We start from the raw sequence: 72,089 nt of genomic DNA on the forward strand, positions 1-72,089 counted from the left end.
TTTTTTTTGAAAGAAGGGAATGGGAAGATTAAAAACGAAAAAGTCACCACTTCCTTTCTGCGTGTTATTACACAGTAATATTGCACAGTAATACGATACGGTATCACCCAGTGTCCACGAGGTGTAACTGTGCATCATTAACCGGTGTGACAGTATCAGCGTTTCTCATTGGAGGGAGTGCTCGCCTGGAAGGGGGAGGGAGCGATGCTTCCCAGGCTGACATTAATGTCTCTGCAAGGACATTCTGCCAGGGTGCGACGGGTCACAACCAAATGGATTGCTCCCCAGTGGGCTGGACTCCAGTCACATTGTCAGGTAAAGACAGAAATATTCTGTCTTCGCCTGCCAAGCCTTGTCAAGTATCTGTATTTGTTATTGCGTCTTGGGTCCCACAAGGTTCCCACCCATATTTCTTTATAGAGGAAATGTAAACCATATGCTTTCCCCTCATTTCCATTGAATGTATCCAAACGCTGCTCGAGGCCAGACATATTCTTTTGTAATGAGTCTTTTGAGTGAAATTCATCGGGCCCCTTGACCTCCCTTTTTTTCCACATTTTGTCATGACTCAAGTGGATTTGACTTTCTGGTATAAATACAGGAGTCTTTGTTGGATCCTGAACATGAGGAATTGGGTTCTGATTGTCCTAACTTGTTTTTGTTCTTGTTTTTCTTAATAAACGCTGACTTGTGGCAACAGACAAATAACATCGGGGTCTAATAACGATTATAACGCTTTTTTTCTGTGGGCGTGCCTCAGAATCCTTCTCAACACAGTACTCCTGCCACTCCATATGAATCAATAGGCATCATTATTTGCCATGCCAATGAGAGAGACACTTTTAAAGGCACTAGTAGGCTTTGGGTTTGGCCAACATTTTGGGGGGAGGGCACATTTCTTCATGCACTAGAAATCTTGAGAAACGAAAGTGGGAGACAGCTCCCCAAGTAGAAGGCGCGGCAGAGTCCAGTTCCAGCAGGGAGCCTTCTTGAAGAGTTGCCGCCTGGGTGATATTGAGAGCCCCATGCTTCCCAAATTGCACACTCTTTGAAGGCGTCGGCAGCGTCTTTAACTTTCCACTGTAATCCCACGCCAGGCTCTGAAGCTATCGGAAGCCCTGCTATTTATCCGCCTGGCGAGGCACAACACTTACTTATTAAAAACATATCTATCATGGTTAATGACTTGATTTTTTCCCTTTAATACAGTACAATGACAGGTGTAAAGGGAAGATGAGAGTCAGATGCTTCTGCAATATGCTTCCCGCTTTAGGATGCCGAGAACATCAGCCCTGCTCCGTGGTGCCGGGGCGGGGGGGGACAGCTCCCACCCCCTTGCTCCCCACGCACACACACAGATTACACGCTTGTGTTGGATGGAAAATCGTACCATTTGCAGTTTCAGATAAAAGCATGTTCGAGTGCATATGGAAAGTACCATTAGGAGCAACTCCGGAATGCCGAGTAAAATGGGTCATTAGGCTTTTGTTTGTTGGAGAGTGTCTCCCATCTGACAGTGCCGAATGGTACCACTTTTAGCAGCTTATGTTCCCAGTTACATTAAACAGACAAACAGATTGACTATTTTGCATTTCTCGTTTGACAACAGCTTGTCTTCATTTGCCGCACACTGGTGGCAGCGCGGAAAGCACGGTGGATTACTGTAGCCAAGGTCCTGGTTTTGAATAACAGCAGATGCCAACATTTAACTTCAAAATCAATCACTTCTTTTTCCTGAGTATGGATAAAAGGTCTGGTGGAGTGCCTGAAGGGGGGTTTCTGCTGTTTACAGCTGAGAACATGAAGCCACATTCATTACCAAACTTTCTGCAAGAAATAACAAATGTGGGTCATTTCATGGAGGGAGGTGTCTGGAAGAAGCATTCGAATTGAAGGCGGGACCGTAGGCTGCCTGGGACTTGGCAACTTGATATTTGGACACTCAATTTGGTTAAGGTGATGACCATATCAATTGATCTGATTCTGGCATGGGTCTTAATGTGGAGTGACAGAAAAGAGAGTCATTTTCACACTGACCACTTTTCTCAGTAGCCTGTGGTCGGTGGGTTAATTAAAAGCTTTTTCCAAGAGGGAGACAATCCAAGGGGCCACTTCTCACTAGAAATTAGAGCCCTAACTGCTTGATTTGGAGTCAACGAGAATGTAATCCAGTATCTTTGGGTCTCCAACTCATTGCTCCCAGCTGCCAAGCCTCCACCAGAATGGAGTCCTGAGTCATTCAAAGTGTTGGTCCCCTGCACTGCTCACGCCGGTTCAGAGCCTGGATCACATCCCCCGCTTGGCACCATCACTGTGTCACCCAGAGGCAGGAAGGCATGTTTGGCTGGCGCAAGAGGGGTGCAGGGGAGAGAAGACCCTCTGGGGGAAGTCCGACCATCTTACGTCAGCTCTGAGGCCACGTCTGTCCTGTGACAAGCAGGGAACCACAGTGATTAGAAGCGTTGTGCTTTGGCATAGGACAAACCATTGCTCAGTTCTCAACTTTGTCCCTAAAAGGCTGTGAGACCTTGTAGAAGTAACCTAACTTATCTGATCCAGTTTCCACACCCATAACATAAGGGTGATAGTGTAGTTTCTACTTCCCCAGGTCATTATGGGGCTTGAATAAGATCAAGTGTGGAAAGCCCATAGCAGTGTACCTGGGACACAGTAAGTGCTCAATAAGGGCTAATACATGTGTGTGTATAAAATTTATATGCACTTTATTATATGTGTTATATTTGTGTGCATATACATACATATAACATGTGTAATGAAATATATAATAAAATGTGTAATATGTGTGCATGTACGCGTGTATACATCCATACATAACATATAATAAAATGTATATACATTAGATGTAGAAATAGGCTTACATATAAATGTATACAGTTGAACTATATGCATGATAACTATGTAAATAGATATAAAACACCATGACGGAGCCTCATCCCTGTGGCCCTCCCCACCAGGCAGGAATAGGACAGTCCCTCCTTGTCCTCCTCCAGCTTTGTCATATGACGGTTCATTCTTTCAAATGGAAAAACAATGCACTTCCTTAAATTTCACAACAATAGTTATGAACTTGAGCTCCAGTTTCACGCCATAGAGGGTTACCTGTAATCCTCAAAACCAGCTTGTGGGAGATGTGGGCGTCTCCGTTCTACAGGGGACGAGATGAAGGCTGGGAGGGGGGAAGTCACTTGCCCCGAGTCCGGCTGGTCAGCGGACTGATGGGCATTCAAACCCCAGGTGCCCTCCACCCCTCCATCCTCCCCAGGAGTCTGAGTCTCTGTCACACAGTTGGGAAAACAGGAACCCATCAAATAAGCCACCACGAGGACCCAGCTCCTGAGGACCCAGCTCACTTCTGTCATTGGGGAAGGCAGTCTCCCCTGTGTCAAGCTTCAGTTCTTTTTTTTTTTCAGGGGACCTACTTTGTGACTGAGTGCCTCCCCTCCCCTCTCCCCCCTCCTCCCCTCTCCCCTCCTCCCCTCTCCCCCTCCTCCCTCTCCCCTCCTCCTCCCTCTCCCCTACTCCTCCCCTCTCCCCTCCTCCCCTCTCCCCTCCTCCCCTCTCCCCCCTCCTCCCCTCTCCCCTCCTCCCCTCTCCCCCTCCTCCCCTCTCCCCCTCCTCCCTCCTCCTCCTCCCCTCTCCCATCCTCCTCCCTTCTCCCCCTCCTCCCCTCTCCCCTCTCCTCCCCTCTCCCCTCCTCCTCTCTCTCCCCCGCCTCTGCTTTCCTTTCCTTTCTTCTCCTGTCCATGTATGTTCAAAAACAAACCCAAATACAGGCGTTTTGATTTTATCAAAGCTTGCAGGAGGCTATTTTTTTAAATAAACTTTTTATTGAAGTATAATTCAGTAGACTTCTGAATAGTCTCTTATAAACAAACAGAAAAACAAACATAAATCATTGCTCATGTCTGCCTTCTCCCTCCAAAAAAAAAAAGAATTGGGTTTTTTTTCCATCATTTTTAGGAACTTGCAGAAATCCTAGGATAATCTTGAGATGAGGATGAAGTACTTTGAGTTAATTTATTAACATGCAAATAGTCAACCGTCACTAAATGTTGGCCGTTTTTAAATGTTTATTCCATACACCTATCTTGCTCAGGAAAAATCATTAGCCATTATGCTGAATACGATACGAATAATAACCAGCATTTATTCGTATTTGAAGCTTCCATGACCAAACAGTTTAGGAGCGCGTCTTTCATGCCACATGCTGTCCTGGGTGCTGGGGAGGAGGAGCAGGGTGGGGTAGATACCATGTCAGGTGTGCTCCCCGCCCTCAGCAATTGCCAATGGTCACACCAAAGTCCTAAGAGATGGATGATCCAAGTCAGGTGGACAACGTGATGGAGAACCCTGGTTCTCAGGGTTTAGAATTTTTAGGGTGAAAGAGACAGCCGTGGGCCAGAATGGTTTAGCATAAAACAGAAGGATAAAGTCTTTTAAAAGCCATACTCAGCATCAACACAGGAGAGAGAAAATAAGGAAGCAAGTAACTCTGACCCTGTGATGTGAACGCTCTGGCATCCACTTAGAGCTGGGCAGCGAGAAGCATTCCCTAAGAAGGATCGAGGTCAAGGCGCCTATGGGCTGCACGTCTGTGCAGGACACCTGGCCTGACGGTGGGTCCTCCGGGGGCCTCTCCTTTGAAGTCTGAAGTGCTCAGGACAGCAGAACCTGTCAGGGGCTGGGGGCGGACTCACCGGAGAGAACTCTAAAAACACAGTTAATTGCCGTATTTCCCTCTCTTCCTTGCCTCCCACCCCCCCACCCCCACATCCCTCCACTCTCTGCGCCCGGCCGGCCTGGCATTTAGGACCTTTTGTTGTCTTAATAGAGACTGAAACCTGCTTCGGGCCTGGAGTTTGCTGTTTTTAATTCAACAGTGGAAGGGTTTTTTTTCTTTTTCTCTTTGTTTGTTTTTCTTGTCCGTTTTCTTTCTCTAAGCCCAGCGGACAATGCATCTGCACAGCAGAAGCTGTGTGCTGGGCGCTCCCCGGATCCCTGAACAAAACCCTCATTAATGGGAGGTGGGGTTTCCTGGTCACAGCTTTTAGCCAAAGGGCAAAGGTCGCCCATTAACCAGCATCCAGTCTAAACAGGACTGTGTAAAATGACAGGGAGGGAAGGGAGAAAAGGGAGAAAAAGTCAAATATTTGCTCTTAATTCTCGAGTTCGTTTCTCCGGAATGGCAATCAGAGAAGTGCAATGAATGATAAAGGCTGCGCTGGGCTGCAAATCTGGAGGCGCCTTTGCTAGACAGCGGGACTTACTGCTGCTGGACCAGGGCGCCCGTCAGCACCCCATGCAACCCCGCCAAGGATGCCCTGGAAGGGGCCGCTGCTCTAGGAGCTAGTCATTGGTGGGCAGGGGGCTCAGAGGCTGGGCCCCCCACACTTTGCCCCCCCACCTGCCTTGGACCCCTGGCCCTGGGGCCTCTCTGATGGTACCCCAGACAGAAGCAGGAACTTGCTGGGTGATGGCACAGTTTCCATGTGCTCCCCTGCACACTGAACCCTCCCAGGGGTCCCCTTGAAGCCCTCCAAAGTCAGCAAGGCCTTGCCAGGTGTGTGCCCTGGTTTCTGTCTCTCACATCCCCTCTGCCCTGTCTTCACCAGAGTTCTCCCCCACGCCCTGCCTCTCCCCGCACCTGTGGCATGTCCAGCTCCACACAAGCTCGTGGCCTTGGCGTTGCTCTTCCCCACGATGAGAAAACTCTTCCCTGGGTCTTGGCACGCTGGTGCTTCTTGGCGTCAGCTCCCCACCTGTCTGTCCACTGAAGTGAGGGCTAGTCATTGGAATCTTTTGAACCACAGCCAGGAATTACCCTCCTCTAACCCTCCCCAATTGGAGCCGACTTTCAAAGGAAATATTTGGTTTTTATATTCCTCAGATTGTCCAAGGGGGTTTGCAGTGTCTGCATCCCAGGATTAGACAAATGTAACCCCCAGGGAGGAAGTGTAGACCACTCAGGCCTCCCAGGCAGGGGCTGCCTCTGTGAAACTTAGGATGGAGAGGAGCAGAGCAAAACAGTTTCTGCAGACTGGCCCATCCCCAGAACAGAGGGCCCAACATGGCTGCTCGCTTCCCCAAATTTACCAGTCAGATAAGCCACGCTCCCTTCTCTGGGGACAAAAGGCTCCATGGGCAGAGAGATGCTGGAATGTTCTGCAAACACTGTGGTTCTCAACCTCAGCTGGGGCTGGCTTCAGGGGCATTTGGCCCTTGGTTTAATGCTCTATTGTCATTGTCTTGAATATTCTTAACTATTGTGAACAACGGGCCCTGCGTTTTCATTATGCACAGGACCTTGCAAATTATAGAGCAGAGCAGGACCTCAGCTGCACATTAGAATCACCTGTGAAGGTTTTAAAACGCATCAACTCCTGGGCGCTATCCAGGAGGTCTGGATTTAATTGGGTGGGACTCCCATGTGTAGCCCGGATATAGATCCACTGCTGTCTAGAAGAAGGACACTGGAGGATGGGGAATACGTGTTCTCCTCAACACTCCCTCAAGAAGAGAAGCCAAGGGCCCACAGCCCCATGTTTCTACAGAACTCGATTCATACCTGTGATGGCACTGAAACCCCTTTATTGTGAGAGTAACACAAATGATGATAGTGATGTTTACTGAGCGCTCATGACCAGCCAGGCACTCTTCCAGGTTCTGACGTATCATTCCATTTGAGTCTCACAAACTCTGCAGGGTGGGTCACGTTATTTTCCCCATTTACAGGCGGGAAGCTGAAACTCGGCTCTCGTCAAGAGTTTGCACAGCCCTCAAGGACGGTTGACATGGGGTTCTGCTCCCCGTTTACAGCCTGTCTTACAAAATGGTGATACCCTCCAAGGCCTGGGCGGTGCCTGGTTCATCTCTGTTTTCCCAGCATCATGCCCAGCGCACAGTAGGTATTCAGCAAATGCTTGTGGAATCAATTCTTCCGTGAAAGACTTTGCCACACTTTTGCTGCTTTCTTTGGGTGGGACACGTTATGCTGCTTTAAGTACTCTCAAGAATAATTGCCAAGAAAAGCCCCTGAAATGTATTTTTCATGTTGTCTGACATGGATCCCTTTTGCTACCCCATAATATTATGACAGCCTTGAGCTAAACTGCGGAGCAGGACCTCATGACACAATCGCTAACATAATCCAGACCCCATCCCCACAAATATTATCCTGGAGAAGTGACTGGCTGGGAGTAAGAAGTGGCTGTTAAAAGCAGAGCCCTCGGCCAGAAACGGGGGACATGGCCACGCAGCAGTGAAGACCACGTGTAAAGTGCACAGCCATGGCCATCGACAGCGAGACTTGAGTGAGTCTATTCTGCAAAGGGTTTTTGCTTTTTCCAAAAAGCAAAGTCTGTGCCCACACAGAGGAGCATGCATTGGGCAGGGCTTGGAGACAGGAGGAATTGCAAACTCAGAAAAATACCTGAGGGCAAACTGAACGGTCTCAGGGGCCTTGAACTTCAGGGGGAAACAATACGGAGGGCGGGAGAGAAAAGGGACAGCACATTTCCCACTAATCTTAGTGTTTGCTGGGCGGAGCCATTCCTGGGTTGTGAGGTTTCTGCTGGGTCGCGACCCTGGGGCAGGTGAAGAGCCAGATCAAGTCCTTAATGCAGCAAAAGACTTAAAGAGCAGGGCAAGTAAAAAAATCAGGAGTCTTTGAAACATGGAGTAAATATGCTGGGAAGCTGCTGAAATTTCTGTTTATGGAGCTGATTTTTTAAATAGATGAATCCCTTAAACCTATATAGGACTTTTAAGCTTTTACTACCTCCTTGGACATTTGCCTTCCTGGTCACATTCATAAAAGAAACACTGTATTTATTAGGTGTTTACTTTATAGGCAATAACTTATTTAATCCCACAGTCATACTAAAAGGAAGGTTTTACTATTATCCCATTTTATAGATGAGGCTAAGAAAGATCAAGTTAGACAAAGCTAGAATCAGCTTTAGACCTTCCTTTACAGTTCCACAGCCATCAGCCACTTGGAGAGCCTATTCGTCCAGTGCAAGGGCTGAATAAGTGGAAAGTGGAGGGGCAGGTTGCCCCACCATCACTGTCTTAAGGAAAGTCTGGCATACAGACGGAGGGAGTGATGTATTGACTGCAGGAAAGCCACAGAGCAAAGAGCCCAGGAGCAGAACACAAACATCGCTGGCTTATTGTCCCAAAGACCTTGGGCAGCTTCTCATCTGTGAAATGGGGCTGCCATAGCCCCTACCCCGGAGTTTCGTTGGGAGGATTTAAAGAGGGCAAAGGGCCAGCTGAACATGTACGCTGGTTTTGAAACTGGGTTGATGCTGCGTTGTTGTAGGTGGGATGTGGTTTGGTCCCTAACTAGGTCAGGGTCGCTCGGTACTGGATAGAGAGCTGGCTCTGGGAACAAGCATAGACCTTGGAGCCGGATAAACCTGCCTGACTCCTCATTCCACCACTATCTAGTGTGATATTGGGTAAGTTCCTTTAGCTCTCGGAGACACTTCCTCTGTCAACTGGGAGGAATATTTACCTAAAAGCGTTGAGGCAGGGACCACTTGATAATATTACGCCTACCTAAATATTTCCCAGAGATTGCGATGTGGTCACAATTGATTCCCAGACAGCCTCAAAGTCTATCAGTGGAACAGACTTGAGAGCACCTGGACCAAGCCTCTGGCCTTTCCAGATGGAGAAGGCAGCCGACCCAATGTGACACGTGCTCACTCTTGATCATATTTAGTAAAGAGCTTCCCCTACAGTACAGGAAAAACAAACAAGCTCCAGTGATAAAAGACACAGTCTTTTAGAGACAGTTCACCTCTAAAGACAGTGATTGTCAGAGTTCTCTCATCCTGTTCTTTTCCTAAGGAAAAAGGACAAGGAGTATACAAGAGTTTAAGGGGAGGGATGTCGAGAACAGCTCATGCGAATAATTGCATGATTTAGGAGCTCTTGGTGTTCAAAGAATGACCCTGACATTATCTCCCAAGGAGCTGAGATGTTGCTTTGCCCCTGAATTCAAGTCCCTTCAGAATTACCTAAGAACACTGGTGCAGAGGTTCTATAGATCCCCAGGTAGATTGCGATGGAATTTCAATTACCCTGGGGGCCGCTACCGGTTGCACAATCGCCATATCTCACCTTATTGCAGAAAATCTGTGGGGAGAATCTCTCCAGTGGGCCCCATCTAGGCAATGACCTACCAGCTGTGGAGGGCACAGGACTGAAATTGTCTGATCACGTTCTCAGATAGAGACAAAACCTGCCTCTCGTCTAGTTCTGCTCTCTCTCTCTCTCTGCATTGAGAGGCCAGGGAGATGATATAATCTGGTGTGGTTCCTGTGTCTTAGATCCAACAGTGGGAGGCTCTGATAAAGTTGTCTTTTCCTTCCCAGAGACACTATGCAGTTTCTCCTCAGTGAACACCAACAGGACTAGTACAAGGGTCAAGAGAAAAGAGTGGTCATCTGCAGCCTGGTAACCGGTTTGTACCAGGAGCAGCAGGCCAGGGTGCAAAGAGCATAGGTCGTGGAGTCAGATCTCATGCCCATTCCATAACTCTGTGACACAGGTGTGTCTTGCCTGGCTCATTTGACAAATGGCAATCATCATATATATCTTCAAGTTTCTTATAAGGAAAAAATAGGATATTACGTATTATATGCAAAATATAGTTACTGTATAGAAAGTATATATCACATAGTAGGCATTTTTTAAAAACTGTAATCCAATTTTGTTCTCTTCTCCCTTTTTCTAGATTTCTAAAAATTAATGCAATTTCTTTCAAGGATGTCTATGTGGGCAAGGCCCCTGAATCCACCCTCTTTCTACAGAATTTGTGTTTTGGGTAGTCCTAATGATTGAGGTCTTGTTGGAATGGCTTAGCCTGGGATATTCCAGGAGGTAGTATCCGTCAGTACATGCCTCTGAGCTCTTTCTTTCTGCCTATACTAGTTTTCCAAAGCTGCAATGATAAAGGACCCCAATTGGGTGCCTTAAAACAATGGGAATTAATTCTTTCACAGTTCTGGAGGCTGGAAGTTGGAAATTAAGGTGTTTGCAGGGCCATGCTTCCTCTGAAGGCTCTAGGGAAGAGTTCTTCTTTGCCTCTTCCAGCTTCGGGTGGTTGCCATCAAGTCCTTGGCTTATAGCTGCGCCACTGCAATCTCTGCCTCCATCATCACGTGGTGTTCTTCCCACTATGGCTGTGATTCCCCTCTTATAGGGACACTGGTCATTGGATTTAGGGCCCACTCTCATCCAGCATGACCTCATCTTAACTTAAAACTATATCTGTAAAGACCCTATTTCCAAATAAGGTCACATTCATAGGTATCAGGGGTTAGGACTTACAGATATTTCTGGGAGGTATAATTCACCCCATAATACTACCTGTAGCTTCTGCCTGCAAAACCTCATCCCGGTACTTTCTTTTTAAGAAATGAGCGTGTTCGGAGGGTACACAACCCTTTGTGATGTCATCTATCCCCTTCTGAGCCTCGGTTTCCTCAAAAAAGAGACCATACTACCTGGCAAATAGAGCCAGGCCTGTGTGGTACCCTTCCTAGCACCGTGCACTTCCCTGCAGTGACCCAGGCATCACATTTGCAATTCCCTGTGCAAGGCAGGCCTTCTTCAGAGAGGGGAAGCCTCAGGAGGGCTGGAGCCACCACTCTTGTTCCCATTGTATCCCCAACAGCTATCCCAGTGCCTAGCATCTAATAGGGCTCAATAAATACTTTTGAATGGGTAAATAATGTATATAAAGCTGTTATCACCATGCCTGGCCCACCAGAGATACACAGTCACTGGTGGCTAGCAGCTAGTCGTGGTATGATGTGACTTTTACGGAGTTGTGCCTACATCCATCAGGGCACAGTTGGGAAAACAGAATTCATCCCCAGGTCGATTTAGAGGAGGAAATTTAATATGAGAAACTAGTTCCCAAGCTGGTAGGAGAGCTAAAAAGGGACAAAGGGTAAGGTAACGCCCAGAGATTAGCAGATGCAGGAAACCACTGGCACTCAGAGAGTGTCTTGTTTGGGGACCAAAGCCCAGAGGCAGGAGCCACGCAGCAGAGGGGAGCTGGATCACAGAGAGCAGGCTGTACCATGGGAACTGGAACCCACAAGTGATGTGACACCTGAAGGGGAGAGATAGAAATCCTCTGCTCCTCCTTGCGCTCACCCCTCAATCTCCTGCCAGCACCTGCCTTTGTCCAGATCTATCAGGAAGCCATTTGGCAATTGAGGGTTTGGGAAATGTCATTCTCAGTGGGCAGTTCCTTGCCATACAGAGCAAAGGAGGGAAGGGCTCTTAGAGCAAACAAGCAGAGGACTGCCCCATTTCCCAAGTGTGGATGCATCCACGGGCTGTCCTCCTATTTATGGTAGGTCCTACGGACAATGTGGAAGATGCAGTCTCTGGATAGACTTGTCTAAATAAATACTTGAGTACTTAAAATGGAAAACTGGTATTTCTTCCCAATGGTCCTCCATTGTCATTGTGCATAAAGCATCTCGGAGAAAAACGTGTGGAATTCAGATTCCCAGGCCCCACCCGCAGAGTCTGGTTTAGGCCATCTAGGGTGCAGGGGCTGAGAATCTGTATATTTAACAGAGGCTGCCCTCTCCTGGAGGACTAGCCCGGTGATTATAATGCAGCTGATTAAAGGTCAATAATCCGAGAAACACTGAGTTGGACAGAATTCTAGATTCCAGAGGAAGGAATGAGGCACCTTTGGAAGCTGTTGTGCAAAACAAAAATATCACATAGTGCCTGAAAGCATACCTATTTTATGTGTGAGACCAACAACTCAATCTGCTCCATTTGGCCAACCCTCCAGCCCAAATCTTGTGCCAAAAACTCCTTTGTTTTACCCTAGATTAAAGAAATTGCACACACATGGCATAGAGGTTAAGCACATGAGCTCTTGAGTCCACTGTGTTCAGATTAAAATCCAGCTCTCCATGGCTAGCCTCTCTCTACAAAGACAACTCTTTAACCCAAAGGATATGCAGGAAGAAAAGGTTGCTCCATCCTGGGCCTTGACTCAATGACCCATGTAACTGGTCCTGGGGAAAGATAATTATAAAACTGAGCCCTAATGGTTTAGGGAAATTAATATGTAAAGGTTGCCTGTATCTCTTACCAGATGAGAGCTAGGTCTTGTCTGCATCCTCTGCCCTCTATTCTAAGCTGCCTGGGATACAATTCTTATCTGACTGGAAGTAGCTTCCCTCCCCACGAGGTCTCAGGCTTGGGATTTCAAGAGGATTTAGAAACAAGTGTCAGGCCCCTTAGTCATCCATGATGGGGCAGCCTGCCTAAGGGAGCAAACACTGGACCCTGAGCACTTGGAGTCCAGCCTTAGCTCTATTTCTTGCAGGTTGTGACATCTTGGAAGAATAGCTTTCTTCTCTAAGCTTCAGTAGTTTCCACATCCCTGAAATGGGTACCACGTGCCCTACTTAGACTGCTTTGCAAAGCTGTTATAAAAATCATGGGTCCGTGGTGTGGGGGCCTCATTTGATGATCCCACGGTGGTCACAGCCATCACAGACTGTCTGCCCCCTTGGATTAGGCATAAGTCCTGGAATGGTCTAGAAATGTTGTTCGGTTTAATTAGTTACTCTCAGCACCTCCTTCCAACTCCACAAACTTGCTGCTTCTGCGTTTTCTCTCACAGTGGATAGGAAAACAGTCACCCAAGCCACACACCTGGATGTCATCCTCAATTCTCCCCTCACCTCATCTGGCCATTCTCTGAGATCTGCCAGTTTAACCCAGCAGACATTTCCCGGATGTCTTCCCTCCCTCCACTCCACTGCCACTATTCTCTTAGACCACCGTTGTCTCGGACCACATCCTCGCTGAGCTGCCTATACCCACCACTCTGCTACCAGAGAGAGAATTCTGAAACACGAATCACACCATGTTACTACTCTCTGCTTAAAATTCCTCCAGTGTTTCCCCCCAGTCTTGAGAATAGAGGGAAACTTCTTGCTCTCTCTCTCTCTCCACACGGCCTCTCCAGGTGGCCAGCCTGGGCTCCCTCACAGCATGGCGGCCTGCGGTTCTTGTGTGGCAGACTTCTCATGGGGCAGCTCAGATCTCTAGAGAAAGGAAACAGAAACTGCCTCTGGAAAGGCCAGAACTGGCGTAGTACCACTTGCACCATGGACTATTGGTCAAAGCAGATCAGCCCAGACTCAAGGGGAGGAGACGTAGACCCCACTTCTTGATGGCAGAAGTGTCAAAGAATTTGTGGCCATCTTTAATTTGCCAGTCAGTACCTCCTTGAGAAAGCTTTCCTTGATTCTCCCTCACCCTCTCTCTGCCCCCAGATGCCTCCTGTCTACTTTCCTCTAAGAACTAACAATTACAAACAGTGTAAAATCTCCCCATTAAACTGGGAGTGATTTCCTTGAATAAAGGACGGGACCTCATTGATAAATTATTTGGCACATGTTTGGTTCTCAATAAATTGGAGCTATTATTAGGAGTGTTGATATTAATAAGATAAAAATTGTATCTTATCTTTTTCTTTGCAACTGCCTAGCACAGAGAGGCTAACCCATAGGAGGTTTTCATAAGGTGACTATTGAATGAATGAATGAATGAATGAATGAATGAATGAACAAATGAGTGAATGCTTCTGCACTCAGTCCTGTTCCTGAAGCTAACTGATGCTACCCAAACTGGTGCTAACCAAAGTGATGTTAACTGATGCTAACCAAAGAATTGCATGTGATTCTGGTCTGCAGAGTTGCTCCAGCTTTAATTACACGTAGGTCGTGGCAGGACTTGAGAGTTGGGGGTTTGGGGAAAAGGAGTTGGCCTCCTGCCACGACTCTCACAATAGGCCAAGGTCTTCACTGCCAGCTGCTGGTCCTTAAGCCTGCAGTGTGGACTCTCATCCGCTGTGTCCGCCCTCCCCCTCCCCCGCCTCACTGGGAAGTGGCTGGTTTGCAAAGTGAGACCCTCTCAAGGCTGAGGGCCAGCGCTTCCTCCCTGCCCGTGCCTCGGCAGAGCAGCAGCTGGGCTGGGTGCCTGGCAGGTGTCTAACAGCCCGCCGCAATCCTGCATAACAGGAAGTGAAAGAGAACACCATATCCAATTGAAACTGCAGTGGAATATGGGCTGCAATGTTTAATTAACCACCCTCAGTCATTTCACAGACTTCTGTTGTTGCCCAAGGAAAAAAAACGGAAGGCAGAGTACATGGAGGGCGACAAAGCCCTTTCTGGAATGTTCGTTTGTGTTCATGCCCCTGCTCTCTGATCAGCAGCCTGCTGACATAGCGCAGAGGGAAGACTTCTGGCTTCATTTTTAAATGGGCTTCCAAAGATTTTTTTTTTTTTTTTTTTGCCAGAGAGTCAAATCTGTGCCATAATCCTAGGAATGGTCCATATATATATTGGCGGGGGGAAGAGGATGCTGGGTGTATTTGTGCAGTTGTGTCTATATGAAGGTGTTTATGTAAATGCAGAGAAGGTTGTGATATGGGTCTGTGTGGGAGCATGTGGATGGAACTCAGGGAGAACAGAGTGTGTGTGTGGGTATTTACCTGCGTATAGATTGTTTCATGTATGACGCAGGTGTGGGAATGGGTCTGTGGGCAGCTGTGAGCAAGGTGATGTGTCTACATGGGCACCAGTGTGTCTGCTTGCAGAGATATTTCGATAGGAAGGTGTCTTTTCAAAATCAGGAAAATTCGGCTTGCTTCTCAAGCAGAGAATAATAATGGACTTCTTAGAGAAGGTTTTGTAGCTCCTCTAGGCTTCACTTTTCATCACACCTTGTTTTCTAAACCAAACTTGTTCACCTGGATGGACTTTCTGGCGGATCCTTGTTGTTACTGCTGCCCAGTCAATTCTGACTCCTAGCACTCCTGTGGACAACAGAGTAGAATCCTGCCTGGTCTTTCTGCTCTATCCTCTCACCTTCCAGTGCTGTATCAGACAATGCTCTGCTGCTATTCACAGGGTTTTCATAGCCAATTTTTTCTGAAGTAGGTGGCCAGGTTCTTCTTCCTAGTCTGTGTAGTCTGGAATCTCTGCTGAAACCTGACCACTGTGGGTGACCCTGCTGGTGTTTGAAATACTGGTGGCATAGCTTTCAGCATCACAGCCACACGCAGGATGACAACTGACAGACAGGTGGTTCCCTGACCGACCAGGAAATGAACCCGGTCCACAGCAGTGACAGCACTGGAACTCAACCACTAGACCCCCAGGGCTGGCTGGGGGCTCCCTGGAATGCTATAAAACCCAAAGGGGCATGAAAGTATTAAAAATGCAGCTAATGTTTATTAACGGCTTACCTATGGCTGGTGTTACCCCAGGTGCTTTTCAATATGGATCTTATTTGATCCTCCCAATAACCTTATTGGGCAGGAACTGCTATTATTTTCTCTGTAGGGTTAAGTAGCTGGTAGGTGGTGAACCCAGGATTTGAACACACACTGTTGAGCGTTAGAACCCCAAACTCTCCCAAGTCACCGTCCCTAAGTGTGGGGACAGAGAAGGCATCCCTATCACTCAGTTCATCTTGCAGCAAATATAATTTGCCACATTGCTGTTAAGGACGGGGGCTAACTCTGTGAGCATCAGAATGGCTCCTGGAAACAGCGCTGGTGCAGAGATCCGTGTACATTGGTGGCTTTTGAGAGCTCCCCTCCACTTCCACGCCACGCTTCTGTAGGACGTCAGTCCCCTCACTTGGTGACAAGTTCCGCGGTGTCCTCTGGCTCTGCCTGGACTTCAGCACTTCAGCGCCCTGGCAGCACCTTTTCAGGATTTCAGGGCGGTTTCTCAGTAATGGATCCCCAACCCTTGGAGGCTATCAAGATCACCCCTGTGAACTTCTGGAGGAAGCAGAGTCTGTCCGGGGTCCCATTCCCAGAAATTCTAATTCAGCGAGCCTGGGAGGAGCCAGGAACTTGCATTTTCACAAGCCCCCTCCCCCACGTGACTCTGATGTGGGTGTCATGGACTATACTTTCAGAAAAACTGCTCTCCAAATTTTCCAGGTGTGTCACTTAAGAACCCTCCTTCCCTGTACCTAAGGGAGCTCTCAAGAAGGAAGCCCTAATTCTATCCAAGGCCACACATGGCTGAGCAGTACCCAGAACAGACCTTAAGAAAGTGGGGGCCAGCATATTCCCCCAAAGTGCAATCTGCAATGACAGGCAGTGTTTCTTTAAAAGCAGCTGGGAGAGGAGCAGACAAATGCCCCCGTAAAGCCAGGCATCCCTCAAGGAATTTAAATGGGTCAGGAACTCTTAAAGAATTTAAATGAGCATGAAATAGGTATAGAGGGTTTTCTGGGCCAATATGCAAGCCAAATAGTAAATAACTATTTTCAGCACTGAGTTTGGTTGGCAAATTTGCATATACATGTGAGGCCGTGCATTTCTATTTTTACCATGTTAAATCTGCAATCTGTAGAGAGCTGTGTGCCTCAGTGGAAATCCAGGGTTGGGCTGTGGGCTGATTTTCAGTCTGGCTGGACCTAGAGTCCTGTATTTTAACGAGTCCAGGTGAGAGTTGAGAGATGGGCAGAGGAGAGAGAGGGCCCACCTGGCAAGTTTGTTGAGCCATTGAGGTACCAAGATCTACCCCGAAGCAAGATGCTCGTGCCTGAAAAACAGAAGTTCAAGTGGAAAGTTTGACACTGTGCCCTGACACCAGCCTTGCACAATTTAAAACAACTTCCCAACCTTTCTTAAAAACACACCCCCATTTCATCATTAACTTATTCTTATTATTGTTGATTATTATATTATTGATTATTATTGATTATTGTCAAAATGCGGGTAGATCATTGGCATACGTCTGCAGAACCAGAAATGCTCCCTGCTTTATTCCTTACTATCCTTTTATTTTAGAAAACAGTAATGAGCCAGACTGAAGGGTTTCTGGCAAATCTCTTAACGCCTTAATTTCTGCTCAGCGTGGGGTTGCCACTCAGGTATGTTGTAATTACTCAGTGGGACCCTCCAACGGGTGACTTTTACAGTGAATTTGGCATTTCTCTTTGGATCCTTACATATTGGAAAGTATACACTCCTTTCACTTTTTCATGCTGCAAGAATGCATATAGAGGAAAGAAGGGAGCATAAAATGCTTTCTGCACCAAGTTCTTGCATAATGAAGGGAGCTTTGCCTGGGTCATGAGGAAGGTGGTGGGAGTGTGCTGTTATTGTTTACCTTCTGCTCACAGGCTCAAAGATTGCTAAAGGGTCAATGATGCTCTAAATTTCCACTTAATGCGGGCAATTTCTAGCCACTGTTTGCCATAAATATCAGGAGATTCACTTTCTTAAAATAACTTGTAGTTGAGGAGCCTGGAAAGTGTAAGTTGGTCCTAAAAGGACCCTCCCTCCACCATCATTACCTTTGTGCTCTTTTTTTTTTTTTTTTGGAAAATTACTGTTTCATTTAAATGGAAGGTGGGCAAAGTGGGAGAGCTCCTCCAGCCACCTCCATGTATGAAAGGCTGGCACTTCTGTTTAAGGTGCTAGAAAGGAGATAAGAGGCCCAAAATGGAGTCACTTGTGCTAAGCCCCACAGCACCAAAACAAGACTTAATACCTAACTTAATTACAATTTCAGCCTCCCCCAAGAATGGAACCTTCAATCAGTCAATCTAGAATTGCCTGGTCAGCACTAGTGAGGTCATCTGCCTGATAGACCCCTGCCTTCCCCCAAAGGAAGGTCACCTTGCCACAAACAAGCCACTCTTTGCTAGTTACTTCCTTGCCCTTCTGCCTACAAAAGTCTTTCATTTCCTACAGCTCTTCAGAGCTCCTTTCTATCTGCATGATAGGATGCTGCCCAATTCATAAATCATTGAATAAAGCCTATAAGACCTTTAAAATTTACTCAGTTGAATTTTGTTTTTTAACAGAGGATAGGGTCAAACAGCTTGATGAAAATTCAGCTGTGGTTGCCCAAGTTTTCCAAAGGCAGTGGGAGTGCCCAAGGCAGAGAGTCTGGAGGTTTGCTGTGGCCTCTGCTCAGTTCTCAGACACTTTCATTTTCAGAATATTATTTCCTTTGTCAGATCTAACCCTGGGTCAATAATGATTGCTGAGCAATTGGTAATGGCACACTTCCATATTTGGACAATTTTCAGAAACTACCTAAGGGTTTTTGTGACATCACTTTGAAGACTTGGAAAAGATTTTCTCAAAGGATATCTTAAAACACTTTTTTAAAAGTTTGTGTCTCCCTTTCTCCTAGTAATTGGAAAAACATTAATGAACTAAACGAGATATATGTAAAGTTTGGGGGCTATAAGTTAAGCTTTTGGGGTCTTTTTAGAACATAAAGATTTATGCTTACACTACTCCAGCATAAGCAGAATTTTTACCAGTTTCAAAGAGCTTGAAAAGAATATGCTGCAAACTTTTGCCCAAGCTGCAGAGTTTTTGAAATATACTTATTGTGAATTGTGAAGATGTTTCTTATGTCTAATGCAATATGACATGCTTCTCTAGAAAGGTGGTTTCCTCTGCTCACCACTGAGTTGAAAAGAATTACTAGTCATTATCTTACACAAACGCTACCCATCCATCCATCGATCCATCCCTCCATCCATCCATCCATCATCCATCCTTCCATTTACTCATTCAGAATACCTATCACTATGCTTATTACCAGAGATAAAGAGATGAATCAGAAACAGTCCCTATTCCCTGCCCTCAAGGAGCTCAAGATCTTGTACAACAGACCCTTGGCAAACGTGCCAATGTGCACATTTAACCTTTGTGGTTTTGACTATTTGTGAACAACCCAAAGCCTTGACAAGTGACTTCATCACTTGTCATTTTTGCTACTGCATGGATTTGAATGGATTTTAATGGTGCCCTCAACGAAACTAATGAGAAAAAAGGAATCTTTGAATTAGTGAGTGAGCGTAGCTGACAGCCCAGCATCCACCCTGAGATCAACTTTGTGGTTTTCCACCCATCATCATTCTCATCAAAGGATAAAATGCTGCTCCAGGGTGTACAATAAACTCCCAAAGAAAACCATTCTGCGCATGCTGTTTATGGAGCTAAAGAGAAAGTAAAGAGATCTACTTAAAGTTTTGATGGGAACTGATATTGAGGAATTTGAGAACTTAGACATGAGCTTCTCGCGAATATCAAAGACTAATGGGAGTGATTTCACCCTCTTACCACGGCCTTTGGGGAACTCAGGACTTTGGAGCCAATTACAAATACTTGGTTCCTAGGCCTCCAAGTCGCAACACTTCTCTAGCTTAAGTGGCTCCCAGTCTTTGGCGTTTCCATTAATATTTTGCTTTTGAGGGAGCAGGGGAACCCTACTGCCCAAGTGACTGATGCTGCGTCAGTGCTGCTGTTCCTATGATGTCAAAGTGAAAAGAGAAATTAATCCCCCAAACTCCCATCAATTTTATAACCTCTTCTCCCAGAGGACCTTGGAGTGATTTCCCCAAGGCCTGGGCCACAGCTATCTATGTGATTCCACCTGAGTCTCCTCCCCACTTGGAAACTACTGGTGTCCTAGGTTTGGGCACAAACTTTCTGCTTCCCAGTTGGCAGTGTTTTTGCCTCTCCAAATGCCATTTCTAGAGTTCAGAAGCAGGATTTGTCACCCTTTACTGTTGGAATTTCTTTATCCCAGTATTCCAAAAGGTGACTGTCTGCCATCTTTTTTTCCCCTACCCTTTTTACCATGAGGCCTCAGACACTGGGACCCCTCTTGGCTTGTTCCATATCAAAGTGCCCAGGTGTGAGACTGCAGACCAGCATCCTCAGGGTGGTTCTTGCTATCCACAGACAGAAATGCAAGGTTCTATAATTGATACAATGGGGGAGAGTGTGGGCCTTAGGTGTAAAGGATTGTAATGGATTTCCCTGAAAAATTTCTTCTCTCAGTGTATGCTTAGGATGGGATTCGATATGCAAACGAGTGATTTACGAAACTCCTGTCAAGAATACAACTAATTGCATAAAGCAAAGGTCACCTTAAAGATTCAGTATTAAGTGCTCTGTGGCTCTTTCTTTTATTTGTTATAAGCTCTGACCTCTTTTTTTAAACCATTAGTTGTATTTTCCAATTCTCTTCAAGGGCTTCCTTTCACTTCCTTCAATTTCCCATCATCCCTCTTGACTTTGGGATTAGCTGCAACATTTACCCAATACCCTTCCCTTGTTAGTCCCATTTCCCTCTCTCCTTTCCTTCCTAGCAGTGAACTATTTATTAAATGTGACAAATCCTGTCCTACCTCCCAGCTCCTAATTCTTCCTCTGGTTACCTCAGGACAGTCATTCATCTTCTATTTGTTTTTTCTTCTCTTCTTCCTCCCCATCTGCTCTCTATTCTGTCTTATTTCCTCTCTCCTCCTCCTTTCTCACCCTACCCTTCTTTCTCTTTGCTTCCTGCCCTGTCCTGCCGATTTGGGAGACATACTGCTCCCACCACGGCCAGAGGTGGTAATAGTTGAACTGGCATGACAATGGGTGAAGGAAAAGAGAAATCAAATGTTTCGGAGTGAATTGATACCCCGTGAAGAAGAAGCATCAGAGTCCTTGAAAATACCCCCACACTGTCTTAGGTTCAGTTCTCTAGAAGAAAAGCATGCGATGGCAATTCTTGAACGGGTTGATGGAAACAGGATAGGGCAGGGGGAGGGCTCGACAGAGATGTTGATTCAGCTGAAGTCTAGTCTCAGCCTGATCGCACAGGGGGCTCTGGAGTTGCTCCCCCAGATCAGTCAGTCAGTAACTGCAGGCTGCCCCCAAGGGCAGGGCATAGCCTCTGGGCATTTTCAGATGGGAGGTTTCTGACAGCCAAGAGCGATTCTCAGAAGGGGATGGCTGACTCTGAAGAGCCGAGGGTTCGCAGGTTGTACCAGCCTGGTAAGTAGGGTCTGAGTGCTGCACCAACAGCATAACTGCACCCACCCTTTCAAAATCTCCTCAAGAATCATGAGGCTCCTTATCTTCTCCCATCAAACTTATGAGGGAATTAAGAACTCCTCTTTCTTTTTGATTTCAATGTCTGTGTTTACTTTCATTAATTACTTCTATTGTAGACATCTACTCTTTTCCCTGCGTTGCAAATCATAAAGGTGTTCGTAGTCTGCCTCAGGAACATTAATACTACTTCTTTCAACTACATTTGAAGCTCATTTGTAAGATAGGGACTTCCTGTTCATTATTTCTGTTTCAGGAACGTTTATTTGAAAATTCATGTTACTGTGATCCGTTATTACCCATAAATCACCTCTGTCTTACTTGATTGCGCTAATCCTTCCCTAGCTGTCTCCGCTGCCCGGGTCATCATCGCCATTACACCCTGTGCTGGTGCTGCATCTTGGAGGGTGTCTCTGGAACCACCCTCTGGCCATACCCGTCCCTGTGTGGTGAGGACTCCATGGGACCTCTGAGACATGCCCACCCAGATACCCCTTCTAGACTATACTTTGGGTAGCCAGGAACCTGGAACTTCCGCTGCCTTGCCTCCGAGTCCTGTGTAGCCTCTTCCCCATGTCACTCCTCCCGAGAAAAGGCTACTCACGAACAGTGTGTGCACCCCTGAGCTGTTGGGTGGCCCTCAGGAGAGGATGTCATAGACAGAGCTGGATATGCAGACTGGAGTATAGACACGTGTACTGGGTTGAATAGTGTCCCCCAAAATTCATGTCCACCTGGAAACCCAGAATGTGACCTTATTTGGAAATAGAGTCTTTGCAGATGTAACTAGTTAAGTTAAAATGAGGTCCTACTGGATTCGAGTGGGCCTAAATCCAATGACTGGGGTCCTTATAAGAAGAGAACACAGATGCGCAAGGTAGAATGCCATGTGAGGATGATGCAGCCACAAGCCAAGGAGCTCCCAGGATTGCCAGCCACCACCAGGAGCTGGAAGAGGCAAGGAAGGATCCTCCCTGGAGCCTTCAGAGGGAGCATGGCCCTGCTGACAGCTTGGTTTGCAATGTCTGGCCTCCTGAACTGTTAGAGAATAAATTTCTGCTGTTTTAAGCCACCCAGTTTGTGGCACTTTGTTACAACAGCCCCAGGAACCCAATATGAAAATATGCACGAGGTCCAAGTTGACGTTCTCTGTGCTTCCAGGTTTTGGTGCAGAACTTTTAAATTTGAACCTGACCCTCCAGATTGTTATGAACATATATTTGCCAGGGGAGGACGTTAGAGATTTTTTTTTTAACAGTTTGTTAGTTTGATTTGTAACTTTTAGAAACTTAGACTCCAACTATGCTCTTGGCCCAGTTCCCACAAATGTTAGGGTGAGCTTTCCCTAGACCTTTATTCTCTCAGAGTTACACACAAAACTAAGTTTACCAAAAAAAGTCCTATCTATGGACTGCCTTCTGTTGCAAACCCAGTTAAGCAACACGTGCAGCCAGCTTAACCTTTTCTGGATTTTCCTAAATGTAATTGTTTCCCTTCTCAAAGAGAGCTGAAATCACTTCTGGGTAGTAGGGCCGCTTACAGGGCTAATGGTCTTCCTGTTTCCTTACCAACCTACAGCCTCACATCGTCATCAGAAGAACCGCTGTGCCCTGGAGCCCGTAACAAGGGTGGCAGAAACCATGCTCCACATCAAAGTTTCAAGAGCACTGCCATTATCCTAGACTGTGTCTCTGACAAGCCCCATATTTATAACATTTTCCAAATCAGAGTAATTTAGATCGCCTTTTTTATGAAGAACGAGCTGGAATTCCCCCCAAATCATCAATGCTTTGCCAAAGCTCCGGAGTGGTTATCTAAATGGCTGGCTCGTTTAAAAAAACCAGCAGCACCAGCTCCACTCGACTGAAACTCAGTCTTCAAAGGGGGCTCTAGGCTGAGGAATGAGTGCCCGTGCGCTGGGCAGTGTGCTGTTAGGAGAGGACCAGGGTGTGGCGCTTGTCCTCCAGGGGCTCATGGTCCAGTCAAGTCAGGTTTGAGCCACTCGTGAGGGTCAATCCTCAAATGGTCCTCTCTCCAGCCCCTTCACCGGTGCCATGCACCTCCATCCTGTCCAGATCCGAGCTCATCATTTCTACCTCTGCCCCCTCAGCTCCCCAGGAAACGAATCCTCGGAGAATGTGTTCATGGCAGAAACACGGAACAGAATGGAACTGAGGGCACTAACATTTATATACCCCTTCCCAGAGGAGACCCTTTAAACCACAGGCCCATTGCCTCCCCAGGGTGGTATTGCTCTCATTCCCACTTCCCGTAAGAGGACAGGGAGGCTCAGGGAGGCCACAGTGACACAACCAGAAAAACCTGGAAGGGTGAATAGCATCCCATGTGCCTCCGTGGAGTCAGATGGGGTCGGGGTGGGGGAGGGGAGGTGAATCAATATTCTACCCTTTTCTATGTGGATGATGGGGGAGAAGTCACCTGACACTGCTAAGCCGCTGGCTCATGTCTATAAAATGTCAATGACAGGGCTATCTCTCTGGGAGTGGGAGGTGAGAACTGAATAATAAAATATAGTCAGAATGTTCAACATAATCCCCCAGAAAACAGGAAGCATACGTCTCTTTGGGAGGCAGTGCAGGACTCCAAATTCCTCATTCTTCCTGCTCAAGTGCACAGGTTTTCTGCTGTTCTTTCTTTGTCATGCATTCCCCAGGCACAAGGCACATAATCTGCTTACATTTTAATAGATGCTTCCAGTAGGCCGTGCCCTCACCCCAAGACCCAGGGCTAGGCCAGGGGGCAGATACTAAGGGGCAGGCAGTCAGGAAGGCAGGGAGTCAACTCCTGGCCTGCTGGCAGGGCGGCTGCTTGTTTGGGCAGCTCCACAGGCTTCCTGGCTACGCAAGTCACACACACCGAGCGCAAGGCTGGGCTTCTGAAACCGCCGGTCGCTTCTACCCACGAAACCCTGAACTCGCCTCTCAGCAAGGCTATAAACAGCTCTTGTGCTTTCAGACGCAGCAAAGGGTTCTTCAAGGAGGCCTCTTACTTCCAAAAGCTCAGTTTTAAAGTCAACGGCCTCTTAGTTCCAAACCCAAGAGAGAAACATGATGCTTAGGTGAGGGAATGATTTGATGGAAAATCAAGCTGGAGGATTTGCAGGAGAGGGAAAAAAATCTTGGAAAAAGGTTTTGTTTGTATGTTTTCTTCTCTATACCAACAAGACACAAGGATTTGACTTCCGGAAGGAACCTGGCATGATTTTTAAACAAGCAATTTTTAAGCACAGTGTTTATTTGCATTCAAGTCATGGAAAAGTCATGAATGTGCAACTTCAGAAAGTTCAGAGCTAAAGATTCACTTTCCCCCTGAAAGGTCCCCATAAAACCTGCCCGTCTCTGGCAAGGGACAGCTGTTCCTGGCCCCTGGATTTCTCACTCCTAACTCTGAACTTGCAGTGTGCAGAGACCTGGACAACTCAGGCTAGTCCTAATTCGACTGCTATGGTCAGCTGAAAGGAAAGAAAAAACATTTATTCACTTAGTGTAGCAGTTTTCTTATGTTTGCAGATGGAGAAATCACTGAGGGACACCGGTGAAAAGGTAGATTTCCAGGCCCCACTCCCAGAGATTCCAATTCAGCAGCTCTGGGTGGGGCCTGGGAACCTGCATTCTTAACAAATGTCCCCGCCCAACCCCCCGGGCTGCCAGGTGATGCTCAAGCATCTTGTTCCCAGGACTATACTTAGCACCTACTAAGGGCCAGACACTCTACAAGATGCTTCTTCTAGCCTCCAAATTATTGACTTGAGTGATTGTTGTATTTATACACACAAAACCTTATTACAAAAAAGTTGTCTCCGATTTTACAGGAGGAGAAATTGAGGCTCAGAGGAGTTAGGTCACTCCCTCCTAGTCAAATAGCAAGGAAAGGGTAGATTTTTCTTGTGTCTGTATAATTCCTAAAGCCACCCACTATTTCATCTTCCTGACAACTACAGGTGCCTCTGTTTCCTCATCTGTTAGTAGATTCAATAGGAAAAGCATAGTAAGAGTAGATGCTAATCGCAGAGGGTTAAACAAGATCATTTTATGTTTAATCATATGAAATTGACATTCAACCATTTATAACCTACAAAAGCAATGATTTCAAATGGGTCTATCAAATAACTGTAAAGTGCTGGGTATAGTACCTGGCATAAAGCAACAGCTCAATAAATGTCGTTTTATTAGAAGCCATTGTGGATAGAATTGTGTCCCCCAAAAAGATATGTTGACATCCTACTCCCTGGTATCTGTGAATGTGATCTTATTTGGAAATACAGTCAGCCCTCCATATTCACAGCTTCCACATAGGGAGATTCAACCAACCACCCATCGTGTACCATGTTTACTATCGGCCACTGGTTGAACTCATGGATTCCAAACCCGCAGATGTGGAGGGCTGACTAAGAGACTTAAGCATCCACACATTTTAGTATCCGCTGGGGTCCTGGAACCAATCCCCTACACCGAGGGTCGGCTGACTGTAGAGTCTTTGCAGATGCAATTAGTTAAGGTAAAATGAAGTCCTACTGGATGAGGATGGGCCCTAAATCCATTGACTGGTGTCCTTATAAGGAGAGAAACTTAGATACACAGACAGACAGAGGGGAGATGGCCATGTGAACAGTGAGGCAGAAATTGGAGTGATGCAGTTACAAGCCAAGGAAAGCCGAGGATTTCCAGTAACCACTAGAAGCTGGAAGAGGAAAGGAAGGATTCTCCCCAGAACCTTCGGAGGGACCGTGGCCCTTCTAACACCTTGATTTTGGACTTCTGGCCTCCAGAACTATGAGAGAATAAATTCTTGTTTGAAGCCACCTTAAATTGGCTCAAGTTTTTAAGTCTGTGGTAAATTGTTACAGCCGCCCTAGGGAACTATTATGGAAGCGTTGTCCCTCTCATCATCTTTGTCATCACCATCACCACCACCATCACCATCATCTCGCAGCGCACAGAACACTGAGCTCTGATTGGTGCTGATAGCTGTTGATGGAGTTGCTCAGTCTCAGTCATCCTCCACTTGGATTTACCCAACACAGACTGTTGATTTCCATCCAAATTAAAAAAAGATTCTTTTATGATACACACACATTTGTGCTTTTTGATGCTTTCCCAAGCTCCCTCCAGCTTGTGTAATGTAGACTTCTCCCCAGAGAAACGTTCGAGACAGAAAGACGGAAAAATGGTAGCCGCAGAGCGCTGGGTAAACATTGGCTCCTTTCATAACCTTCCTTTCTAGGATGACAAATCTGTGGTGGGGCCCCCAAATCCCAAGGAGACCCACTTCAAACATTCATTTGGACCAGTCTGAAGGGTCAAGGACCTGCTATATAAAAGTCCCTTAATGTACACTGTTTGGATAGAATTTGCTGGCATGAAAATTCAAAAATGGAGTCTGGGGCCCATTTCAAATTTATTTTTCAGTCAATACAAGATTTCCAGTGACATTTGTTTCAATTTTTGGACAGAAGAGACACCACCATGGTTCCCCCTCTTCTCTCTCCTCTCACCAAAAATAAAAAATAAAAAATAAAATATAAATAAAAATATAAATATAAATAAAAATATAAATAAAATATATATAAAAAATATAAATAAAATATAAATAAAAAATCATGACACTGTAAATTCTGTCAGATCGATGGCCTTTTTTTCCAAATAAAAAAGCACAAACAGAAGCTATGATTGACAGTGGGGCAGAATATTTAAAATCTGAATTGTCCAAGATAATCTGCTGACGAGTGCACCCTCTGGAGTCAGTCTCTGAGTTCGGATCCCATCTCCTCACTAGGTCTGTGAGTTTGGGCAAGTCACTTCACTTGACTGTGTCTCAGTTCTCTCGTCTTTATGAAGTCGGTACTATTATATCACTAGCATTTTAGAGTTTTGAGTATTGGATGAAGAGCAAACAGAAAGAGTTTCGCAGAGTGACAGTCATATAAGTTCTTAATAAATGTTAACTATTACAATTATGTTTTTATATGTAGAGAGGAAGACCTTTTCTTTACCTGTTCCATGTCAGAAACGACATACATACATCCCAGAATTACTACCTGTGCGGTAGACATTATTTTGCAGTTCAGAGGGTTTAAACAACGTACCCAAAGTCACACAGTTATTCATCTCCTGGACTTGAATTTAAGACTGAATGGTCCCCAAAGTCCTTATTCTTTCCTCTATACCATGTTGGACTGTCCAGAATATTTTCACACAAAATGCAGATGATCCATGGGGCTTCATCCTCTGCGTTGAGACTTAGAAGGTATAGCGTTCTCATCACCTTGATCTGGCAGAGAGTAGGAAGGCAGATGGCACAGCACAAAGACAGTTCTCACAGCTCAAGCTCAAACTCCTGAGTTCTGTTTCTCTGGGCTCCAAACTGACCCAAGCGAGGCTGGACTATGGAGTGCAGTGACTGCCAGCCTGTAGCAGGGCCATTGTCCCTGTCCTGGACGATCAGTCTTCTTACCTGGAGGTGGACTGATGATCCCGAAATCGCTGTGCTGTCAATGGTTCCCTAGAGACCAGGGTCTCCCGAGGTGGGGCTCTTAGACCATTTGCATCGGAATCTCCTCGGAGGCTTGTTAAAATGCAGATTCCTGGGCCTCTCCTAGACTCGCTGAATCCAAATCTCACTGGTAAACCAGATACCTGCATTATTAACTAGTGGCCCAGGGACTGTGGCGCTCCTGAACCGTTGTGAACCATAGATGAACCATACCTTCATAGTTTCTCTCAAAGAGAGAGAGCCAAAGGTGGGGTGGGCTGGGGGTGGGGGAACTTACCTGAAAATAAAAAAGCAAAGATGATCTTCATTCAGGCTGCTACAACAAAAATATTGTAGACTGGGTGGCTTAAACAACAGCATTTATTTCTCACCGTTCTGGAGGCTGGGAAGTCCAAGATCAAGGAGCTGGTAGATTTAGTGTCTGGTGAGATCCTGCTTCCTGGTTCATAGACAGCCGTCTTCTCACCGTGTCTTCACATGGTGGAAGGGGCTAGAGAGCAATCTGGGGTCTCTTTTATAGGAGCACTAATCTCATTCACGAGGGTTCCACCCACATGACCTAATACCCTTCCATAGGCCCCACCTCCTAATACCATCACATTGGGGGTTAAGATTTCAACATATGAATTTTGAGGGGACACAAACATTCAGTCCATAGAAGATGAAGTACCTGGAACCCATCTGAATCTTATAGATATCCAGGTATGGTAGAGAGAGTAATGATGCCCCAAAGATGTCCATGTCCTCATCCCTAGGACCTGTGAATATGCTATAGTACGTAGCAAGGGGGAATTAAAATTGCAGGTGAAACTAAGATTGCTAATTACTGATCTTAAAATAAAGGAATTATCCTGGATTATTTGGGTGGGTGGGCCTAATGTAATCATAAGAGTCATTTATAGTGGAAGAGGGAGGCAGAGGAGGAGGTTGGAGTGACCATGTGAGAAGAACCCAACCCATTCTTGCTGGCTTTGAAGATGGAGGAAGGGGCCACAGATAAGGATGCAGGTGGCCTGAGATGCTAGAAAAGGCAAGGAAACGGATTCTCCCCTGGCGCCTCTAGAAGGAGCACAACCCAGCCGACAACTTGATTTCAGCCCAGTGAGACCCATTTTGGACTTCTGACTTCCAGAACTACAAGATAATAAATGTGTGTTGCTTTAAACTATCAAGTTTGTGGTAATTTGTTACAGCAGCAACAGGAATCGAGTACACCAGAGTAAAATGGAGGGTGAGTTTATATGGCTGCATTGAAAAGTCTAACCTCCAGTTTAAATGCCCCTCCTGAGTCTTAGATCTTTCTTTTCCCTTAAACAAATGCTGTGACCTCTGCAGAAGCCAGTGGGGTGGATTGCATTGTGCCCAGTCAGGGTCACGGCCCCAGGAGGTTCCCAAGGGGTTGGCAGCAGGGAGCAGATAGCAGTGCTGGATTACCTGAGGGTCCCACTAAACGTGTCTTGGGGCCTCGGCAAAACAACACCACCACAAAGCAAAACAAAAATGAATTCCAACACTGGTGAATTTTTGCAAGACTACCACCAATGAGTCCACAGGGACACTCTTTTGATTTCAAAATACTTCTTTCTTTTGTATTTCATGATTTAGTAGTTTGAAACATTTAGGATTACAGGAAATGCAGGGGAAGGAGAGGGACAAAATAATCTGCTCTAAGTGTAGCACCTCTGATCAGGCTTTGGCAGAGGGTCAGTCAACAAAAGTTAGTTGTCAGGAGCAGGCAGAGGAGCACCAAGACCAAAGGTCCAAGGATGCCAATGAGAATTCTGAATATAGAGAAAGGAACTGGGTCAGAGTGGGGGGGACAGCAGGCAAAGAAGACACAGGGCGATGGTGAGTTGGGGACTCCTCTCTATGGGATTGTGGGTAGCTGGGGAGGGCTTAGGTTGGAGTGTTCAAGGACCTTGGTTGAGAGGGAAGAATGAATGGATGCAGATGAATGAATGAATGACTTTAACTCAGTGTATTGACTCTGGTGTGCTTTGAGGTCTTCCCTGAAGACCATCACCCTTCCCAGGTCAACCCCAAACCCCAGGGAGTTCAGCGATGGGTGGGGCCACTCGGTCGCCAATGAAAGCTGTCCCACTTCGGGCATCCATGCTGGGGGGCACTGTGGTCTAGTTCTCAGTGTCTCCGTGTCCGTGTGCAGAGGTGAAAGCTCCTGCAGCCCCTCTGCAGAGGCATCTGGCAGTGGAGACGCATACAGGGGGCCTCCAGGGAGAGGGTGGCCCAAGATCCAGGCAGCACTCCCCCTCTTGAGTCTGTTACTCTTGGGTCCCGACTAAAGGGGGCTTAGGTTTCTGCACTTTTCATGTGGCGTCTTTCAAAATTGAAATCCACTTGAAGTGGTTTGGGTTTTTCTCTTCCCCGCCTGGTGTTTGCTGTAGAGAAATACCTTCAAACACAGACAGCGCCGCTCACCGCCTGTCACTGAGCGTGTTCAGAGGAACCCAGAGACGCCACATCAAGCTGAACGCTGTCATCAGAGACGCCCCGACTGGGCCTCCGCCCGCTGCTCACTCAGCAAAGGTTTTCTTTTACCCCCATTTTCCTACCCCCTCCAACACTGGCTCACGTGTGCTTGTTCTCTGGGAGAACAAGTCACCCTTGTTTCTCTGAATGGACTTATTTGGAGAATTCGGAGGCCACCGCAGTGTCCCCTATCCTGTATGGACCGCCATTTTGCTCTTGGAGTCTGTGGGGAAGGCAGAGGGACGGTGGGGTGGACCCTCACTCTTTCTCCTACAGCTCTAGAGAGCAGCTGCTTCTTCCTCACACTCCCCCGGGGCTGCTGGACATCCTTTATTTTTCTGGGTCTCCCCCCAGCTCCATATTCCCCCATCTATAACATATTTGAGAGAAAACATTTAGTCCCGTTGGCTGAAGAAGTAAGAAAGCTGGATAGATGTCCCAAGTCACAACCCATGAGCACATCCTGCTCTGCTCCATTTCATATTTTAGAACAGGGTACCTCCCTTTGCCAGAGAGATGTATATTGATAGTCCTTTATCAATATCAGCAATCTTTATCAACAGACCTGTTTATGAGAGAGAAAAGAAGCAATCAAGGGTTCATGGATATTATTTTAATATTTTAATTACCCAGAGTCTGTGACTGTCTTCCCTTATATATGTAATTATAGAGGTCAGGGGAACTTTGGAGAGTGGGTAATTCAACTCACCCCCTTTATTTTGCAGCTTAAGGAATTCGATCCAAAAGTTTTACATGGCTTGGCTGAGGTCACTGGGCACTTGTTCTGTTGCACTGAACGGCCCTAGTTGTATTATGGGATTTAAAGGTTTTTCGTACAATAAGAGACTTGACAATGCTAACAGTAACCTATGGAGGGTGTGGGCCTTTTGAGGTCTGCACTCCCCTTTCCCTAAATGGGGAAGCAGGGACCTAAGTCCCTGACATGGTTCACACTTGCAAGCCTTGACTGTATCTTTGTACTCCCAAATCAGAGTATGCGGTGGCCTCCCAGGCCACACTGATTGGAGTTACTCACCAAAATGCAGCAGGAGTGGAGGTGTCCTTTCCAGCCTGTGCATCAGTTCACACACATCAGAGCCAGTGGGAACGTTCTCCATCTTTCTCTTCCCTACAGTCACCAGTGCATTTATTTCTTAAGAAATGGTTGTGCCAGAAAGCCACTGCATCTAGATGTGAGATTTTACTGGAATCAAGCCAGCCCTACCTAAGGTGACAATGGGGCTAACTGGAAACAAGCCAGTCCTGCCTAAGGCAATGAAGGGGCTAGGACAAAACCTCTCCTTAGTGGCTTGCCTAAAAATAGAGGACCAAAGATATGCTGTATTCCAGCCCCCTTGGTTTCAGATGGGGAAACTGAGGCCCAAAGACTGGGAGTGAGTCCTCAAGGTCTCACAGACTCAGAACAGAGCCAGGACTCCCAGTTCATCCTCCTCTCTGCCCTTGGCCACTTCTAGCTGCAAGGCTGCTGTGGTACTTTGGGATCTCAAGAAATGTGTCTCACTTGTCCCCCCACTAACTCAAGCCAGCAAAGAGAAAAGCCGCTTGCAGCCCTTGGGTCAGCACACAATAGAACTCATAGACTAGGATGCTTCTTTTTGGGGTGCCTCTGTGGGGGCTGGCTGGGGAGGGGACCTGCTTTTCAAGGGCTTCCTCTGGCCCTCTTGTCCCAGCTGCCCCATGACCCCTAGTCTTTGTACTCATTCAGACCCACCCATTTAAAGAGAGGGAGCTTTGAGGCTTGTACTTTTGCAAACGCGCAGGCTGACAACAGGACTGGATGGCAAGAAAACCCGTAACCCCTCAGAGCTGTGGTCTTTCTCTGAATGGAACCACTGCATGTGTTTCTTGAGAAATGGTTGGACAAGGTTGGTCTCCAAGCACATGCTTCTAGATTTGGGATTTTACCAGAAGCAAGCAGGACATTGCTGAGGCAGGGATGGGGTTTAGGTGGACTCACTCTCAGAGGCTAACCTATGAAATAGAAAGTAGGTCTGGGGAGAGTGGAGTTCATTACCTCCCTCCACTCTCCGTCTTGGTTTGCCATGCCCCCACCCCCGCCTAGGGCAATTTGCATGAGAGGAAGTCTGAGAGGCAGGGACAGCCCCCAGCCTTGAAGTTGCAGGCCACAGAGAAGGAAGATGAGACAAAACCAGAGTGATTACCGCTCTGCTCTGGCCCCTGAAGTACACCGGGGTTTCAAATCGGCCATCTCTTCACCGTGACCTTATTTCTGTACGCGGAACCTCAGGGCGCCATTAATCACGACTAGTTCTTAGATTTAAAAAAAAAAAAGCCTGGTGACAAAACAGGGGCATTGACTCATTTGGGATGGCAGCTGTGGTTCAGGTCTCCGCCGCACCCCCACCCACACCCCCATTTGCCAGGGAGAGGGAAAGATGTATAAAATCTATAGCCATGGTGATCTATCTTTAAACCTAGAGGCTGGAGGCTCAACCATGGTTGAGCCAGTGGGGGCAGCCAGTGAGGAAGAAGGTATGACTCCCTCCAGGGGTGCAGATCCAAGGGGCAGAAGTGTACGGCCACCGGCCACCATTAGCACTAGTAGTCACTCCTTGGCTAAACAGGCCCTAGGTCTGATCCATTTTCCATTCTATGTTGGTCTCTTTTTCAATTCCATAAGGCAAACACAAAGACGTCTTGGGGCAATAAGCAGTCTCAACAAGACTTTTGTGCCCAACATAAGTGACAGACAGACCCTGGAGTTAAAAGAAATTAAAGTTGCTTTCCACGAAGAGTTGAGCAAGAAAAGGCAGAAAGAATTGAAACTAGCAAGTACTGAATACCTATGAGCAAGCCACAGCTCAGGGCTTTTATCTCCTTTAATTCCCACACTCTTAAGATGTCCTGATTATTATTTCCATTTATCAGGTAGAGAAATGGAGGCTGAAAAAGGTGAAGTGACTTGCCAATGGTTATACAGCTAGTCAGTGACAGAGGAAGAACTCCAACCCAGAGTAATCTGACTGTAAAGCTTTTGAGTGTGATTCTGACTACCCCAGGTGGCTGGCAGCGCATTGGGGATTTATTTCTCTGGATTGGAGTCCTCCTTTGAAATTGATGCACAGACTTGGCGGGCTCCCTGTGGTAATGGCTTTAGTGTAGCTTGATTTCATTCAGCTGAGAGTTTTGGCTAATTACTTCTTCCCATTATTTGCAGTTAGACCAGCAGTGCAGCTCTTTTTTCCTTAATTTTTAAGCAACCCCATGCCCGTTGCAGCAAAATCTTCTGGCCCAGTTTTCCTACAGAAATGTGGTTCCTATGGGAAAAAGAGGATAGTGATTGCTAAGAAGTACTGTGTTCCAGCATTACACAAAGCATTTACAATGCATTATCTGAATTAACTTTCACAATAATCCTACAAGGCTGGTGTCGTTATTACATTCCCACTTGACAGATGAGGAACTTAGAGGCTTAAAGAGGTAAAGTGACTTGCCCCAAATCATGTAGCCAGGAGGAAAATATTCAGATATGAAAACAGGTTTTCTCCAAGCCCATGCTCTCAAACCCCAGGCCAAGAGAACCATGTTTTCCGCACTATGGTGTGGGCGCAGATAACCACAACTGCAATGAGTGACCTGGACCTGATTTGTACTCAAGCACTGAGAAGGGCATATCCACACTCCAAGGTGATGGAGGGCGTGACAGATTCAGAAGGACCCCACTGGTGGCCACTCTGTTTTTCTTAAGATCTGTTGTTTGGATTAAATAGTCATGATGATGTTAGATGAGAGCTCAGAGACTCAGCTCCCCTGGGCAGGATGTGCAGGTGGGGACAGCACTGCCGGTAACTGAGATGAGATCCAGCAAGACTCAGGAGCCAGCAGAAGGGCACACCCTCACCCACGCTCCTGGGCACCTGAGAATGGGTAAGGAATAGTACACTTCACCCACCCCCATCTTTATCCTGCCTTCCAGATTTGGTCAAAAGATACAATCTGTCCCTTAGGCATCTCCTTACGGACCCATCCTCTTCTACTCATCAGGAACATCTTCTGGGGACTTGTGCTAGGTGCCCTTTACCCATGTTATCTCAGTAGGTGCTGACATAACACAATTGAGGGAGGTGCTCTGTGTAATCCCATTTGATAGAAGAGGAACTTGAGGCTCATAAAAGTTGAGTAGCTTGCCCAAGACCCAAAGACTGAAGTAACCTCAGTATCATATCATCTGGCTTATCACAGAGGCAGCACACCCCACCCCGTCCCCCACCACACCAGCCACTTGGCTATGAGCCCCTTGTCCATCTGTGTATCATCACACTTGTGTACTTGGCCCCAGAAGGACAAGCCCACAGCAGCACACAAAGGAGATTTCTCACAGCCCCATTTGGAAATCCTCTCGCATTCATTGACCATTCCCTCTCTCCTCCTTTCCCCTAACACACACACACACACACACACACACACACACACACACGCAATCTGCAGAGCTCACACTCTTCGTGTACTTCCTCGCCTCCTTATTCTGGCCTGTGAGTTGTGAACAGAAATAACGTAAATCATTTTCAGGCTGGTATATCTAACTGCCAATGCTAGACCCTCCAGAGCTTGATTTTCAAGGTGGGCTTAGTGAGCTGCCCCATTCAAGATGGCGGCTGCTTCATCAGTGTGGGTCTTCATGGACAGAGCCCCTATGGTGATACATGATGATCTATAACTTGAGCAAAATAAACCTTTGTTCTTTTAAGCTTCTGAGATGTTGGGGGTCTCCCAGTCTATCCTGACTGACTATACAATTTATTACATGGATAAGGGATTATAATCTAAGAGTGATTCAGAGTCTAGTAGTGGAGACAGACTGGTAAATAATTACAGTAACTCGTTCATTCAACAACCATTTATTGAGAGCCCCCATGTGTTCAGTGCTGTGCTCTAATCCAAGAATGTATGAAGCCTCCTGGGAGCAAAGCGAAGAAGTCACTACCACAACACTCTGTGAACATTTCTATCTCCTCACTTCCATTGTATGAGCATTACGGATCTTGTTCAGTGCTGTACCTGCCAAGCCCAACAGACTGCTTCTCACATAGTATTTGCTCAATAAATGTTTATTGCATGATCTTATTTATAATTGAATCCACCCAGCCCATTCCACCCCACCCCATTCCCCTTAATGTCCCAAGGTGAAGAATCTGGTTTACATTTAGAAACTTAATTGTTACATAAGTAATAAAAATGCAGCATCATAGGTGGGGGGAAGAAGATCTTGATATCATGAATATAGCTATTTCCAGTGAGATGACCCCAGTCCATTTGTTCCATGTGCTGCCATGATGCTTTTTCTTCTCTTGCCACCTTCTTTCTCTCTCTCTCTCTGACTTTTCATTATAGTCAGAGAAGCTCTTGTTGCCTCTTTTGGGGCCCACTCCTCTGCGCTGGTAGTCCTCATACCCTACCTATTAAGACCCTGTATGATAGGCATATTACTCACTTCTCCCTCAGAGTTACTGGGCTGACAGGTCAAGGTTGGGGACCCAGATGAAAGAGAGCAGTGAAAAGAGACTGGGAGGTCGGTCTGCCATGACCAAATGTTGGGAAGGAAGACCCAGGTGAAAACATTAAGGGAATTCAGACTGAGAGAGTGTTGATGGATGATCTATGTGCATAAGGATCATATTTAAGATTAAAGAACTATCTTTACACCATGACTTTTTCCCACCATCTTACATTTAATGAGTTTAGATTAAACAGAGGGAATACATCCTTAATTAATTAACCAATGGAGATAAAAGTCTTGAAAAATATAAATAATAATGATAATAATTTCCATTTACGGAATATCCGTGTGTACCTAGGTGCCTTGACTATATTATCCCCAATGGCAGATAAGGAGACTCACAGGGGTGAAAAAATTACTTGATGTTAAAATCAGTTGCTTTTTTCTAAGACCTTCTTGAAGACTCTGCAGGTCTTTGAGCATCTCCCCAGAGTTTGATACTGAATTAGAATTTGGGAAGTGTGGGGTGGAGGGATCTGGTACCAGAAAGAATGAGGAAGGCAGTATCCTCTGTCCTCGAGATGTGGACCTTCAGGAAAAAGTACGTTTCCCAGAGGTTAGACATTTGCATCAGGCAGATTCTTGCTGTGGCTTCATTCAGGGAAGTCTTCCCGGGGGAAGGCTTGGTTTTCCTCTCAGAAGATAACTGTGTCTTATGAACAAAACCATGATCCTTTTGTCTGACCCAGCAGAGGCAGCATTTGCCTTTGGGCACATCATGGCTTTTGGGTGCAAATTCTGGCTCTGCCATGTTCTCAGTAGGCAGCTTTGAGCAAGTTATTTAACCTCACCAATAAAATAGACATTGATTCAAATGCTTAGTTATGATGTGGATTCAATAAAATAACATAGGAAGAGTATTTAGCATGGTGCCTGAGGCGATGGTGATTTTCAAGGGCAGGTAACTATTCTTGTTCCTTTACCACTAGCCAAATACCCTGAGTTTTTCAAGCCCAGATGGCTTCTCTGCTCTCTTTTCCCTCCGGATTGGGAGGCAGAACATCAGGGTTCAACTCCAGGCTCTGCCATTTATTACTATCTGATGTCAATTCTCAAAGCTTCAACTTCTTTTCTGTCAAATGGGCATGAGGGATGAGAAGCTTCCTAAGATTTCTTCCTACTCAAAGATTCTCCCATTCAGAGTCCTACTGTTGGGGAACTGGGGACAGAGGTATTATTTCAGACATTTCAGACTGTGAGATCAGTCTCACAGCCTTATCTCCGCACCTCTCCATCCTGCATCCCCTTCTGAGCCTCTTGCCATCTGTCTCTCAGGGTATGGACCATGAGTTTCCCCTCTGGTCTTCTCCATCCACAGATATGGTGGATGTGCCTCTTTGCCTGCTGGTGGGCTTGGAGTGATCTTGCTACATGAAAAGCTTATATCTAAGCTTGCCCTGCCAGGATGCAGCAGACATCCAGTTGCCAGAACCAATCCTTCAGGAAACCAGAGGAATAAGAGATCTGGGACCACTGAGAAATGGCAGTTGTAGACCAAGTTTCATTAAAATGAAATAACTTGAAGCCTGCTTTGCAGCCTGAGAGTGGAACTCTTGGAAAATATGTGTTGCTAGAGAGAAGAGAGTCACAAGAGTAGATTCTGACTGACAGCAACTTCCCATGAACCTGCAAGCTAATCATCTCGGAATCTTAGAGTTCAAGAGACACTGTCCCCCACCCTCCTGACAGAACAACTCTCTTAAAAACCTGTGGTTTAGAAAGCAGCCGACACTTTAACCAAGACTGGCAGGAGGAAGAGAGAAAACAGAATAAAGGAAAGAAAGAGGCCCCAGGGTCCCACAAAGGAAAATTTATTGTCGAGAAGAAACAAAGTTAAATTTCAGAACTGTTCTGCCTGAGCTCGATCACCTTAGGGTGGAAGGTTCTGATGCAGACTCTAAATACTCTTGAATTTTTAAGAACATGAAAAGAGATAATGTCTTCTCTTAGGAATAGCCAGAGATGGAAATCAAATCCTATCTTTCCAAGTACCATTTTAGTATTTCTAACTCTGTAGAGCTATTTCCCCTTCCCTTTTTTGGATTCACTCACAAAATTCTCCCCATTTTGCAGGTGAAAAGGCTGAAGTGAGAAAGTTGCAATGGTTTGGCCAAGGAGCTTGGGTGTGATTATGTGCTTAACACCCAGATTATAAATCCAATGAGGGGTAGTGTCTTCCTAGCTCACTGCTTATCCTCAGGGTGGGCCCTGTTCTGGCACATGGTAAGAACTTGGAAAATGTGTTTTGACTGCCTTGCATTAACACTTGGCCATGCTCTATAAATACGGAAAATACCAGTCACATCTCTACTTCTGCACCCAATTCCAATGTGTGTGGGTTTTTTTCCCACACCACCGAGCAATTCTCTGACACCAGCTGGGTGTTCTATGATAACTCAATTCTGACACTATCTACCCAGGGATAGCATCAGATTCCACAGGTTAAGGGCTCAGTCCCACAAGACTGTCCCCTCCCCCATTTCAGACACCAGTCACAAGCCGGGGTTGTTATCTCTGCTTCTGACCAACTGGCTATGTCAGATTCCCACAACTCCCTCCTTGGGGTCGATTAATTTGCTAGAGTGGCTCATGGAACTCAGGAAACCCGTTTTTTCACAAGATTACTGGTTAATTATAACAGGATATAATTCAGGATGAGCCAGATGGAAGAGATGCACACGGCAAGGTATGTGGGAAGGGCAGAGCTTCCATGCTCTCTGGGCACACCGCTCTCCCAGAATCTCCACGTATTCACCAACCCTGAAGCTCTCTGAGCCCTGTCCTTCCGGGTTTTACTGAGACTTCATTACATAGGCATGATTGATTAAAGCAGTGACCATTGCTGATTGATTCAACCTCAAGCCCCTCTCCCCTCCCTGAAGGTCAAGGGAGGGGGACTGAAAGTTCCAACCCTCTAATCACATGGTTGGTTCTCCTGGCAACCAGCCCCCATTCTTAGGTGGTTCCCAAAACTCAGCTCATTAACATAACGAAAGACACCTTTATCACTTTCACCTCTTAGGAAATTCCAAGGCTTTTAGGAGCTCTGTGCCAGAAAAGAGGACTGAGGACCAAATATATATTTCTTAATATAAATCACAATATCACACATCCTATGGAAAAAATGGCTGCCTCCAAATTCCCACTCCCTTTCTTTGACATGAGCTGCAAGATGAATGTGCATCTGATTTTTCTACTCATTATTCTGCTTGAAACATACATTGTGAGGGAGCAAGACACCATGTCTAAGTTCTTCAGAAAGTGCCACAATTATTTTTTTCCCTTCTTCAATACCATCCACCCATCAGCTTGTAGAGAAAGTATACCAACTCTCTGACCCTTGGGAGACTATCACCCACTTAGTCTCCAGCTGAGCCTCGTTACCATCAGAGGCGCTCCAGATGGTGCAGCCATGGAATCCTTTCCCAGGGCACCCAGGAGAGCCACCTGAGTCAAAGCAGACTCTATTCCAGGGGGAAGAGTATCTTAGTGAGGGTCCAGCAGTACAGCGCAGCCCTCTGGGCATACCTGCTATCACTCTCTCATTTGCTTGCTCCACTCCAGCAGCAATGAACAAACTTCCACACTCACATCTCCATGCCTTTGCACGTGCTGTACCCTCTGCCTGCAGCACCCTTCCCGATGGGTTGAATCTGCCCTACACCCTTCACCTAACAGACTTTATCTTAAGGCTTTCTCCTGGGTCCAGAGCATTTAGCCACAAAAATGCCCCAGAATATTTCTGTCCCAAGTCTGATGTCCTTAGTCTACATGTTCTATTGCTTTAGGCACAGAGCCCAGAGGACTATTTTGGACAGAGCTTAAGGCTGTATTAGAGAGAATGTGAGTTTTAGAATGTGGAAGAGCCGGGTTCAAACTCCAGTTCTGATCTTTATTGGTTACATGGCCTCAGCTAAGGAGTTCGACCCTCCAAATCTTAGATGCTTCATCTGCAAGATTCACCCATCCTCCATAGTTGTCATGACGATGCCGTCAAATACTATATGTAAATCTTGTGCTACAGCATGTGGTCTGCAGTAGGAACTCCACAGATGTTGGTCCCCTTGCAATGCCATTCTGCCCTGTGTGTGACTGCCAGGCTGGGAGTGGGGGTGGGGGAACTGGCTTCTCTCTAAAGAAGCATCCGCTGTACTGTCCTCGCCTCTCCTGGAAGGGAGAAGCACTGAGTCTCATGTTTGCGCAGGCTGTTTCCTGCAGCCAATCCAGAATGGCTCCTGACAGGTCCACAGGAGCAAGTTAAGGAGAAGTGGAGTCCTCCCTAGCCCTCTCCACTGCCAGGACAGAGACTGCATTAGTCCAGCCCTCTCAGCCCCCGCAGGACTCTGGGCCAAGGGTGACTAATGGGAGTGTCAAAGAAATTGTCTTTCAGACCAGGCCCTGCCCTCATCACTTTGCCATCTGCTGCAGGACCTTCTCATCTCATGAATCTGTCACTGCAAAGCCCCTGAGGGTTGGTCAGAAGTGGGTTCCTGTGTGGCTGGTGGGACTGGCCTGTGCTCTGCATTGCCCCTGGCTCTCTTCTCATTTTCTTCTCTGTGGGGGCATGAGAAGCCCCAGGAATGATGAAGACACTCACAGCTATTCATTCATCCACTCATTAATTCCCTCACTAAATATTTACTGAGCACCTACGATGTAGAACGTCCTGGGCTAGGCCGTAAAATAAGACAGATAGGTGGGAGCCATAGTACCTCCCACCCTGCCCCATCCCAGCTTCCTCACCTGATCAGGGTCCAGCCAGCTCCCTCCATCCTACTGCCCCTCCCTCGCACCCTAGGCCCTTAGCTCAATTTCCATTTCCCCGCCCCTGGGCCTTTATTTATTTATTTTTTGTGTGTGAGGAAGATCAGCCCTGAGCTAACATCCGTGCTAATCCTCCTCTTTTTTGCTGAGGAAGACCAGCTCTGAGCTAACATCTATTGCCAATCCTCCTCCTTTTTTTGGCCCCAAAGCCCCAGTAGATAGTTGTATGTCATAGTTGCACATCCTTCTAGTTGCTGTATGTGGGACGTGGCCTCAGCATGGCCGGAGAAGCGGTGCAGCGGTGAGCGCCCGGGATCCGAACCTGGGCCGCCAGTAGTGGAGCGCGCGCACTCAACCGCCAAGCCATGGGGCCAGCCCCTCCCCTGGACCTTTAGAATGGCTTCTTCTCCCGGCACACAAAACGGTTGCCTGAGTCATCTTTCTAGAATGTCAGTCTGGCCATGCCAGTCTTGGGTGTGCTGTTTCCCCCCTGGACCTTGTCCTCTGTTACACTAACAGTTTTCCTTAGAAGAGCTCACTTCTATTTTCTGCAGGGGCACTTACTCCAAGCACTATCGTCCGTGAAGTCACAGATGGGAGGCCAGTTGAGTATGATACCACAGTGAGTTTTGTAAAATAACTGGTAAAATGAAGAACATTTGTTCACATGACATCTAAGGCTCTCAGGCATGGCTGCTATCTTCCCTGGGCCTGGAGAAGACCGTCTGCACTCATTTACATAGGAGCACTTTATCCAGCACCTACTATATGCCAAGCAGTAGTGGGGATATAATTTAACAATGGCAAAATCCCTGCCCTCATAGAATTTCTATTCTAGTAGTAAAACACACAATGAAAAATAAGGTAAATGAGTCAAGTGTATGCAGGCTTTTGGTTGATGACAAGTATCAAAAGTGAAAAAAAACAAGAGAAAAGGGGGCAGAAAAGTCCAATTGTAGTAAATAACCTTCTGCTGTCCTTCCAGCCTAGCTACCCTGGGTCTTAGGCTTTCTGCAGATAGTTCCCACAATGCACAGTGCCCATAGCTCCCACAGTGCACCCAGTGCTCATAGTGCCCACAATGTACTGTGTCCATAGGTCCCACAATGCACTGTGCTCATAGTGCCCACAATGCACCATGCCCATATTCCCACAATGCACCATGCCCATATTCTCACATTGCACCATGCCTGTATTCCCACAATGCACTGTGCTCATAGCACCTACAATGCACTGAGCCTGTAACTCCCACAATGCACCCAGTGCTCATAGTGCCCGCAATGCACTGTGCCCATAGGTCCCACAATGCACTGTGGCCATTTTCCCACAATGCACAGATTGCGTCACACCTCCCTGCCTTTACCTGTTCAGTTATTTCTGATAGGACCTTCCTTTTCACATATGCCTCTGGCTAAATCATCTTTATTCTTTCAAGTCTACCCTAACATCATTTTCCCTGACGCCTGCTCCCCCATCCCCATTATAATTAAACCTATCCTCCTCTGGGTACCTTTCTGTAGTAGCCCTTCTCAGCCAATATTGTCCTTTATGCGTCTCGTGTCTGTCCCTCCCACTGGGTCCTTTTAGGCTGGGGTGATGTCACTTTCATTTTTGCCTCCCCACCCACCACCTAGAGGTCTGGCAGGAGGCTGGACCACATCACCCCTCATAGCCCAGGAATCTGCCTGGGCCTCTGTGGTCCTACTTGGAGGCTTTCAGCCAGCACTCAGTGTTTATGGGCGGTGCCTCGTGGGGGTAGGCAGGATGCCCGGCCCCTCCCTATTATCATCTCGCCATCTTTCGGACATTGTCGCCTCTTCTGAAAAGTTAGAAATGAATAATTCTACACAAACAAGTCATTTAGAAAGTACTTGCCCTCCCCCCCGTTCTTCTCCCCAGTAAAGACGAAAACATGCAGAAAATTAGGAGATCTGCTTCCAACTAGGTAGGTCAGGCATTGGGACATTCATTGGGAGAAACCTGCAGTGAAGTTGCTTCCAGAATCTGGCTATATTAACTCGACTCCCAGTAGTATTTCATGCTTTATCCAGGCTGTTCGCTCTGCTCCTTCATACTGTTCCTGCCCTCATCCCAGTCTTACCTCCTCTCCCCTGGGCTTTGAGATGCCCTGTGACATTTTGGATGGGGAAGCCCACAAGAGATGCACCACGTGAGCCATGAGCCAATCCACCAGATTGCAGCCATATGCTCCTCCTGTGCTGCCAGCCAGAGGCCAGGGCAGTGAGACCGGTGTCCCCTCACTCCCCACCCACTTCTGCCAAGAGACCAGCACAGTCACCATCTTCTCTAGGGAACCAGTTTTCACATGCAACGAAGAGTCCACGTTTCATGAGTAAAAGCCTCTTCCTTTCATCATTTCATTTACTGGACACCTGCTACATGCCCTGCCCTGTTCTTAGCATTGGGGAGATGAGCATGGACACGACAAACAAGCTCCATGGTCGTGGAGCCCGCCTTCTAGTGGTGGGGGCAGTAGACACCAGTCAGACCCACAAACGCATAACACAATTACACATTGTGATCAGTAAGTGGGGCGACTTCACGGGACCTCAGTGAAGTTCTCAGTTGATAAAACCTGAGTGACAGAAGGAATTCATCCTGCTAGGTGGTGGGGGGGCAGGAAGGTGGGGGAGATGAGTTTTCTAGGCATAGGAATGGCATGTGCAAAGGCCCTGCACTGGGAAGGAGCCTGGCACATTCAAGGAGTGGAAAGGAAGCCAGAGGGACTTGAGCAGATCAAGGAAGGGAGAGGGCAAAGCAAGAGGAGGTTGGAGCCAGAAGGCCTGATAAGGACTTGGCTTTTATTCCAAATGCCCCGAAAGCAACTGGTGAGTTTTAAGTGGAGAAGTACAAGTGGACACTCAGCCTGGGAGTTAGGACGCTTGTGAGGATATAGAATGGGGAGAATTTTTAACCTCCCAAAATGATATCTGGGGGGATTTCTTTCCTTTCAGCCTGGATGGAGTGGACTCTAGGGTCATCCCAGAAATGGGGGGTCAGCTCTGAAACTCTGTCCATCTCTTCTCCATTCTCCTTGCCAGGTGGCACCAGTGGTTGGCAGTCTGAATCTGAGTCTCACTCTGGGTGACAACCAGCAAAGCCGAGAGGACTTGGGTTGGAGAGGGGCTTCATGAGCCTGATCCTTTCCAGCAGGCTAGGGGCAGGCTCTTGATGCGGGGGCGAGGGGGGGCGTCTATTTAGCTCACACAAGCTCTCTGTTTTCCAGCCTGGCCTAACTGACCACTACAGCCCTGCTGGGGCCTGACCCCTAAATTCCTCTGCACCCCCAGGACCCAGCGGCTCCTTGTTCCTTCCCCAGAGCCTGCTGAGGGTCATTGATAGGGTTAGAGAAGGAGCCAGAACCCTGGACAAGAATGAATAGGCAGCTTGAGTGCCTACAAGTGCCCATCAGAGACCTTCATGAGAACAAAAGTCCTGAGGAGAGAAGCCTAGCCACTGGCGGGCTGGATCCATTACAGGAGAAAAGAAGAAAGCACAAAAGCAAAGAAAATGGGATAGGACTCCAGAAAGCTCTCCCCGGAGCAGTGCAGAGTGCAGCCCCATTTGTTAGCCCGCGTCCCTTAGAGACTCCTGTTTGGGGGTGGGAATGGGCATGTGGAGCCCGGGGCAGGCCCTGGCCTCCAACAAGCGGGTGACTGACCATCCTGCCAGGGCCAGCTCCCTGGACGGGGCACCTCGCCACTCTCTGGAGTGTGACACATGTTTTATGGGCAGACTACACGCACTTGGGGACCCCAGAGCTCACAGCCAGTACTGATATTAACAACAGCAAATAACCATGCACCCCAGAGACTTCTACATTTCTCCTCCTTTCTTAGGGAAATGCAGGCTTCTCAGAGACAGACGTGTGGGGCTTACAGACAGCACAGAAATAGCAGAGGGACTGAGCTTAAACAGGCAGAGCAGCTGAGAGGTAGCATGATCTATCCATTCATTTTAACCGAGGGTCACTTTTATTCTCATTTTATAATTTCAAAATACTAGTGCTATCGAATTATTTTTGGAAATTAGAGAAGAGCTTAAAAAGGGAAACAAAAATACACCAACCAAAGATACACACCTGTAACATTGTGGTAAGACCTTTCAGTCACTACTCTATGCGTCTCCTTCTTTAAAAAAATAGCATCAGTATTATAAATATAGTTTTATAGCCTCTGATTTTCACTAATAGCAACATTTTCTTGTATCATTATTGTTCTTCCTTATCATGATAATAGCTCATATTTATTGAGCACATAAAAGGTGCTAAATTCTGTTCTGCCCACGCATCGCATGTATAGATTCAACACGAACAATGCAACAAGGTAGACCTTATTATATTACATTCATTTTACAGATGAGGAGCCCAAGGGACAGAGATGGTAGATAGCTCACCTGAGGTCTAACAGGTACAGCATTGCAAAGTCCACCCACGCAGGCTGGTCTTCACCCCTCTCTGTGACCACTGTCCTCACCACGGGATGATTTCTGCTTAGAATCCTATCAAATAGCTAGGTGAGAATTTACTCTAAAACCTCCTATGGTAGATATTAGGGCTGTTCCTGTATGCATCTTTATTTCCTTAGGATAATTTCTGGAAGAATGGGGCAAAGCATGAGGAGTTGTATTTCTTCTCTTTATTTTGAAATAATTTTAGAGTCACAAGAAGTGGCAAAAATAGTACAGCTTCCTGCAGTGATAATACATTATATAACCACAGTATACTAGCAAAACCAGGAAACTGACGTAGGTGCGATACTATTGACTCAACTACAGACATTATTTGGATTTCATTTTTACATAGACCCTTTCTTTTATGTTTGGTATAGTTCTATTACATTTTATCCCCTGTATAGACTCGTGTAAGCACCAATGGGGATATTTTTAAGGCTTGAAAGTGTATTGTCAAAATTTCCTCCAGATAGGTTGCCAAGAATCATGCATCTGATGACTATGGCCATTGGTTATTGTTGACCAGACATGGGAAGCAGTTTCTGGAACTCAGAAAGGGTGGTCAGGTTGCTAGGGAAACCTGCCTGTCCTAGTCCAGAGACCCATGTCCGCAGCTAAGACCTCACACTGGGGCTGTGTCCTGTCAGTCATCTCACTATCAACTCAGGTACTCTCTGGTGTGTCCTTGTCCAGAGGGTGGGATCGTGGCCTGAATTTTTGGCAGGCAGTGCAGGGTAACAGAGAGAGCACTGGACTATGGGTCAAGAAAGCTGAGTTTAAATCCTAATATGACCTTAGGCAAGCCATCAAGTCACCTGCAGTTCACTCTCCTCACTTGTAAACTACAAGGGTGAAATGGATGCTCTTCAGCTTGGGAGGGTGATCTGCCTACACTCCTTGTCCTCTTGGTCACTGCAGTTCATTGGGGTATCTCCTAGCTAATAGTAATGATTCTTGGTGTTGATCATCTCTCATGCCAGGTTCCATGCAGAGGGCTCGACATACGTGTCTCTCTTCCTCCAAGCAGTACAGGGAAGCCAGTGTTATTTCCATTCACAGATGAGGAGACTGAGCCACACTCATCAGTGGCAGTCTTTGTAGGCCCGGAACCCATCACTAATGGCCAAGCATTCATGCCTTCCCTTACCCACGTTGTCCGTCCCTCTCAAATCTATACTGACTGTTGAAGGGGACGTTTTCCCCAGACCAAGGACGGCCCATCAGTCAAGAGTTTAGAAGTGGCTGTCTGTGACCTGCAGCTAAAATCTCCAACAAGCTCTCAAGATGAGCTCTAAGGCCCCTTCTGGCAGTAAAGCAAATTTGATATTGCTGTGAGGGTAAATGCTGCCTAAATATAAAAGCATGGAGATCAGTTCCAAATGGATTTTCTGGATGGATCAGGTTTTTATTCATTCTGAAAAGGAGGCAGGTAGTGAATTTCACTGCTGTCACTTGACACGGGAGGTAGCTGTCTCCCAAAATGAGAGAAGAGGGCATCCTAGTCACTTCTGATATCCATCGTGCCCGGAATCCTAGAGCAGAGACCTGTCCCCACAGAGGGAGTGCTACAGGTTGTCATCAAAGAGTCAGTCGAGTTGTTTAACAGAAAAAAGACAACTAACCATTCTTGGACTGAGGTCAACCCATGCGTTTCAGAAGTCAGTCAGACATGTGGATATGGTAGGGTGCATTTGAGGGGGCGTATATGCAGTTACCTGATTGGATACAAGAAGCCAAGACATAGTTTGGTCCTTGGTATGTTTGGAAAGAAGACATTTTCAGGACACAAACCGCACCAGTGAAGAGTGGTAGGCAGGGGGCCAGAGCAATGAGACTCCTTGATCTCCCGAAGGCTTTAGCCAAGCAGTATTCCGGCTTGACTTACCGGCTAAAGGCTGCACCACATTCAAGGATAAGTTGATTTGGCGATTAGAATTTTTCTTAAAGCAGAGAAGTTAGATTTTGCTATATATCAGAGACAAGTTGACGAACTCAGAAAGGTGAGGGAAAATGATAAATGGTTGTGCTGGTATTTATGTTCTGAAACAAAAGTTGGTCTCTGTAGTTGATGTGGTGCCGTTTGCAGCCAAGGGAGCTAAAGGGAAGGAAAGAGCATGGATTGGTGTAAAGTTGATGAACTGAGCAGAAAGTTCCTTGAGGCTTATTCTCTCTGAGAGAGCAATCCAGAGACCAAGATTCTAGATCAGTCGGAAAATGCAGAGAGTCAATAGGGACCGTGTCATTCAGCACAGACCCTGACAATAACTTTTCCTTAAAAAATATATAACTGCCTCTAAAGATGTTCATACAGTCATTCCACCTGTAGCAATCAACCATAAATAAGTAATTTAAGATACAATAAAAATCATCTGTGCACAAAGATGTTGTTTGGAGTATTATTTATAACAGTAAAAACTAGAAACAAATGTTTAATAAAATGGAGATGATTAAATAAAATATAATGTGATCCCTGGTTGGACTATTATGAAGTCATAGAGTGATGCTCACTAAAAGAGTAATAACAGAGAAAAATATTGGTGCTGCTGTGTTAAATGACTGTATCAGCATCCACTTCTATAACCCCAGGAATATTTCTAAATCTTTCAGTAGAAAATTATTCCAAAATGTTGAATAAGGGTATGGTTGGTTATTTTTCTCTTTGTTCAACTTTTCTGCGCTTTCAGTTAGGCATATGGATTACTTTTATAATGTAAATGTACATGATGTGCTTTATTTTTTAAACAAAAAGGAAAATAAAATGTAGGGAGTTATTTTTAAAAGGCTTGCTGAGGCATTTTACAGATGCCCCAACAACATTGGGAGGGATGGGAGGGGACTTGATTGGGGATAGGTACGTGACATGAATTCAGAATGCACAGAGCCAGCCCTTCCTCTAATTTAGCTGGGGGTTGGAGGAGAGAAGAAAAAGAATCCCTGGGATTCTTCCAGTGATTACAATATAAAAAGATCTAAAGCAACTGAATAAATAAACCAAAGAGCAGGAGGAAGGATAGCTCAGATCCCAGGTCCTGCAGACAAGACAAGCTGGACATGGTTAGGCCAGAAATGTCCCCCCAAGAATAGCAGGTGTTCCACTCTTCAAAGTCAAGGACACAGAGATGCAGGGAGACCAGGCAGCTCAGTAGAGCTGAGGATAAAGGAGTAGAAAAATGATGAAGGAGTAGAAAAATGCTATCAGGGATAAATGTGACCCCCCAAACCTTCCAGGAGATGTTTCAAGGAGGGAGACCACAGCAACTGTGGAGGAATTATATATAGATCCTACTGCCAAGACGGGGAAACTAGGGCAGTAGTTGAAGGTAAAAGTGATAAAGACGTTTAAGTGACTGTTGCCCAGATCTTTGGGAAAAGTTGCAGAAGAAAGGCAAGCAATGAATTCGCCCAGGAAAAAGGCTCAGGAGTTCAGCCAGTAACAGGCAGTCATGAGATGGAGGTGGGGCAGAGAATGGAGGGAGATAAATTTGTGAGTTTCATCCACGCTGATTCTAGGTCAGCTCATTCTGCCCAAACAGGCCCAGGATCCAAGTTCTAAGAGTCATTGCTTCAGGGCCCTGCCTCACCACGGTCACAGCTATCTGAAGGTTAATCAGGAGTAGGACCAAGAAGGGCAGTTCCCGGGTTCCATAAGGGCTGAGTAATATTAGCTAAGAGTGCCCACTCTGTGCTATGAGTTTTTATTGTCTTAGCTCATGTCATCCTCACCATAAACTCACAAAGTAGGCTTTATTTATTTATCTTTAAAATAGATTTTATTTTTTAGAGCAGTTTTAGGCTCACGGCAAAATTAAGTGGAAAGTACAGACAGTACCCATACACCCCCTGCCCCCATCGGTTATATTCTTACTCCCCTTTCACAAATGGGGAAACTAAGGCTTGGCGAGCTTACATAACTTTCCCACAAATGTGCAGATAGTAACACTTAGGGGCGAGAATGGAAACCAGGCTATTGACACTTACAGTGTCTCACGTTAATGACTTAGGAGTCGGCAAGGTGAGGCCCATGAGCCAAGTTGAGCCTGCTGCTTGGTTTTATAAGGCCCACCAGCTAAGAATAGTTTTTACATTTTTAAGTGTTTGAGAATAAAAGAATATTTTGTGACACAATGAAGAATATGTGAAATTCATATTTGTGTCTATAAACAAAGTTTTATGGGAAGTTGGTCACATCCATTCTTTGATGTATTGTCTAAGGCTGTTTTCATGTTATGAAGGCAGAATTGAGCCATTGCAACAGAGACCTTAGGGCCCCCAAAGCCTGAAACTGTTACTGTTCAGCCCTTTCCATAAAAAGTTTGCCCATCCTGCTTTCTAGAAATGTAATTATTGCATTTACTAAATGTTTCTTTCAATATTGTTAGATTTATGCTGGCCAGGAAGGCATAGACCAGTAAGTTTCCAAAGGATGCTATTTTGGGGATTCTTGGCTCTCCTTTAGATCAGAGCAACTCTCTTTAAAGGTTTTATAAAATTCAGCACCTGGGGAATATTTCATATGAAGAAAGCCTTCCACTGTCAAACGGACACTAAAAGTTTTAATATTAAGACTTTTCTTATAGAAAAAAAATATTCGTAATGAAGATTGTGTCTAAACCCAGGCTAATTGGAGAATACGTATTGGGCATGGTCTATACTCTACGAAAGAACAATTGTGCAGAAAAATGTCCTACCAGACCCAGGTAATTAACGTCATTAAGCCTGAGAATCTCACAGCTGCACAGGGCATGGAAATCATCTAGCCAGAGCCTTCATTTAGAGGAAGCAGAAGGAGGTGAAGCCCCTCACCCAGGGTCACTCAGCTTGTTAGGGGCAGACCGAGCACTGGTCCCAGGTTTGACTCTTTCTACACTATAGTGATCCTGGGGATCTGCATTCATGGAAGTCAGTGGAAATTTGAGCCTGATAAAACTTACTGATTTATTTGATTTTTTTCATCAGTAAATATTCCTAAATGTATCTCTAAAAGGTAAGGACTTCAAAAAAATAATAACCATAATGATATTATCACACCTAGAAAGCAGTTAACAATAATTTCATAATGTTGTAAAACATTCGGTCGGTTTTCAAATTTCTGGTTTTGACATAGGGCGGAAGTTCAGGCTGATCGGAGTCTGGAATAGTCATTCTGCTACTCACTAGCCTTGTGACCTTGAGAAATTCATAATAACCTTTCTGAATCTCAGTCTCATCATCTGTGAAATGGGATGATTCTAATACCATTAGGGTTTTTGTAAAGATCAGATGACATTGGTAAAGTCCTAGTAAAAGGTAACACACAGTAAGCACTTAATACATCACTGATGATGCTGATGCTGATGATGGTGTTGCTGTTATAGCATTACTAGGGATAAATAGAGCTGAGGTCATCAATCATCTGTTTGCTTGGGACTCTGCCAATTTTAACATTGAAAGTCTCGAGTCCTGGGAAACCCTTTTAGTCCCGGGCAAACCGGGATGGTTGGTCACCCTAGTTAAGCTGGGCCAAGCTAGCCAGCTGTAAGAGGTGAGCTGGTAACCCAAGCTCATGGAATTGACACGTGACGGATTTCTCAAACAAGTTTATTATTTGGTTGATGCAATCGGCAGGATTGCTGGATGGGATCCCAGATTCCCTATAAATAGACATGAAATGTTCAGGAACCTCAGACCCGGTGATCATCATCATGGAATAATGTGCTTTAACTGTTCCCACCTCAGAAGAAGAGTCTCTGAGCACCGGAATAACGACTGATGCCCATCTGGGAAAGAATTGTGGCCCCCCCCATGTAATGTAAGCAATTGCAAAACGCTAGAGCCTTATAGAGAAACAATATAGAGCCTATTTAGTCTAATCCCCTCATTCTGGCAATTAAAAGGTGGAGGGCCAAAGAGGTGAGATGACTTTTTCACTGTCTTTCAGCAAATTAGAGAGAGCTGAGCTGTCAGTGATTGACTTGTCTCTCAGGTGCTCTTTGCTGATAGCCTTAAATGTGTGGGGAATTTGACCTGAAGCCCTCTGTTCTGTGGATGGCCTCCTTTGCAAGGGTCACACAGCCCTGAGAAATATTTCTTCAAAGTGCCAGACACCAAACCTGACCACCAGGGAGGAAGGACCCGAGGGCCCTGGGACCATGGAGCACTTCCCTCTGGGGAAGTGACACATCTTGCCAGAGAGGTGAAAATACTGCCTTCTAAAATGGCAACAGCATAGCAGTAAGAGTTCATCGCCGATTGAAAATAGAATGTGCTGGTAACTGGCTAATTCAGCTAATGGAGGAGGCCGGATCAGAGAATTGAGGAGAAAAATTGCCCCTCTGGAGCCTGCATTTTTTATTAATTTATCAAACATTTATTAAGCACCTGCTTTATGTCAGGCACGAGGCTAGGTTCAGTAAGCACTGTGACCACGGTGTTACGGACTCACGGAACATAAAGCAGTGGCAAAGACAGACCAAACCAAAAAATAAAACAACTGCATGTTGTAATTTGCTCTATGGTGGAAGAAGGAAGCGAGAACGGCGGGAAGGGAAAGAGGGAGGCAGAGGGATGGAGTAATAAGCAGTCCAACTATTTCTCCAAAGAGGAGATTTTTTAGCTGAATCCTAAGGAATGATAAAGAGTTAGTCATCTAAAGGAGGGAGTTAAGAGAATTCTGGGTAAATAAAAATATATGTTTTTAAATTTTCTTATCAAACTCAGTGCATTGTGTACCTCACAATAAATGAGTGGTACAACTGATTTTTTTAGATAAAATTTTTTGGAATTGACCACATATTTAATAGAGACATTCAATTCTCCCCGCTGAATGTTGTTGTTTTTAAATCTTGGACTCGTGTTCATTTCAGACAATCTGAGCATCATCTAGAATTCAAGTGAGAAACACTCGGCGGGATCAAACCGTGTTCCCAGAGCTAAAATCCCTATCTTCAGAAAACAGTGTAAGGTACCCTCCTGAATGAAATCAGAACTTTTTTTTTAAGTGAAAATGAGATGAAAAGGATTGAGAAGGAGCCGAGCGATAGTTAAGTTAATCTTCAGGGGAGGGAAAACATGTCAGAAAATGTAAACCAGATCAGTCCAACCCGTGTTACAATTCTGCAGAGGGAATTAAATTCCTATGGAAAAACAAGTCACTGATTATGAAAGGATTTGACTGTGTAGAAGAATCCGGAACATCCAACCTATTAAAAATACTTGTAAAACCAAGAGAATCATGTAAGAAATTAGAGAGCTAAGAGAAAGGGGAGAATCTGGGCTGTCTGAAAGAGAGTTATTATTTCAGACACTGTATCATATTAGTAAAAACTGCAATGAGGAGAAAATTGCTTTATTATAAAAAGCCAAATTTATGATCAGGTGGCATCATTTAATTCTAAGTGGTTCTGTTAACCCTTTACATGTAACTCTCTTGTCTTAACCACAAGTAGTTAATTTAAAAAACAAAAATAATCCCAGTGTATTTAACGTGTGGTACATTTGTTTTAGGATCCAAATAAAAGAAATCAATAACAATGTTAATCCAGGCACAGGGGTGAACCTTCTTAGAGGTTTACTGGGGACGGATGAAAACAAACAAAAAAATGCTGTGTGTTAGAAGACACTGAGATTAGCAAAAATCTGTCCAAAACTGGGTGGGTAAAGCAAGAACTATTGGGAAAAGATGTTCTTAAAACAGCCAACCTTATAAGCATCCTTAGAAGGAAACAAAAGAAAAAGAGTTTTCGCTCATTCCAGAATATTACAGGCAGGGGTTATTTTCTAAATATAATTGTTTTAGCAAATGAATGTTTGATCTGGGTGTGCTAAAACACTATCCCCATCTTCCATCTTTGTAATTACATGTTTTTGCTGCAAAACACAAATGGGAGTTAGTTAAGGCACGTCCAGATAAAACTTTGTTTTTAACCAACAAAAGCCTCCCAGGCAGGTGCCTTTGTTCCAGCTGCAGCTAATGAGGGTGGCTTGATGGTGGTTAGGACGGTAAGCAGTTTGCAAATGGCCACCCATTACTTCCACTGGGGAAGTGGTGCCTCGGGACGCGTTTGCACAGAAGCGTTTGCACAGAATGTTTTGGGCTCTTCTGGCAAAAACCCCCATCCCTCCTCCCTAATGCTGCTTCACCAAGTGCCTAATTTCACAAAGCTCAGCAAAGAAGAGTCAGTTACTGTGTCAGTGACTGAATCAGGCTGGATTCATCTGGGGGAGCCGGAGGGTAAAGCGAGTTTCCCATGATACATACAAAGCCACTGGGATGAGCAAAGAGAAGTTGGGGGCACCTTCTCTGCGGATATGGGGTTCGCTGCTGGTATAAAAAGACACAGAACCCAGATTCATTTTCTATCCCCATTGATATGCCATTAATTTCAAGATGCCCTTTCCTTCTTAAACTAGTCTCCTTTTGACTCACTTTCTGAATCTTATTCGAGGTTCCCGTGAAATGTCACCACCACAGGGCGGCCTTCCCTGACCACCTGTTCTAAAGCAGTTTCCCCTCCCACTTCCCACTTCTCCATTGCATTCTATCCCATCACCATGATTTCTTTTCTTCATAGCACTTATCACCAGCTGATTGTTTTCTTGTTCATCGGTGGATTTTGTTTGTTTATTTACTCTGTCTCCTGTCTACAGAGTGTGAGTTCCATTAGGACAGAAGCCATCTGGGAATCTAAAACAGTACCTGGCACAGAGATGGCAGTCAAAATTATTGAAAGGTGGATGGATGGATGGATAGATGGATAAATGGATGGATGAATAGACGGATAGATGGATGGATGGATGGATGGATGGATGGGTAGATGGATGGATGGAGGGAGAGAGGGAGAGAGGGACGGACAGATGGATGGATGAGTGGATGGCTGGATGGAAAGAAGGATGAATGAACGGATGGGTGGATAGGTGGATGGGTGAATATAAAGAATTTCCAATTTGGGTAACCTTTACTCTTTGGCATTTTTCTTAGGCAAAGTTCAGATGGTGAATTCCTAAACTCAATTCTAGCCACCACTGGAAATTTTTCCACGTGTCAAATGGCTCAACCGATGTACCAAAGACACCTACTGAAATCCACTAACACACTGACCATTTCTCGTGGGAAACTGGATTTCCTATCCAATTTCCAGGTTTTCTCCTCCTTTTTTCCTCTCTTTTTTCCTGACCAGCAAGCTGAAGAATATATTGAAATACTTAAATACACCCACAAAACAAACCAACCTGGCAAGCCAAACCAAACATAACAAAGGGGACTCCAACTTTGTTTTACAGGCCCATTTTTATGAGTGTCTATGTGAGGAGTCAATGTGTTTTTGTATTCAAGGCCCATGAGATAAGGGAGAAGGCCAGAGAGTGAGTGGGTTTGCTATAATTTGGGGGTCAGGACATTTTCAAGCAATGGGAGATTCAGATAGGTAAATGATTTCTTCTTAAAAATCAGACAACTCCTTTGTAAAATTTAGATAGCCTAAAGCAGTCATTTACAGATTAGTATAAAATGTTTAAATAGATGTGCCCATTGCTTCCCAGCAAACTGAGGGAAAAGAGTTTCTTATTCAGGTAGATGGGAGAGAGGATGATGTTGGCTAGAGAAGCCCTGAGGGGCAGATGGAGTCTTAGAGGGTCTCAGAGTGGGATGAGGAGATTGGTCAAGATGGCACCAGATACACAGACAACAGGAAAGAGAGACAGGAGATGTGGGGAAGGAGGGGACCCAAGAGGAATCTGGCACATTTTGACAACAGGACAGAATATGTGTAACCAGGAAGACCATATCTCCCCTTTTTTTTTCATTAAAAAATAGGATTGCTGGGGGGCCGGCCCGGTGACACAAGTGGTTAAGTGCGCGCGTTCCGCTGCGGCGGCCCGGGGTTCACCGGTTCGGATCCCGGGCGTGTACGGACACGCTGCTTGGCAAGCCATGCTGTGGCGGCATCCCATATAAAGTGGAGGAAGATGGGCACAGATGTTAGCCCAGAGCCAGTCTTCCTCAGCAAAAAAAGAGGAGGATTGGCAGAAGTTAGCACAAGGCTGATCTCCTCACACACACACACACAAAAAATGGATTGCTGAATCTGGGAATCTTTGGCCTTGAATGTCAATCCAACTTCCGCAAGTCAATCTTTATATACAGTCTTCCTCTACTCACACCAACCATATGGGCCCATGCCCCATTGCCTTGGCATTGCTCCTTCCTGCAATGCCCTTTGCCATGCGGAGAGGAAGGAGTCCTGGGCCATCCCTGATGATCCACTTAAAATAATAATTTGGGTAAATCCTTTGCTGAGCCTTCCTGAGCGTTGCTTACACTCCCTCCTCTGGACCTTACACTTCCGCAAAACTTCCACATCGGGCTAGCATCATCTGTTTAAACATCAGTCTTGCCCTCCAACCCTTGAAGGGCAGGGGCTACGCTTCTTCAGCACTTTCTCCTTAGCGCCTCACTCCAGTCATGGCAAGGCACTGACTCATCCACTGGTTTAGTCAATAGATATTTTTAGAGCACCTACCATGTGCTGAGAATACTCTAAGTTCTGGGGATTTCAGCAATAAACAGCACATTCAGTGGTGGCCCTCACAGAGTTTACTGGCTATTGAGAAGGACAGACAACAAGCAAGGAGCCCAAAAAATAAATATGTGATTACCAGTTGTGAGACGTGCTGTGAAAGACACCATCAGAGTTTAGGGGTTGGGGCTACATAGACAGAATGGTCCGGGAAGGCCTTTTGGTGGAGGTGATGGATAATTCAAGAATGAATAGCAGGCTGTTGAGCGTCTGGAATTCATTTTCATCCACACAACCCTGTGTGAATGAGGATCCTATCATATCACTGGAATTTGAATTTTGGAGGTTTGTTTCCTGTAAACCAGGCCCCCGGAAAACTCCACCAACAGCCTCAACCGTGCGGTGGCCACCTCATCCTGATTTGTCCAGGACTTCCCCAGTTTTAGCATGGACACTCCCATGTGCCAGGAAAGCCCTCAGTCCTGAGAAAACCAGGATGGTTGGTGAGACTGCTTAAAAGTGACCGGACATCACTCAGTTGTTACACGTGACATCGGAGCACGGGGTGTCCATGCAAATATTCCAGCTTGGCAGAATTGCAGAAGCAATGGAGGGAATCTGGTAGAACAGATAGTTAAAAGCAGGAGCTGCAGACCAAATTAGCCTGACTGAATCTTTCACTTTTCAACAGACACAACCTTGGCCAGAGTGGCAAACCACAACAGGGTTGTGACCAAGGAAGTGGCTGTGAGAAGCCAGACCTAGAAAGTGTCCAGATCTCCTGGGCCTGTGGCCAGCATGGTCAGGACACCAGGATGTGACAGGGTGAGACTGCATCTCCACTGAGTTAACCCTCTGAGCCCTCGCTTCTCCTAATGACCACCGGCCACATGCTCAGAGCAAACAAGGCCAGGTCCACAGAGAAGGCTGAGGAACTAGGGGGTGGGGTGGGAGGGTGAAGTCAAGTTCAGATCCCACATCCCCTGAGAGAAAAAGGTCCTGCCTGCCTAGAGTGGCCAGATTTAGCAAATAAAAAGAAAAGACACCCAGTTACATTTGAATTTCAGATAAACGACTGCTGATGTTTTAGCATAAGTATATCCCATATTGCACGGGGCGTACTTATACAAAGAATTATTTGTTGTTTATCTGAAATTCAAATTAAATTGAGTGTCCTGTATGTTCATCTGCAACCCCATTTCCCATTTCCAGAGAACCGTTTGCCTTGCACCTGGTCCCCCTCTGCCCTGCCCCAGACATGTTAGGCCCCAAATGCAATAATAATAACAGTTTGGCAACAAGAGCACTCAGTGTTATATTTTAGCTCAAGTTCACAGAATGGCCCAAATCGCATTTTTTTCTAATACATGGCCAAAGGCTCTTAAAAGAAATAAACTAAGCATTCAAAATAAACCAAAAACACAGAGTGAACTATGGTGCCTTTGGCTCTATGAGATATAGTGGAAACCTAAAAAGTAAAGAGAGAGGATACGTCTTTCCAAGAGCCTGGAAAGAACTGTAAAGGTTCCATTGTGACCAATCTTCCAACCAGCGACAGCTGGGATTCTGGAAGAAACTGGAGTGCAGTTACAGAGATGCCTTCGATGGTAGCGGAGGCTGGACTTTGCCCAAGGGGACCAGAAGCAAGGGTTGAGCTCTCTAGGTAACCTATCACAGGTGACTCCAAGAAGGAGGATCCTCAGACAGGGTCAGAGTCAAGATCCTTTGGGGATGACTACAGGGGAAATCCAGACAAACCAAGAACTGCACACACAGGCAGGAGCAGAAAATAATGGGAGGAAATCCAAAGGGTCAAAAGATGATACAAACCAGATCAGTGGAGAGTCCAGTCAGGAAGAGTTGCTGGAATAGCGTGACTCACCACCGTGAGATGCTGTGATCACAGCACATGGGGGCCTCTGGCTGTATCAGTGGTTCTTCATTGAGGGTAATTTTGGCAAAGTCTGGAAACATTTTGGGTTGTCACAACAGAGTGGGATGTGGCTTCTGGCATCTAGTGGGTCGAGGCCAGAGTTGCTGCTCAACATCCTACAATGCAAAGGACAGCTCTGTACAACAAAGAATTCTCCAACCCCAAATGCCTATAGTGCTGAGGTTGAGAAACCCTAGGATGGATTAAATGCTTTAAGACGAAGAACATTCTTCCTCGTGAGTGGCTCTGAGTAGGAACTAATCGTGGCATTTCCGGGTCCCCACACTGAAAGCCCAGATATGTAAAAGAAAAGAACCTGCTAATCAGGAAGGACCACGGGAAGTGAGATATAAGAGAGGAGAAATCCTCCAGCCAGTCATTCCCAATAGTTCTGTTGCCAAATTGTATGCTTATTAACCAATTACAGCAGAGATTTACAGAGTGGAATTACATTTTCATTTAAGTAGGACCAACACCGGTCCCTCCCAAGCCACCAGCAAATTCTGTGTGGCTTTCATGTGACCAAAGACAAAGTCAGCTAAAAGAGCCTGGGTGTTAATGGGTGCCTGGGATTTATACTTTAATTGTGGCCACAGCTCCCTGTCTTGCGGAGGTATTTGTCTTGGTACACGGACACCAGCAGCGCGCTGTAACATTACACACAGGATTATGAGGGGTTTTTTAATTATTATTTCATCTGTAATTACAGGCAAGATCAGATTATTATTTAGGAATCCTTGAAAACATTTTAATTGAAATGGTCAGAGGCCTTTAACTGACCCTGGCAACCAAAGTGTGTTCAGCTATTGGATTAATAAGGAGAGGCCCTGTTGTAAACCAAATCATAAGCATTATTCAAAATTTTGGATTTGAGGTTCTTTTTTTTTTTTTTTTTTAAGATTTACAGCACAGTTGAAATGAGGTCAAGTAGAAGCACTAAAGAATTTAATTAGAAATGTCCTCACATGCTCCCTATCACTGTAAACCTCGCATAGGTTGTCCCTGGAGGGCTTAGAGTCACTGGGGATGGCGTGTACCTTTTTTTTAACTCCTAATAAGAAGGGGCTATAATCTGCTGCCATATCTTCAATGGAGAATGCTGGGGATCTAGACAAAAGGGGCAGAAAGGAGGAGAGGAGCCGGGAGAAGCCCTGCTCTGAGGACAAGGAAAGGGACAAGGGCCTCTCATCTGGCCTCCAAGGCTGGTCTCAGCAAGAACATTCATTAACTTATTCAAAACATTTCCTGAGCATCTTCTAGTCTCAATGCCGGGCAAGGGGCTGGGAACCCGGAGGTGAGGGAGATGCCGTCTGTGTTCTCAAAGATCTCGTGGATGCATACAACAAACAGAAGGACTAAACAATCAAAACAAAACAGCACCATTGCTGAATACTCGAGATGTATGTGCAGGATCCAAAAAGCGGGAATGCCTGGGGAGTCAACTGGAAGACTTTCCCCAGGGTGTGGATCTTGAAGGATGTGTAGGAGTTCTCCTTGGTGGACCTAGAGGAGGGAAAGGAGACTCCAGGTAGAGGACACAGTCTGTGCCAAAAACAACATTAGCTAAGATGCTTCACCAGAGCTCAGTGATGCTCGAGCATTCCTCTGTATCAAGAGGGCTGGTTAGGCATGCGAGCTATGGCAGTGAGAGATGCCAGGAAGTAGTTGAACTTGGAAGTCAGATGCTTGAGTTGGAAGATCTTCTCCTACCTGTTGAAGCCCCTTCTAGGCTGCAGCAGCCAAGGTCCACCTAGCATGGACTACGGAAGGGTCAGGGTTTCAGCCCCTGGCTGGGTTCCCTGTGGTGCTCCAGGATAGAAGTGCTGATACTACTGAAGAGGGAATCTTGGGAGAGGGACAGAAAAGACGCCTGGATTCTGGGGAGCCTGGCTGGCAGTAGGGAGTGGGAGAGAGTGCTTCTTGCCCTTCCTTTTGCTGCTAAATTCCATCGGCAGCAAATAGTTCAAACAATGACAACCATCATGACTACGATTGCTACTGCACCAGCTATGGTGTGCTTAGGTGCTAGGCATTTTCCCCATTATTTTTAATACCTATAACAACTCTGCTTGGTCAGATATCTTAGAGATTTGCCTGTGTCCCAGCACTGCAGTGAAGAATTATCAGCTATCATTAACTAAATTAATTCCTCCTCCTACTCACCCTAAGCTTATCCATAGAGTTGTCCACATGAGAAGCAGCTTGATGCACATCAAGGCCCACAGTTAGAGCAGCTGCCCGGTGGCTTTCAATCTGAGGCTTACATTTGAAAAAAATCTTTGTTTTCTCTATAAACTATGTGTGGCTTCTCTCTTGGGCTGACATTCCCATGGGCCAAACATCCTTCAGAGCAAGTGAAATAGAGGTAAATTGACTGCCAGTTGCTTTGAGGATTCCCACAGGGCATCCCAAAGGAAATTTTGCATATGCCACATGTATCAGTTAGCTTTTGCTGCATAACAAACCACCCCAAAAATGTAACAGTTTAAAAGCAGCGGTCATTATCATTGCTCACAAATCTGTCTGTAGGCTGAGGGTCAGCTGACCCAGGTGGGGTTTGGCTCCAGGTTATGGATTGGGTTCATGTTTGCTCCATGTGTCTCTTGTTTTTCTTGGACTAGTGGTCCCTGGGAGTATTTCCCTCATGGTGAATTGCAGGAGTGTAACAGGGAACATCCAGCAAATGCAAGAGCATTTCAGTCACCTGCTTGTCTGTCTGCTCCTATGCCATTGCCAGGCAAGTTACATGGCCAAGTTCAAGAAGAGACTCAGGTGGCTGAGTCCCTTCTTACCCACCTCAATCAGGACTGGCTTAGGCACTGGGTGGGGTCTATATCTGGTGGGTAGTATCAGCTAGCGCTTTACTGCGCAATCTAAGGTGGGAGTTGTCACTACCTGCTTTATGCTGGGACAAAGGTGTTTATGAGTCTGTATTTTCAGGCCTGGGAAACATAACATGTGGCTCTTTCTTTGAAAGGGTCCTGAAGCAGACTTTTGCAAAGTAAGTTGCTTTTATAGATGAACGCAACTCATACTGCATTTGAAAAATAAATGTGCACTAAAAGTAATTAACGCATGTTGGTTCATGAATAATACACTATTTTACAACTATTTGCCGAGCATAATAAGACAAGCTACTAAATTGACGATGAATGCTCTATTATGTGATTGCCAACTGTTTTGTAAGATATTGAACAGATTCATTTCTTTTGCCATCATGTGTATTATCAGGCTATTGCTTTTTAATAAATTAATTTTCCAGACATCTCTGGGGTCTTTGTTTGAAATCTGGCTGAGCGCAAAACTAAAATTAATTGTGTGGTCTGTGCTGAACTACCAATGTTTGGTGGCTTACAAATAAGTGTCACAATTGGCAGCCCTTGCAGAAAACACTGTGTGTAGCACGCAAGTGTGAAGGGAGATGCGACTTCAGCCAAAGACAGTGTGAGAAGATCCAGTGGTGCCTTGAAAATGAAGAGGTTGCTTCCCCATGACGGTCTTTGGAGGCTGGGCAGATCTCTGATCAGTTTCTTAAACTATTTAATGAAAGCAAAAGTTAGCATTCAGTCCTGTTCTGTTCTACATACTTATTCTTGAATCTGCTTGTCTACTATTTTTCAAATGTCAATGTTGCCACCGTTGGGGAGTTTTATTGGATCCCATTCTCTCCCAATGAGAAGCTGGGTCCTTTCTTCTCTGATCCCCCAGTACCTGTGCGTTCATCATTGTATGCCTTCATTATTTACACTGCCCCAGTTGCACAGCTCTGGGAGAAGATATCCACGTTGGATCTTCATAAACAGAACCCTAGGCCTATGACATGGAGTCCAATGTAATGTTGCCTCCCGCAGTTGTGTAGAGGGCCCTGGATGAACAGTTTGTGGATCTGCTTCCAGTCCCCAGTCTGAGCTCTAGGGCTAACACAATGCATTTTCATCTCTGCATTGCAGGGTGTTAAACAGGATTGATGTTAGAAGTTGCTTAGCAATTGTTTGTTGAGTGAATAAATGACCCATCCTATAAATTGACTTTCCCATTATTTAGGCACAGATCCTTCCTCGTTGCATGGAAAACCTGGCTGGGTAGTTGTTCCTTAAGAATGGTCTGTCTTTATGGTAACACTTCTCCAACGGTGATTGAACTGGAGTATTATTCCTGGGATTTCTGCTACATCTAATCCTATCAAATACTTGAGTCGTTTTGGAGGGGAATCTCAGCTGCAAGATCAGAGAACAAATAACTCCAGACACATGTGTACCTGGATATTTTGATTTTTAATTGCCTGTCCTTTAACCAAACCTCACACAATGCTTGTGTGTCATGGGTTCCAGGAAGGGAGGGCTTAAGCCCCAAACCTCCATCTAATACTGGGTTACGTATGTTTCTAAGCACCTTCTAAGTTAACTTCTCCACCATCTAGCCTGGGATATTGGACAATCCTGGGACTCCATCTTTCTTTATACGATAGGGAATTTGTCAAGTCGATTCGAGTGCATCCAAATCGTGGAATATTCTGCAGGTGTTACCAACAGTGGAGTTAATAACGCAGAAACACTCTTGTACAAAGTTCGTCAAGTAGAGAAGTGTTTAAAATAAGTGTGAGGGTCGGAAGGAAACACGCCTATATTCATAGCTCCCCTTATTTTTGTCTCGCCAACACAGTCATTTTAATAGATCACAGGGTGTTTTCTGTGTCTTTTATGCGTATATTGTCTACATTGTTATCTTAACATCTTTATAATACTTTCTTCTTTTTGCAGTATGAGTACTCCTTTGATGGATGGGTTGGAGTGAGCCAATAGGCAGGCTGATGCCTGATAACTAGACAGCTGATAACACACAGATAAAAATTACACTTGAATCAGATGGGCGAAGCGTTTGCCCTCTGTGGTTGGTGCTGAGACCACTGTCTTTGGCCCCTCAACACAGGGCATTTTATTTCCACTTCCGTCAGCTTTCTGCTGTAGGACTCCCTTCAGGTGCATATCTGATGTTAGCTTAAAACATGAAATGCAGCAAGAACTCAGGTCCAGTTTTACCCAGAAACCAGGTCAGAATACCAAAATGGCGCATCTCCCTTCCCCATCCTCCCCCAGGTCATTAAATAGTCAGCCCCCGTAGCGCTGGCCTTCGGAGATGTCACTATCCTGTCCCAGAAGAGCCCGCTGGCAAAGAGCGAGCCTGGTGGGGGGGGGCCTCTCTAGCTGAGCTGGCTGCATCCAGGTGGGAACAGGGCCTTGGGTGTCCCTGCTATTCTGCCTGGAAGCTATTTTTCCCCATTTTTCCAGAGGCGAAACTAATGACTACACAGAAGAACATGACATTTCTTTTTTTAATTTGCTTTCTGAGTGATTTTTAAAATAGATATTTGAACCAGAGCAGCCTGACAAACTGCAACCAGTTTTAGACAAGTGATGATGGTAAATTTGGGGCAAAGAAATATCACAGAATGCAGCCTTGCCCCATAGCATTAGAAAAAGACATTACTGAGGGGAGGCGGAGTCAGTAAAATGAGTGCCCTTGACTTCAGCCCCAAATGAAAAGGCAACCAAGGATCTCAGGGGCCCATCTTGCTGTTAAATAAGTGCAATTTTTCCACGAAAGTTGGGGTATAATCTTAGAATGTTAGATTCAGAAAGGACACTCCGTGATGGGAAATTGATACCCATGTAAGGCCATGTGTCAACTTTTTTCCTACACTTGATTGATTTCTTCAGTCTTGAAAAGCAGCCACGTGGAGCGGGCATTTTCAGGTCAACTTCTCTGCAGACACAGAAAGGCATCATTACTTGCTGCAGGTTGCTCAGCTGTAGAACCAGGATTTGAACCACGCATTCCATTGTACTGCATCGTTTCCCAGGGCTGTAGCATTCTTTGAAGTCAACGGTCTGTTTTTACAGATGATAAAAGTAAGGCTTGTCCAGTTTGCTGAAGGCCACCCAGCAAGGCAAGGGTAGGGTCTAGGCTAGCTTCCTGTACCTGATGTCTAGTCCCGTGCTCAGGAGGTGGATGGCCCCCACTCTGAGCCATAGCTCTTCCCCCTCAGTCATGTCTGTTGTCACACCACCTGTGTGTTCTTTGTGCCACTGCTGGCGGTACCCACAGAAGAAGCCCCCTTAGCCAGGCCAAAGAACAGAAGTCATGGACAAATAAGTGTGTTGGAAAGAGCATCTCTTGTCATCACCTCCTCTCGCATCCATTTCTCAGAAGGGTTCTGCGCAATTCAATTCTAGAAAATTAACTGGAGAAGAACCAGGGATGTTCCCCAAAGCAAGGACTTTTCTATAGGTTCTACAGGTTCACTGAGCAAGTATATGATTAAATGCTAATATTCTCACTGGGTGATTGATGTTTACCTCTTCAGAATGGAGGATTCGGTGTAGTGTTTTTATTATAATTTTTTCCTATAAGCAGCTATCCTGCAAATTGATAAGAGTCCCTTTTAATTAGATGGTAGGGCTGTGTGCTTAACGCTGCATGCAAAAGGCCTGTTAAATCGGAATGAAATTAATCCACAGGCTGCTGCAAGCTCAGAGCCACAGAAATCAGCTCATTTTACAAGAAAGAGAATTTAGGACCTGTCTCACCCAAGGTTAGGACAAAACCCAGCACCTTGCACTTTGAAATGGAAGAAGGAGTCCCCTTCGTGCAGTGCCAAGCCCCGGCCCGCTGCTCACTCCTCTGGATGGCTCAATTAGCAACCCCAGGACTAAAGCAACTAGCCATGCCCGGGTCTGTTTGCCTTGTCCTCACTCCCCTCTCCACAGACGGATGGAGGTACCGAACAGCCTACACGCTGCACACCATTAGTCCCCCCTCACTGCCCAGCGCAGAACAACGGGCCCCTGGCTTCGGGCTGTTCATAATTTTCTGACACTTTTATGGCTCCCGTGCTTACTGCCAGGGCAGGCAGCCCCCTCAAAGTGCAGAGGGAATTCCACAGACAACGGAGAGGGAGCTCTAACTACAGAGGTAGGGACCAGGTAGCTCTTTAATAGACCATCAAGGAGACACCCCGCAAAACGCCTGTCTTCTGGATGAGCGTGGGGCACCCAAAAGGCCGTCCCTTGACAGCTGAGTTACTATCACTGCTGTTTTCATGACTCCATCAAACCCCATTTACAAGGGAGCAGGAGAGTCATTCTGGTCTAGAGGGGAGGGATTTAAAATTTAAGTTACAGCCATGTGTCACTTAACACAGGGATACATTCTGAAAAATGCGTCATTAGGTGATTTCGTCGTTGTGCAAACATCATGGAGGGTACTTACACAAACCTAGATGGTATAGCCTAGCACACACCTAGGCTGTATGGTACTAATCTTATGGGACCACCACCATATATGCGGTCCATCACTGACCAAAATGTTGTCATGCGGCACATGACTGTACTAAACTCCTGTTATGGACCAGATCCTGTATAAGGCCTTTATCCTCACAAGTCAGCGTGACCCGGGTGCTGCAGCCTCTTTAGAGGAAAGAAACTCCAAGACGGCAAATGACGCGCCCAGGATCACAAGTTAGATGGATGAGGAGGGGGACTACAGTGCGTCTGATTGGGCTTTCTCTACTGATTGTTCTTTCTCCAAGAACATTTTTGTTCTTCTTGATCCCTCTATTGTCGTCCAACGCCCCACCCTGGCGTGACCCACCATGCCCCATCTCAGATCCAGCACGATGTTGCTGGAAGGAGAAACTGGGATCCACTTTGCATAACTCCAGGGGGCACTGTTTCCATTGGAGTCTACGTAAATGATCTTCCTGTTCCAACTTTTGTAAAAGTACACCTGGTGGAAGCACTAAGCAGGACCTCCAACTCCCCCTCCCCACCACCACTACATTTGTCTCCCTGAGCAAATTGCCTTGTAACCCAGCCTAAGTGGAACCTAGGAGAAGCGTTTGAATTTTCAACCATACCAAATATGTGCAGAAGGCCCTTCTACCTTTCACACCTATCTTTGTGTATCTGTAAAAATGTTAATAATCAAAGATGCCAACCATTGAAAAGGGCGTGAGCCAGTGGTGAACCACTGGCAGGGTCTCAGGAATCACGAAGACCAATCTGTGAAAACTTGCAATCGCCGAAATGCACTCAGGCCAATTTGTAAAGCTTTGAGAATTATCATTGCATCTCCCTGTCCTGGGATTAACAGTCAGGGCACGATCTGGTGAAGCCATTTCCTCTCAGTTTATTGACGAAGCTCATGGTGCTGGTATCAGGGCCTCACACTGACTGCCCTTGCTCTCATTTAGACTGATAGTTGGTGGATGAATTATTTTGATATTTTTCTTAGTTATTCATACTTTCTTTCTAGATGGTGTACTTTTAATCCTTTCATCCCAAATAGAATGTCACAAAACTCAGAAAAAAAAATTGTCCCAAATAATCAGTTACCTTCCAGATTCCAAGAAAGAAGTTGTTGTCTGCGCCCAGGATTTCTCTCCACTCAATAGTTCTAGTAACGTTGCGGATATTTTTATGCCTAACTACTTCTTTCAAGGTTTTCTGATGAGTGCATTTATTTAGAATGAGATATATAACTTTACTCTTCTAATAATATGTTTTTTTAAAACTTTACATTAACAGAGATCAAATGGATAAACAAAATCAAGACTGCAGCTTATCATTTAGTTCAAGCTTTTAGCAAGCGCTAATAAAACAAAAAGTGAAAAGAGGCATGGTGCATATCCACAGTCCGGGTTCTGCAAAAGCTGGATACGAGTGCTCAAGGTTAACATGGGTGCATGGAGGTGGAGAGGGGAGGAGGTGAATCATTGGGGGACGTTACTCAATCTCGGTGGAACATCAGACCCTAGCGGAGGAAAGGCTCTTGTTGAAAACGCACCTGGCCAAAGGCACAGGGAGGTGGTGTTCGTACACACACAGCAATGAAAGGTATAATTCAGACAACCAGCCAGTTATTTAAATAAATTAAGTGACCAAAAATCATCTACCTGCTTTTATTTTTCAAATGTATTTTTCTCTGTGCCATGCAGCCTTAAAATTCCCCACCCTGTTCCTGGGAGACTCGAAAGCTATTCCGTTTGTGTGAATGTATCAGCCCAAGAGAACTTTCTGGAGGATCAATTAGTGGACTCTTGTCAGCCCACAGCTGTGCTATAGAGCTCGGAGAGGCCGTAGGGCACATTTTACAGTCGTTGGCATGTTTCATCTTTGTTTTTATAACTTTTATTTTTTAAAATAATAGGGCATACTTTCACTGTAAAAAATCTGGGAAATATAGATAAGCAGAAAGAAAAAGGTCACCCACATTTCCTCTACCCGGAGATGACCGTTATTAACACCTTCCGGTCCTTTTTCCCTCTCTCTTTCTCTTAATACATAATTTATATGTACGGAAACACAAATATATATTTGTTTAACAAAAATGAGATCATATCCTCAAACTCTTTTATAACCTACATTTTTCGCCTAATATGTTAAAAACATCATTTCAGTCAATTAAATTTCTTCCACAACATCATTTCATGGTTGTCAGAGAGCCCCTGCCCCCAACTGTTGGACATTTACATTGATCTCAGTTTCTCATTATTATGATGGTGATGATGATTACTATTAATTATTATTGCTTTAAGAAAAGCTTTCCTCTATCTGTGTCCTGGAGAACACTATTGTTTCTGTTAACAAACAGGTATCTTTAAAAAACCGTGGCCTGCGTTCGAACAGTTTAGGTTTAAATGTAGTTAAATAGTTCATTTGTTTTTAACAACAGGACTTCTCGGGTCCATTAGTCGATTAACACAGTTTTTGAATTTCAGACTCCTGATGCCTCTACACACACACAATCATACACACTCCTATCCTCTGTCCAGGCTAGGAGGATTGCTCTGCTTTAGGGTTAACATTTAGAACTTGAATTTCTGGGTCAAAGGATCTGGTTTGTATTATTGATAACACTCTTTGTGATTTTATTTAACATTTTATTTTAAACAGTACTTATTATTACTAATAATACTTATTGTTACATTGAGATTCAATCTATATAGGTATGTGTATTGTTTTTTTCCATGTCTTTTACTTCTATGTTTTGAGAGTGCTGAAGTTGTGAAGGTTTTGGGAATATTTAGGGAGATTTATGCAGACTTCTAGAAGGTTCTGGAATCTTGTTCAGAAAACAGGGTGACCCACCTGAAATTTTTCTTGAATCATCCGGAGAGGATCTGCTCAGCCTCCATCCACCTTGAAGTGGGTTTGAAGGCAGCCACTAATAAGAGCGAATGGCCAAGTGCTTCATCATAAGGTCCTTCAGATGTAGACCACACTGGGTTCAATTCCCCAGGACCACGTTTAAGGGCCAGTCCCGTCTCAGAAAACCAGGCCGAGAATTCTGAGCATTTACCAACGTGGCCAAGAAAGTCTTCAAACTTTCTCAGTAGGTTCTCACGCAGCAGAACAATTAACACTCGAACACCATCAAAAGGCTGGCAAAACCGGCTGACCCAAACTTTAGCTTGATTCTTTCGCATTCAGCCTTTTCAATTTCGCTGACACAAAGCTCCTGCCCTCTTCTGTCTCAGTTCCAGAGGGAAAGAGTGTTCCACACCTGGGGCCTTTAATGGGCGGCCCTTGGTGAGGTTAATACTGCCAAGCACCACACAGGGAGAGTGCCTGGGGAAAATGAACTGATCAACAGTAGATCTACCCGGGTGAAAACACACCTGCTCTTCTCAAAGAAAACTCTTGGCAGAGATCAAAACCAGCCATGTGGACAGCCCAGAAAAAGTTTCCTGCCAGTAGGTACCCAGAGCCTTAAAAATTTCCATATTGTTTGATCCTGCATTCTCTTTGGGATCCATGTTAAGAAAATAAACTATCCCCCCAAAATCTTACACAAATATATTTACTGAAGCATTATTTATATTAATGAAATATGGTCACGGGGGAAATAACACCCCAATAACAATAAAACGATTAAGTAACTATGATATATCTGTTCACTGAATGCAGGATCACAAAGACATTAAAAGATTTATCAAGAATTTATTTAGTTTGAAATATATAAAACTGTGTGTGGAGTATAATCACAAGTATGTAAAACTAAAACTTAAACAAATAAATTTTAAAATGCATTTAAAAAAAGAATAATATATATCAGAATATTTACCATGGTTGTTTTTGAGTGGTGGGACTGTGGGCATATTTGTTTTTCTGATTTTTTTTTCTAAGTTTAAATGCTGAGGATACATTTTAACTTTCTAACAAACAAAAATAGCAATAAATTTTGTTTAAAAGAAAATTATTCAGCAATTATTTCTAAGGTCAACTGTATTTAAAGACAACGATAGGACTTTTTTTTCCCTGAACCAATCTCACAAGTCATATTTAAAGGATATAGAGAAACAATAAAACCATATTCAGGTAGATTACTAAGGGAATCCACATTTGTTCAGCTTAGAAGAGTCTAAACAGGTCTGTATATAGGAAACAAAACAAGGGGGGGATGAAGTTGTAGGGGTAGGAGAAACCATGACCGTAGAGTGAGGTTGGAGACACGTGGGCTCAGAGAGGTGAAATTACTGGGACATCAAAACACAGGAAGTGGTGGCCCCAGGATTCAAATGTTTTCCTCATTGGTGAAAAGGGGACAGTAACATTTAATTCAAAAGTCGCGAGATTTAAATGAACAAAAATAGCATTTCAGTTAAGTGTTTTGCAAAAAGTATTGGTAAGCACTCAGGAAATGATACTTTATAAAAGTGGATTTTCTCATCTGGGGTGCCCAGCGTCAAACAGGAAATTGTCATGATTCCAAAGGAAAAGGACAAACTCCTAATGAACATCAAATGCAATCAGGGAAGCTGGAGGGAGACACAGAGCCTCTTTAATCTGAATGAGTGGTGGACCCTCTATTTGCATATGCCTATTTTGAAAATTAAAAGAAGCTTTTATTCTCTCACACCTAAGATGGCAGCAGGGCATGGCCTTGTAAACAGATCAGCTTAGAAGCAAGACAATCTTTCTGAGTGATGTGGCACATTCCAGAAAAGCAGACAGTACTCCAGCTAGTGGGGTAAACACAAAAGCCAGATGAACCCAAGAGGCTTGGCTCTTGATTTTGGTCTCGGCATTCAGATGGGGTCTGTGGAGTGCAACAATTGGTGACTGAAAAGAAAAAAAAAGGCAAGACATTCACTGATTGAAGAATGTAGTAAAGACGCAGTAGCTTGTTGGCTGAACTGATTTTTTCCTGCCCAAACCGAATGTAGACTCACCCAGAATTTCCACTCTAATTAAAATTGTGAACTTGGTCCAGTGGGAAAATGAAAGATAAAATGCTTATACTTTAAATAAGGATACTGGCTGCTTGTGGGTATTTTATATAAATAGTTATAGATTGTGACAATGTGAAGTTAAAATATAAAAAAAAAATTAAATGGCAACGCCCAATGCTGATGATGTTGCAAAAAAACAGAAACATGCACATTCTGCTGGTGGTAACCTTTCCAGACAGCACATGGAAATAGGCAGCAAGAGCCAAAGAAGAGCTCTTGGACCCAACAGTTTCAGTTCTGCAACTGTATGCTGAGGAGGTAAATTAATAAAAGGAAACAGCTGTATGCATAAAGATGCGAATTGAGCCATTAGTTCTAACAGCAAAAACTAGAAATAACCTAAATGTCCCATAGTGGGAGTTTCCAAATGATGACCCACCAGCAAGACGATTTATTAGGCATCCATTAAAAGAACTGTGAAAACTGAGGAGTAAGATAATTTGGGGGGAAAATGATCAAAGGAGGGCATGACACCAAATAGTATGAAGACTTGAAACGTAATAAACAATGATGAAAATATCTGTGTTAGAATAGTGGTATTTGAGCCTTTCTTTTTCTTTCTAAAAATTCTTTATTGTTAGTACATCATCTCATCAATAGACATAATTCAGACTAGTTTTTTTCTGTGATCATGTGGATAATATTTTGTGATATCATTTAGTATTCTAAAATGAATTCAACCAAACTAGTTTGGATATGTTGAAAGGCACAGAGTTAACACACGGGGTAAGTATTGCTATTTTAGATGCTTTTCTTAACGTAAACTTCTAAAAACGATATCTGCTGGCGACCAGAACGGGCAGCCATTTTGCAGGCCAAGGCTCTGGCCCAGTGCTGACCTTAATGCAAGTCATCAGGCCTCCTTCATTGAAGTTCAAAACAAAACCACCCAGAACCCCATTTTAAAGAGCAAAACCACAAGCCACAGCTTCAGTCACAGCCGGGGATGCTTCAATTTCTTGTTTCCTATTGATAAGTTGCAGAAAGGTCTCCCTTAATCAGCCGTGAAAGTGGAAACTGGTTGCCTTTTGGGTTTAAAGAAACTTAGGGAGAGACAGCAACTCGAAAGAAAATGACCGTAGAGAAACTGGCTCACTCTTCCTGTTCTGGGTGATTCTATGGCATCAGGGCAGTGGTGGAGAGCTCTGGACATTGAGTCCATTAGAAGCTAAACCCAGGGAAACAAAGCCAGATGCAGACCTATTTACAACCTGAACAGGAGAAGGAGTCTATGGGGCTGAAGCCAATGTTACTGCACTAATAGCATGTACAGAAACAATTTGTAAAGTTTCTACCAGGCATTGGGCACCAGGAAGAGAGCCAGATCTCATCCTTGGGTAGGAAGCCCAATAGTCTTCCTTTGTGAATAATTCACCCATTGTACAACTTTGATGTACCTACACTGCTGGCCTAGAGGCCACCCATTAAACAGTGATTTGTAGTGGAAGGCACATGGGCTTGAAGGTGATGGACAGGAACTCAAATCCTGACTCCTCTGCTGCTCACCAGCTCTGGGACTGTGGATAGGTTACTTCGTCTCTGTAACCCTGTTTCATCATCTGAACGTAAAATAAGAAGATGAGTGTGATATGCCTAGACCAGCAATTGATACATAGTAGATGCTCAATAAATAGTATCTGCAATTAGTAGTGGTGATAATGGTAGAGTAGGATCATTATTATATGAATAAAGTATAGATTACATGTACATATATATTATATATATATATAAACACACATACATACATATATCATGACAGACAGTGAGCAATAGCATTGGGCTTAGAATTAGCTAAAAAAGGAGCGAGGCTTTATGTTCACTACTTGTTCACCTGTCCAGGAATCCCCCCAAAGAATTAGCCAAAGGAGTAAGATTAATGCGTCTGGCTGGAGAAATGGCTCCCAGGGACTGGCAGTGTCTGTCTGAGTGGACTCAGGGCATACTGGGAGAGAGCAGGCCTGGCTACTGTTCTGGGGCCTCAGTGTATCTTCGAGGAACCTGGAGAACTTTTGATAAAGTTGACTAGGACTTTGTGCACTGTGAAGACTCCCACAGACCCAAGATATCGATTCCTTTAGAGCAGGAACTGGGGGGGGGGTCACCCTAAACTCTGAATTTCTACAATGTAGCACTCAGTAGACGTTTGTTGAATGAATGATTGCATGAAGACTTTGTCTGACTCAGGGAGCTTCTTGATTTAGGGGAATACTCACCTGCCCTTGTCAAGTTCCCCCAAGCCTCATCTGACCTGCCTGATGCAGGACTCACATGGGAATCAGTCAGCACAGAGGCCTGAACAGCACAACAAGGCAGGCTGCCGTGGTTCTCTTGGATGTTTTGGACATCATCTTGGCTGATGATACTCCAACGTCTTCTTTGAGTGGCTTAACTTCCATCTTCAGCAAATGCCTGAAACTTAGCTAGAGTCAGACCCATAAAGTCGCTTACTCCTCTGCTCAGCCTGAGACCTTAAGGCCGGGAAGGACGTGTTCACCTTACTGAAGGACTGGTAGCATTGGTGCAGGGAAGCTACGTGACTTTGAAATCAAACCAACCCGGGTATGAATTGCAATTCTATCACTTATAAGCTGGGTGGACAATGGCAAATTATGAAACCTCTTGGCTTCAGTTTG

The sequence above is a fragment of the Ceratotherium simum genome, chromosome 30 (genome assembly GCF_057802395.1).
Source record: "Ceratotherium simum simum isolate JZ-2026a chromosome 30, ASM5780239v1, whole genome shotgun sequence".
NCBI lineage: Eukaryota > Metazoa > Chordata > Mammalia > Perissodactyla > Rhinocerotidae > Ceratotherium > Ceratotherium simum.